Genomic DNA, 60,948 nt, shown 5'->3' on the forward strand with positions numbered 1-60,948 from the left:
TCATCAGCACTGCTTGCGAGACGAGACTCCCAGCAGAAGGGAGACCCTTGTCCCCCGTGAAAAGTGTGAATGCAAAGTGACACTGCTCTGCACAAAGCATCAGCTCCCTGCTGGTTTGCTACTTTCAAGAGCTTTGATCATTTTCCTGACAGTCCCCCCCATGACCTCACTCTGGCTGGTTACCATTGAGTAATATATCTGTCTGCAGGTGAAACTCTGCTCTCCATCGTACGTGTACGCCTTTAGTGGCTTCAGGTTGTCCTGTGCTACCTTGCTGTGAAAATCACTCCTTTCCTGTGGGGTCATCCAGAAGCTGCTGAGGGGCAGACTTCTGTGTTAATGGTTGTGGTGATAATATGTGTGGCAGAATACGGTCTGTCTTCTGCCCTTCACCTAGCTGGTGTGAGTGTGCATAGCTAACTGTTTCTTTTTTTTTTTTAAGGAAAGTAAAAACTTATGTTTGTGTCTTAACTGCACACAAGCTGTGGCTCTTCTGCTTGAGAAGGTGTCTCTGACGCAGCTGGAGCACAAGTGCATCCCCTGGCTGTTCTGATCGACCCTTCTCTGACCAGACAGTTCTTCAAGTGTGCTATGTGCTGGAAAAACAGATCTATCACCTCTACTACGGTACTGTCAACCAGCCTTTATTCTTCTGATACCCAAAAGAGAGCATTCTGCAGCAGCACGGGGCAATTTATTATAACTCTTCCTTTTTATTATAACCCTATCATTTTCCAGAATTTACCGTCCTTCCTGTCCTCAGTAGCTTACTTACCTGCATTCAGAAAGGATGGTATGAATCAAACTATGATATCACAGTCCAGTGGGAAGAGAACTACTGCCCTACTTCTCAGCTAACCATCTGGCTGGCACTGTTATCTTGCACACAACAAGTTCCTTTGTCGTCTTCACCATGATGAGACTCGGGATGCTTCAGCTGATTTGTAAGGAGTCACGGGTGTACGATGTGAGTTTAAATCATGATGGGATTGAGCTAAAAGCATTAATGCTGTTTTATTGCAGACCCAACATTTGCATTCATGGTGTGCTTTGATAGATAGTGCAGAAAACCAAAATAGGTTTTCTGGTGGGCCTGGTAGCAATCAATCTGCATCAACATTATTAAATTATTGTTGAAATTTACTAAATTAGACACAAGACAATTCATCCATAAACACAAATATGTTAACCTCCCCTAAAAAACAAATGCTGTTTTCTTCATATCAAAAAAAAAAAAAAAAGAAAAAAAAGAAAAAAAAAAGAAAAAGGAACACTGCTCTGAGGCAGGTAGGAAACGGAATTTTGCCAGACCTGCTTAGCTTAGCCTCATTTTTTTCTGTACCAAAATATGGATACTCTCTTACTTCACAGCAATGTAGGGCTGAGTTCTTCACCTTTTCTGAAGCAGTTTGGAGTTCCTTAATGGAATACCTTTGCAGATGCAAAATATTAGAGTAAAAAATTAATTCTAGCAACAAAAAGTCTAGACTCTCATTTGGGAAGACAAGCTACAGTTGCCTTTTAACCATGTTCAGAGAGCTGTTAATAGTGCTATACTATGGGCCCTGAAAGGTTACTTTAGGTCCAGGATGTATCTTACCTTAGCATGCAGAGAGCTGAGCAAGTTTAAGCTACTGGAATGGTTTTTCTTGGAGTTTTATTGCTGTTGATTTGTTTTAATTCATCAGCAGAATATTTGCCAGAGGAGCTAGAGAATCCAGTTTCAGTCCACAAAAATGCCAATGATTTATTTATTGCTGTCATTTAGGGAAATGGCAGCAGTTGCTGGTTCTGAATATTTAACATCACAGGGAAAAAGCAAGCCATTCGGAAGCCTGTGTGTTCCAATGAAGTGCAACAAACCAACGCGCTCCCCGCAAAAGCTGGAGGCGGGAGAGCTGTGCTGGCTAGCCTCCGGCATATCTTTATGGGGACTGATGCTGCTTTTTCAGACCTCAACCTCCATTTCCATCCAGTTATGAGCAGCCTGTTGAAGAAATCCTGACATGACCCTGTGCAGTGACCTGTTATGAAAGCCCAGGTAAGGAGGTGAGGTGCCTCTGCAGCTCAGATGCATACCTGCATAGCATTCATCTTGGGAAAAGTGCAATTTGTTTTATTTCATGCACAGTTTACAGTAAATCCCAGGAAAGCAGCAGGCGGGCGAGATTAGCATCAGCGCTTTTCTCTACCCAGAGCTAGCTATAGTGAAATGCTTTTGAAATGTTGAAGGACTGTTCTTGAGTAGCTTCCCCCCTTTCTTTTTCTTTTCTTTTTTTTCTTTTTTTTTAATGGGCTTAGGCAATTAGTCTTAATGTCTCTGGCTACTAATTGACACAATCTACCTAGCTGCTTCTCAGAGAACTGATCGGTGTTTGGGTAACAGACAGGCCACAGCCACTCATGGGCAGAAGGAAAACGAGGAAAAGACAATTTTCCAGGCCTCTTCATCTTCACTTCTCCAGTAGAGCCCTCTCCTTCAACTCATCACCCTGCTGCAGCGGGATTTCACTGCTAATGTTTGCTACTGAAGAAATGTTCCTGATCACAGGTGTAACCGAATGCTGGGAAAGGGCCAGCAATGTCTCTGGGTCTCTGGGAGAAGTCATCCAAGAGACAAGCTCTTACAGAGGCCCATGCCTTCTTGTGACTCACGGTGTCTATGAACCACTCCCAGCAAAAGAAAGAGACAGTCCCCACCTCCCAAGTATATGGAAGAGAAAAAATTGATGTTATTTTTAAAGGAGAATGTTTCAAATCTCATAGCCAATTTGCAGATGTATATTCCAGCTGTCATCGTTTTAAATCAGTATTTACCAGCATAAGCTGTGGGGCTAAGGAGCCCAGAATTCAACAACAAGGTCAATACACAACTTGGCACCTTCCTGATACTTTATTTTCTGAAAAACTCTTTTTGAATGTTTAAGGAAATAGACGCTAAAAAACTGAATGCCCTGAGGACTGGTTATGGGTGATCTTCATCCTGGGGCCAGACCATCTAGCAAGCCTGTCGCTCCCCATCATGATACAAGAGTACAGTTTAATCATTTGTGACTGCCCACTACCTGTAGTTGGTGATATATTGCAAGATGGGGCTTCCCAGGCCCTGGCTCAGTGGAGATTTGTGAAGGTGTTGAGTTTTTCTTCTGCAAAGTTTGTTATCTGGGTGGTGAATGTTGTTTCCTCATCCTCTGAAGATGAAGGCAGCTTTGAAACTGTGAGCTCCCTGGGGCAGGCGCTGCCGTTCATCAGAGGGCTTGGTCGTGACTGCAGTATAAAAGTTAAATCATTATTGCTAGAATGGAAAAACAACCACAGGGCAACAAGCACTCAGTGCCAAGAGAAGGAGTGAGGATAGTCACAGACACCCTCAGATAGTCGGAGCCTGCTGCAATTCAGTCTATCTGAGGTCAATTCATCGCAGTGCACCACTTTGTCAGAAGTTGCTTGTGATCAATGAACCTGCTGCAACTCTGGTGTTTCCAGCCCTTAATGGAATGTTTTACCTTACTTCAGGCACTGAGGCCTCCTTAATACCAGACAATTAGGCAGACAATGAAGGAAACACATTTTCATAGCATATTCGCACCAAAGGTTTCTGTGAGTCGCCCCAGGAGTGCTTTCCATGAGAGCAGTATCAACTCAAAAATCTGAGCAGTGTTGCTTGGAGGGAGATGACAAATTGATTAGCCTCTTTAAAATTTCTCATAAAATTGTATTAACAAAACAGTAAATACATTACACAGAGACGGTGACCACAGGATGTTTACATAATGCCCACTGTGGACAAGTACTAAATACCATAAAAGACCTGAGACCCCCCCAAAAAGTCTACAAGTTCTGGCTCTCACAAGGCAGTTGGAGCATCATATTTGTCCTCCTCCTTTTCTCCCTCATATTTCAGCCTCAGCATTGTGCACTTTGCTGGTGGTTATTGCAATTCCTATTGCTAGGCTTCCGTTATCAGAAAAGAGCTGAGCCAGGGAAGTGTTCAGCACAAGGCAATCCCCATCCGAAATGACAGAGTCAACACACTCCAGTACTGATCTGGGGGTTGCTTCCCACTTAAGGCGCCTCTGATTCCTGTTGAGCTCGAGCCGGTAGGTGAAGTTATCGGCTTGGGTCGGTGTGCCGATCAGCATCATCGTGGCAAAGAACTGGGGGTGACCTTCATACTTCTCCTGCTTCCTGAGAACCAGCAAAAACTGGTGGCCAAGGCAAGAGTGCATGATGATCCAGTCTGTGGGTGCTGGCAGGTGCATGTCCGTGGCCAGGAAGACAATCTCTGCTCCCTGAAGGATGTCGATGTGGTGCGTCTGTCTCAGATGGGACACCACCACCTCCAGGTGCCCTTCCCATTGGCAAGAGAAGAGCGGACATGTGCAAGGCACTAGCTGGGGGTCATGCACCGCTTCGTGGTGGTGGCAGGGAGGAAGGCCACCTTGCTCTGTGGACACCTGGGCAGCTGTGCAGCGATTCGACACATACTACAAGAAGAGAAAAATTACATGTAATAGCTGGAGGACAAGGAACCGGTGCAGAAATACAAGGTGTAGTCCCAACAGATGCCAGTCAACTGAAATCCCACTTAAATGACACTGGTGGGAATGCCAGGAACTCATCGCTTTTGAAATCAGACTGAGACTGGGGCAATCCAGGCCTGGGTTTGCACAGCAAAGGTGCTGGCAGTTGCCTTGTTCTCCAGAATGAGAGAGAAACTGGTTGAGCCTTGATACGTCACTTTAAATGAAAGTGATGTATGTGTTTAAATAGCAATTTCATTAGTTCAGAGGGAAAAATCTGATTAAAAAGAAAAAAAGCACAACAAAACAAGGACAGCATGGGGCATTTTATAGAGTTACGGCTCTTGCAGCTCAGAACAAGGAAATGAAATATGTATAGCTTTATTATTCTTTAATGAAACACACTAGCAAATACAGGCATTTTTCCTGAAACAATATGCTTTATAACACACATAATTTGTGACATAAAAGTCAATTTTTATTGTATACGATGGCTTCATTTTTTTGGTCAATGTATTTGTTGCTTAATTGTGTTTTCTTCCATAAATCTGAAATGGTTCTCAAAGGTGGATAGATGGCAAATTCAGGGCATTTTTATACTAAAGTTAGTTTGGATTAAGGTAGGGTGGTTAACTGAAAATGCAGTAGCTCTTGCAGCATGGTTCCACGTGAGGACTAGGAAGCAAACCACTCTGTTTCTGTCAGGTGGATGTTGTCGAAAAGAAACAAGTAAGTCTTACTCAAAGCGTATGCACATGTAATGTTATTCAGGGAGAGTAATGACTCTCCTGCAATAGCTCTATGCGTAGACAAACCCTAAGGCACAGGCACGATGGTCATGCTTCATCCTACCTAATTTTAAGCATTTACCGCAGCCATATGAAACAGAAATCTGGTTACCTTAGACTGCCTGTGCAGTCAATAGAGAGAGGCAGGCACTTCCAGGGGTTGATTCAGAGCTTAGGTGGAGTAATTCACCTCCTAAATGGGGCGCTGCTGGTAGGCACAGGTGACTAAGGATGAGATCCAATCTGTCTAGTTGCACCTAAATTTTAAGCACATGAATGTAGGAAGACATTTTCTCCCTCTGAACTTCTTTGAAGATGCTAATAGGAAAAGGTATATTTATGTGTAAGAAGTAACAGTATATGTATATATGTACATATGAATACATATATACACATACGTGTGTGTGATGTGTTAAAGTTGTGATTTGAGCTTTTCTGCCCCATGGCTATTCTTTTTAACACATGTACCCAAAACAAGGGGAACAACATTATGTATCTAACATCTACCAGCCATGCTTCTCCTTACCATATCCAAAGCCATAGTGGATATGGGACTTTTTGGCCATTTGGAGTCTATAGGCGATAAGATTCAAAGGCCTGGCTCTCACTGAGACTTAGTTTCGGCAAAAGTTTGTTTTCACTGGAGACAAACATAATCCAGTACAATAGTAGTGAGATATGTTGCAAATTGTATGTTGTCACTTCTTTCTATGGACACCCGGATGCCATTCGTTACAGCTTTGACAAGGCAGAGTAAGTGTCCTTACTGCGCCATTTTTTCCCCTCACAACTTGAACTTTTGCTTTTCATGACTTTTTGGAAGGCAATCGCTTGGGTGAACTGTCCCAACCATAAATGAGCAGAGGTCACTTGCCAGCCAGGACTGCTAAATCCTGGATCTCCATTCAGGTATCCAGTTTGTCGGTAGCTGGCAGGGGGACACCACGGCCAGGCAGGGTTACGTAGCATGCTGCTACATGCGTGGTTCTTCCTTAGACACCTGGTGTCAAAGAGCGACATTTCTCTTTCCTCTGACGTTTGATGCAAGGAATAATAGACTATTTAAGCACAATAATTGAATCATCTAGCTTTTTCTTTGGAGAATTATTACTTCAAACTATTATGTTACTGTTCTTCTTTTTTTCCCCCTTATTTTTTGTTTATTTTGCTGTATAAAATTCAGGAATATAATTTTTCCAAGCAGAGATAATGAATCAAGGACTGAAAAATGACTAGCATTATCTGGGAAGTAAAGCAGGTCATTATAAACTAATCGAGGTTTGTGACTTTAGCTGTCTGCTTATCGTGGTGGGACTGCTGGAGAGGTCTGGTTCACTCTTAATTCTACATTAATTTTTGCATCCCATTAGGATGAAAGTTATGGTTAATTTAAACTCTTTTGGTGAAGGAGGCTACCGGAATGGCAGATTGTAAAAGCCTTTTAAGAAAATCCCTGAAATGCTAATTGCCTCATAAAATGAATTCTAATCTCCCAATCTAATACAGTGGGTGTGAGCAATTACTTTCTCTCACCAAACTGTTAATGCAACATTAGTGATTATACTAATTAAAGCTAATGAACTCATACTCACATGCTGATAAACCTCTCAACCACTCGACAAGTTCCAGCCTTCTATCCATTTTATTTAACTCCTCTTTTGGAAGATGAATCTTAAATTAACCTCTTGAATAACATTGAAAATTAGGTTTTGAAATGTGAAGCTTTATAGACTGTGTATAATTCCTCTCCAAAGATTACCAGAGTCAGAGAAACCATTTCCACTGAGGATGTAATTGAATTTAAAAATGCATTTTCCTAATTTGATCAGCTACCCTAGCATGGAGTGCAATGGTAGCTCATCTATCTGAACTGTATTCAAGGTAAGAAAATACAAGTCTCTCCAAAAATCATGTTATGACAATCACGTTTCAATGGCTCAGGAACTGGGAAAATAAATTGCAATGAACAATTTAATCAGTGGATCCCACTTCTTTCTTTCATTTGTGATTTTTTTTGTGTGTATGAAAATAAATCACAGCCCCCTTCAGTATATTCCATTTTTGAACCATTTTCATGAATCATTTGAGCAAAGAATTTTTGTTCTGATTTTTTTCAGTTCAGGTTTGTTCAAAATATTTGATATGCCAGCACGTACCATGTGGTCTATTTTTATTCTGACTAGCTGAGAGTAATCTTCAAAAACTGGTTTCTGAATTTTTGAATATTCCTTTTCTGAATTCTGAATTTTGTAATATTCTGACAAAAATATTTAAAAATTCCATGTGTCTGTGAAAAAAGCCTCCAAGAAAACCCTATTATTTGAATATTCACTTACACTTTTGAAGTATAAACATGACTAGTGGGATACTGTGCCCTTGCTGTTCTTTTCCATGGCTGTGAATTGAACTTTTAAAATTGAAATGCAAAACAGGCATAAAAATGATCACATCAAACATTTAAATATAAATATTCGTGGGCATTTTTTCCATGTTTAATCTGTTCCAGTGTTTTCTTTTCATCATTTGTAAACTGATTACCTAAGAAAATTAGGCTTATAATATTGTTCTGCCAGTCCAGTCCTTTTCTCAATAATCTTTTAGCCTGTTGGCCAATTTCAGTCAAATTTAACAGTGTGATAGAAATCTCAAAGATATTAATTTTCAACCAGTTTTGTGAAAAGTGGCCTGAGGTGGAGAAAAATTACCCTTTTGTGTCTCCAGAGAAGAATAGCTTGTCACATGGGCAAGATTACATTGTCAGATATGAAAGAACAGATATGAAAGAACTGCAGCTTGAGTCTAATTATATTATTAGACACCAGAGAATCCACGTGAGACAGAATCTTTACCAACAGGAGAAAAGGCTTCGGTCAGAGTGCTCTTCATTAGACACAAGATAATCCAGCCACAAGACACAAAACTGCAGGAAACCAGGCTCTGCTGCTCACAGAACGATTTTCTTGTAAGGATGTGGCTTTTTATAGTGTAAATCTTTGTAAGAACAATTCATTTGGTGACGAGTAGGTTTATAAATACCTGGTATACTTTTTAGGAATAATAATTTAAAAAAAGCTCATATTTGGACCTGGGACACATTGCTTCTGGGTCCTGCCCCAGCCTTTCTACAGATTTTCTTCTAAAAATTGGACAAATCACTCTAGGTACGATTCATGTGTTCTAACTTTGACATCTGAGGAATAGATGGCTAAGTCTGAACTACATCAGCTACTTCTATAGCCCATGAAGACCTCCAGAGTGCAATTCAGTCCGTCCCAAGACAGATCAAGTGCACGTTCCTCTGGACACTGGTCTCAAAATGCAGGCAGGATCAACCCCATCCTTGGGCGCAGATCTCATGGTTTTCAGCTGAGGAAGAGAAGAGCAGCCCATTTCGGATGGGAATGAGTTTTGCAGCCATAGGACTGTGTCTTATACTTAGCACTTCTGTCTTATACAACTCAGGATGGTGAGTAACATACTGGAGACAACATAGTGGGGGAGAGAGAAGAGGAACCTCTTCACACACAGCTGTAAACCCATGACTCCCTACCATTGTTACACCTCCGGTCACCAGTGACTTGATAGAAATCAGGGGAACTCGATAGGGGAAGGTCAAAGGATATATCCAGTGAAGGAACTGAGCAGCAAAACCAGGCTGTGGATGGACTGCGGGGTCAGGATTCCCTCTGGCCAGTTTTGGAGGTAGACATCCTATCATCCTACCTACCTATAGGTAGATGCTGTCTGGTAGACACTCCTATCTGAGTAAGCCACTCTGTCTCCCTCTTGAGTTGAGATTTCAGCCCTCTGGGGCATGATGTTTTAGATGCCCACGTTCCCTAGTCTTGGGGCTTACGTTCATCAGTGCAATGAAAATTGCCCTGCTCAGCTGCTGTCTGCCCCTGAAGATGCCCCACCTCAGGGAAGACCTCACTGTTTGGCTGACGGTTCTCCAAGCTGCCCAACTCTGTGCCTCTGTATCCAGGCAGAGCTGCCATCTCTTGCCTGACCCTGACTGGGGCCTGGCACAGGACGCAGGATAGCGTAAATCCTGTCATACCCAAGCTGTAGAGCATGTCTAAAGCATATGCACAGTGCCAGGCCCTCTACAGAAGCACAGCTGTTACTCCTTTCATTAAGAATGCGGCAGTAATCCCATCTGAAGGTGACAGCAGCCCTGGCCAAAGTAAGAAATGGGAGGGACAAAGAACTGAGGCACAGAGGGGTTAAAGATCCAAATGTACTGACTATATCTAGTCGTTCAGCTTGTATCACACAGGCCCCAACTTTTCAGAGCAAAATTGCCTCATGGAGCACTTGATATCTTCCAAATGCAGCCTTCATTAACCTCTGATGCAGCTGCAAGTGAGAAGTGGGATTGTGCACTTGCATAGCCATAACCGTTAGTCCAACTAGCAGAACTGTGAAAGGTTCTAGTAAATCTAGAAAATCTGTGTGCTGCCCACTTTTCAGAACAGTCTTCTGGTTAAAGGCTTTGACCTGGAAAGGATTCAAACGGACTTTCCCCTGGGAATCCTTTAGTTGCATGCAGGATGTGGGAGACAAGGTGGGACTTATACTGGCACTAGGTCACTGTGAACCCCCAGATTCAAGAATGGCAGGGCCAAAAAGAGGTAGAGAAGCTACAAGTATGTCCCTGCCCCCAAGAGTTGGGGCACCCACCCGGAGAGAGGGCTTTGGTATTGCTCCTCACTCTCGGGACACCTTTTGTATTTTAGCTAGGTCAACTATGGTGAAAGTAGTGGAAAAGAAGGCAGCAATGCCCATCTGACGGTGTGTGCAGGCACCAGCTCCCTTATGAGTCCTGCGAGCCCTGAGTTCTCTGTTGCACATCAACACAGCTTCAAAAGAGAAGACAGAGGCTGCTGCTACCCCAAGCAGCCTCATAATGAGAGTCCTAATTACTGAACCGAGAGTTCTTCAAAACCCTCAGGAGGAAGGGAGCGTTGTATCCTGGCCTCCCACCTCCTGGGAGAGATCTCAGACCCTGAAACTGTGGCATAAGAAGAGGGTGAACCGCACTGCCATGTCTCAGAAGAATGACCTCTGCTCAGTTCATTGAAGGAGTGCTTAAATGTCCCCATTCTGCAATTTCCAGCATTCCCCAGTGTTATAAAGAGAGCCTAGGTGTTTGGTTCATATGTTTACTTGTATCAATGCACATAATGTGCAAAACAGCAGCCTTTTACATGTTTACGAACACTGCAGTGCATGCTGAGGAGAACATCCTCATGAGTGAGGACAACAGCTCACTCACTACTCAATCGATAAGGGTGTGTGACAGGAAAGCAAGTGCTGTGAATAATCATCTTTTTTCCAGACACTTACACTTGTGTAACTGTGCTTTATTGGTTGATCACACACAACTTGCAAACACTCATTAATTCGCCCATGGCCCTGACTATTTGCTTGGGGAAGTCAATGGTGTAGTCTGAAGGCTATCAAAGTAGAGCTTTCGAATGGGGTCATGCGGAAAATGGCAGAGATGACGATAAAGCTTGACAGGCGTGTCAGACGTGACAGCCAGCTCTAACCAGGAGACAGTACTCCTACTTTCTACCCCTGTCCAGCTTTTGTACACCCTGATCCACTGCAACTTAAATCATCTTCTGAGAGGAACCCCACATCTGCTCCTTTTTCAGGTCAAAATTCTTCACTCCTCAGCCAGAGCTTTTTTGCTGAATTATAGGAGCCCTGTAGGAACTTGCTCCTGTGTTTCCCTCTGCCAGTTAAAGCAGATAAGACTGTGAATTCTCATGCAATTCCCAGTTCTTGAATGCCTCTTCTGTGGCTGAGACTGCATGGTGCTCAACTGTAGTTTCCTCCTTTATCAGTGATTGCTGGTTTCAAAGTCCCATATGAATGAATTTGCTTCCTTTTTGCTCTCTGCAAAGCTAGAACCCTACTTCAGATTAAACATATCCAAAACCAAATTTATTAAATATAAATGCTTGACACCTTGACTCCAAGGGCTCATTATGCTCTGTTTTATCTATGCTGTGAAGTCCCTAGATGTCCCATTTGGGGAAAAACAGGTTGTATGGAAGGAAGTTTTGCTGCAGCTGGGACCTTCAGTGACAGCCGAAGGCTAGGAAGGGCCCTGCTCACCCCCACTGTTACAACCCCACCGCTACCTACCTGTGCTAATACTACTTCTGGATAAGGTTGTTCCCATTCTAAGACCCCGGTTCCTATTGTGTATAGCTTTGTAAAACTTAAGATGTTTGGGGTGACACCTTTCGTAGTCAGGACATGATTCAGGCTGGCTTTAAAATTTATATTAAATTATATATGCACCCACACATGCACACACAGATTTATTTATATATAGACTCATGACACTTGCTGACCTGGTTTGGATGTTTCTGTGAATAATACAGTGGGGGAAAATGTGTTGTTTTTATCCAGGTTAAAGCATTCTGGTACCCTTTCTATTTAAAAAAGTACTCTGAGGGTGAGATTTGGTGGGGGAGTGGGGAGCCCATGCGTTTTGAAGACAAGAGTATTTTTGCTGTTCTTGTGGAAATAATCCCAAATTTGAGACCATTTTGAGACCTGCACATTTTTCTAAAACTGGCTCTGAGGATAAGGGAGTTCACTTTGTCCTGTTTTTTTTCTGTGGAGTGCATCACTGTGGCTGCATCTGTTGGAGCATCACAGACATCTGTTGAGACCTGTGATGTGCTGAGGTATAATGGCAATATTATTTCCCAGTTTAGGGACAAAGAATCAAGGCACAGAGGGATTAAAGATCCAGACGTACAGATCGTATCTAGTTGTTCAGCTTGTATCACACAACACCTGATTTTTCAGAGTAAATTTGCCTCATAGAGCACTTGATACCTTCTAAATGCAGCCTTCATTAACCTCAGACACAGCTACAAGTGATCAGATCTAAGGCTTTAGGTTGAGCAACTCAAAATCAGAGATCAAATGGCTGGCAACCATCCATGAACAGTTGGCTGTAAATGACTTCAGTATCACACAGGACTTGCCAGGCAGAGGCATGAATGGAGTCCTGTTCTCCAGGGCAATGTGATATCCCCCCACTACACTACTCTCCAACATGCCATCACTTTTCTCACCTCTAGATACCTTCCATCTTCTGCAACAAGGAACACAGCTACCCCAGCTGCAGGAGATCAGCTTTGAAATGTGCCAAGACAGCTCGATGCATTTTGCCTTTGGGGACAACAGAGGGAAGATTTCTGTAGCCCACCTCTTACAGTTTCCAGCTGTTACTGCTTTGGTAGCACATGGAGCAAAGGTGAGAGGGCCCTGGGCCTGCAGTTTCGTGAGAGCGTGCCCAGGTGTGCAGAAGAGGGTGGAAAGGTCTCAGCGCCCACCTTGGCCCCCTACCCGCAGCAGATGCCTCTGGGCAAGAGCCCCACAGTGAAGTTCAGAGTTTCTACTGAAACAAATTGGCTTTTTCTTTGTCTGTGCAATGTGCTACTTATACATGTTTTCTTACTGTCCTCCTCCTCCTCTCTGGCTTTTCAGGGCCCAATCCCTTCTTCTCATCTGTATGGAAACTGCCTCCAATAATTTTCTAATTCTCAGCTTCTTTCTGCCTCATAAAAGCTTTACCACCCACTAGCATCCACCTATGTGCTATTTACACCCACCGCACGGGGACTGATGCTCCAAAGAACTATAAAGGTAACATGAGCAACTAGTGAGTCTTTTAATTGTGGTCTTCATTTAATTTCTCTTCTGCTGTTTTTTAGTATGCTAATGAGATTTTGTAAATCTCTCAAATGAAAGAAAAGAGAAGGAGGGGGGAAAAACCCTCAACCTATTTTGTCAAAAGCTGTACTTCCGTATCTGAAATTAAGAAGTCCAAACCAGGGCTCATGTTGGGGATTTATTTAAAATTTTAATTACACACAATCCTATTCATTATGAATGCATCAGCTGAATTTCTTAAGTACTGAATAATAGTCGCAGCTTTGGCAGTGGAAGGAATTATTTTCCCCATGATCAAATGACAGCAAGAGTCCAACTTCAAGCTCATTTTGCTAATCTCGCTTTGCAACATAATCAGGCATGACTGGGTAACACAGCGCATGGGATGTGTTAATGGCTCTCCTGATGCTAATGACAAACCTCTGCGCACACAGAAAATGCTCTTTTAGGCCCTGTCCGCACTTTTGCACTATACTTCCCTGTATCAGAGAGGAATCTGAATTTTATATGAGACCATGAATTTCCAGAGCTGTTTTGGAAAAAAAATGGTTTTAGTAGTAGTTACAGATGTAACAAAAATATGTTGCCATATTTTAAATATATTCCAGATGGAAAGAAAGACATTATTCTCAAATTCTCAAAACACCTCCTGTTTGTTTTTCAAAAATAAGGGTTTTCAACATAAACTGTCATGCAGTCTTGAAGTGCAAGAGAAAAATATCAAGAAATTTGACGTTCTTCAATATATTAAAAACAATATAATTATAATGAAATATAAACAGGATCCATACTAAAACATTTCAGTCTCATACATGCTTTGTGAGGGAGACTAAGGCATAGACACTGGCAGGGTGTATATGGGGTTATACCTCTCATGCTTTAAAACCACATTCAATAAACATTCCCACCCCAGGCAGGAGGACACTGAAATTTCCCCTTAGCACTGACCTGTGAAATGCACCTCCTGTGTTTCAGACTGAGTGGAGACGCACCATCTCCTTAATCCTCCATCAAGATGGGTCATAGACATAGAGAACCCCCAGAAATCCCCATTTAAATCATCCCAGTTTAGCTGCCATGTTTGCCTTTATGCATAGTCTTATTTTGTAGCTAACTTGAGATCACTTTCTGTGCTTTCATTGAGGAATAAATTACCTTGAGTATATACAAGCAAAACCGTATACATAGGCAATTCCTGTGGAGCATCTGGCACAGTTATTTCCTTGCCAAAATAAATGTGAAAAACATGAAGATAAAATGGAAGCATCTGGATCTGCAGAGGTCTGGCTGGTTGAAAAGTTGATATATATCAGCTGCTTTAAGGTAACTGCCCCTGTGCCTACTGTAAGGGCTTAACCAAGGATGAATCTTAGATTTAATCTCCGTAGTAACAGAGAAAAAGACGTCCTGACTTTGAGCAAATATAGTGGATCTCAGAGATGATGACTGTGGGAAAGAACAGGATCAGACATGCTCGTAGTGTCCAGAGTAGCTTTGCTCGGTGCAGGTGACCTGCAACTTTCTCTCACGTATGTGCTCACTACGGTCACCCACGTCACCTCTCCGATCTCTGCTGCTTGGGTTTGGGATCTCCTGGCAGAAACAGTGGCTTCTCAGAAATTTTGAAGGGGCTTTAAAACTAAGGAACAATAGAAGGGGACCCCAAACTTCTACCGTTCCTAAAGACAAAAACCACAAGACTCCTCTTGCCTGTGCCATTTTGGCCCTTTGCAGAGATGCCTGAGTGAGGAGCTACACCAAGGCTGTCTCAGTTCTGAGTCCCCTTCTGCAGGAGCCGGTCTGGAGCCAAGAGAGACTCTGTCATGAGCACAGGGAGCTTCACTGAAGTGCAGATGGCTCCTGGGGGCGACTCCAGACCCCGGAGCCTGAGTGACAGCTAACATCAGCAATGCACATGGGAAGTATGGGCAACTGCAGGCCAGCGACCTGGTCTTGCTTTTCTCCTGGTAGTCAAAGTCTGACCATAACATAATCATTAGACATAATCTGAACATTTCCATCCCCAGTTTGGTGCAGGCGGACCCTTTACAGCAGCTAGGGAAACCTTCTCCTGTCAGACTAATCCACTCTTCTGCAGAGCTGTCCCTAACATATCAGGCTAGCTTGTTCTTAAAAAACACCACAGGACACGGTAGCACAGCCACCTGCCTAGAGATCTCTTATATCAGAGTTTCAATAATAGTAGCACCAGAAAACTTTTCCTAATTTGCAACTGGAATTGTCTTTGCTGCATTTTAGGACTGGGCACAACGTAGAGCCATAGTACAGAGTATTTGGTGTTGCCTTGCTGATGTATTTGGGCATGGAGATATCTACCATCTTCTCTTTGGACTAGATGTAAATTTTATATCTTGTTTTAAGTAAGGTGATGCCTTTAGACAATATCCCCGTTGGTGACAGGGGGAAAGAATTGGAACTCAAGGCACTTACTATCAGTTCTTGTACCAGAAGGGTGGTGCATAACCACTATTTTTCACTAGATCTCTCCTGATGCAAAGCTGGTTGTGGCTCTGGGTGATACAATGAACAGCCTGCATGTATAAAAAGAGCTAATCCAAAATTTAGAATCATCTGAAGATATGCTTCACCCTTTATCCACTTTGTATTTTATATAAAGACTGTTAACAAAGTGCAAAACCATTATAGGCTTTAATTAAAAGCTGAGTGATAAAATAGTTCCAGGCTGCATCTGTTCTGTCTGATAGAGGAGGTAGAGTTCACAAGCGCTCTATATCTGACCTGTTGCTTTTGTGTTTTACATTCATGCTGAGGAAAAAATTAATATGTAGAAGAAAAAAAAAAGAAGAAATGTATACCCACTGTGCTCATAAATTTACCAGTTCAGACTGGCTCTAATAACTCATCATCCAATATTCGTTTATAAGTTACTACAGTAACAGCATGTCTCCAAGAAGGGCAGATTTGCTGGTGTCATCTGAGATAATTAGACCAAATCCACCCCGAGACAATAGAAATGCTTCCCTTCCATCAGACAACCTACAGCTACCACAATTATATGACATTTAAATTCACTAACTGCTCTTTCAGGAACACACCCCAGGAGTGCCAAACAATGACACAAGCATTCCCAGTCTTCTGGAAGGAGAGAGGAGACAAGGTAGTGGCTGCTAAGCTTGCCAGCAACCTCTTGTGGTGTGACCCATGCCTCCAAGCCCATCCCAAACAGACACACAGGCCATGGATTTGGTGCATGGGCTACATCACACCACTCCTGTAACTGTCACAGGGTAATGAGGAATTGCTTCCACACCAGGCAGCTCACAGCTGAACCGAGATCTTGGTCTGGGGACACCTAGGCTGAGCAGGTGGGAGAGCTGGGCACTCAAAGCTGCTGGCTCTGGCTCCCTTCCCACAGCTCCTGCCATAGGTCGTTGCAGGCTTGTCCCCGTATGGCCTAGGTCTCTGTAGTGATCATGGAGCAACGTAACAGCTTTAAGAGGCTCCTGATGTTATGTTAGGACTTCCTCCCGAGAGCTGTGTCTGGGAGAATGCAAGAGGGGCTTAAAGTCACATTTGCCTCCCTCTCCCTGCCAGGCAAGACTCAGGCACCTATGATGGGACACCTGTACAAGCAACAAGGATTAGCAAAAACTACCTGGGCATAATGATGAAAGCTGAGGTCTAGGGCTCTGTGGACGTGGGCTCACCTTCCAGAGGGAAGTGTGCTTCACTACCTCGGTTCATGTCCTTCCTCAGCCCATCTGGCAAACCCACTCGGAAAGCCCTGCAGGCGACAACTGTCCTGTGTTCCAGGTAGGTGCAACGCCTAGCGCAACAGGGCGCTGGTCTCAGCTGAGGTCTCACAGAGCACAAATGACAGTGAAATGGCATGTGTGCAAGCAGGCCTCCTGTGAAGTTTGTTCTCATTCACTTCATGATATTTACATCTCTTCAAAAGAGAGAGTGCAGTGGTGAATGAGTAAGTTCTCCTTATTACAAGGCAACCCCAAATTCTACATTATTTCATTGTTGCTTGAGCATGGCTGCAGTTTGTCCAGTGCGTCTTAAGACAGGGAAAAAACCAAAAACCATCCAAAAAACTAAAGCAAGCCATTAACTTTGGGCGTGAAAAACAAACTGCAATCTGGGGATTATTATTTTTTTTATTGTATGCCAATATCTCATTGATATATCCTTTGTGGAAGGAAAGGGACATTTGCGTGGGAACAATTGGCTTATGTCACAAATACTTCTTCTTTTAATTCTGTGCAAATCATAGCCTGTTCCTCTTCTTCCTCCCCCTCAAATTCTCAAAGAATAGTTCTTCCAGAAGTTATCTTCATAAGGGGAGGATGCAGGTGGAAAGAAAGGATCAGAAAGGAAGGCTTAGTTTAGCCAGAGAAGAAAATGTTCCACCTACAACAAGAAAATTATCTCTATTAATAGAGTGAAAGTTTGAAGGGTTTTGCTGAAGAAAAAAAACCTAAAACCTTCTAAACTGACATTCATGCTTATGGAAAGACACTGGATTGACAGCCCCTGTGTCTGCAGAAGTAACAGAGCACAGAGAGCAACAGTGTTCGTTTTTTCCACCCTGGCTTGCCAAAATGCCTCAGATCTGAGACAAAATAGTCTTCCCTAGCCAGGAGAGGTAGGGTTGGTCTCCATGCTAGGTCAGGGCTGGCCCTGCCACCATAGAGTACTTCTTCCAGCACTGCTTTCTGGAGGTAAAAGTCTCCCCTGGCATCCTCCCCAGCCCACAACAGCTACCTCCCCCTGACTGACAAGAGCCAGGATTTGGCCATGCCTGCTCCCTTGTGCTCCCTAGGCAAAGGGGGATGTCTCCAGGGGATAAAGGTGCTGTTCATCATTTCCCAAGGCTGGATGGTAGCTGGCAATCTTTGGTCCATCATCCAGTGAAGCCACAGCTCTTGAGGTCTAGTTATTTTTAAAGTCAGGGAAGGACTTGATGAAAATCAATTAGCACAGGCTGCTTATGAGAGCAGAGGCTATCAGCCCCAGTTTCTCTGTCTGTCTGTCTTAGGATTTCCAATTTCAGTGCAAGTGTAGTATTGTAGGAAGGGGGCAGAGGTGCTACGTTTATCATTCAAAGCCCTCCTTGCACTTAGATGTCCCTCCCCACACACCCTCATTTGTCTTTTGAGAAGTTCAGCCAGTTCCTCCCTATGCAGGCACCTTAATACTTGTTCTTATAAACTCAGCTAGCTGTACAATATTCCAAACCTTGTATGTTGTACAAGTGAGTAATTGTACAACTATTCTGTTATGCTTATGGATTTTGAGGATTTGTGGGGTTTGAATTTTCTATTTTTGTTTTCTTTTCATTGTATTTTCAGCTTTCTACAGAGAGCTTTTTATAGATCTTTCTGTGTGACATGTTATTGAACTAGATGATAGGCCACTCATTTCAGCACATGAAAGGCATTTCAGCCTCTCTTTCCTAGGACAGACCGCTTTCCTTCTTCCAGTGAGCTGCCACACTGGAGGGAGGAAAAGCAGTGGCTTGGTGGCAGGTCACCATGGGAAGAGCTGTATTTGCTAGCCCAGTTCTGTGCTGCCTTTGTGAAATGAATTGGCTCAGTGAGTGGTCAGAGGCCCTTCACGCCCCTGTCAACATAGCTTCCATCTGTCTTTAAAACCCTTCAGATCCCTCCTTTCCACCCTTACTGCCTGCAATGATGGTTCAGCCTGCAGTTTCCAAAGCCCCAGTAAGTCCATGCTAACTCAGAATGGCATCACCATACCTGCAAAGCCACAGTTCCATCATCCAGCAAGGAGAGGGGCAACATTATCTAGCAGAAGAGACACCTGTGGCCTGTGTCCCACCTTTTGGGTGGGATTTGTCTCACCTAAATGTGTAGATCTAAAAAGTAGATATGCCCAAAGCTGAGCTACTCACCTGAAGCTCCCTTAGTAATAAAGATGTACCTCACCAGAGCGATTCGTCACCCTGTCTTGGATTTCCCCGGCTTCAGGATAAGATGAAATTCCCATACAGCACGTACAGGAGATGTTTACTTCTCTTCACTGACTAGAAGTGGAGCTAGGGTGATTGGGCCAGGATTGGACATCTGGGCCTTGAAAAGTCCCACTGAATTCAGTGCAGCAGGAGAGTCACAACTCATTGTAAAACTAAGGGTGGCAGGAAACAGGCCATGGTGACTGTTTAATGGGTTTGTGTGATTGTTTAATGAGCTGCCTATTTGCCTAATGCAGAAAATCCCTTGAGCTGACACATTTTCTTCCCAGCTAAAGGCTGGTCATCCTAATTTTCAGGCCTCCAGATTTAACAATGAAATAAAACTAATTTACAGCTTTTGCCATTATGAGGACGAATTTTCATCTCCATCCTTCGGGTGAGAGGCACTATAACAAATGAATGATTACTGGCCCATGGTACCTATTAGAGATTACAGTTGGGTCATCTCATTTGTTGTTTTAACACAAGAAATTAAGGGCCCTAGTAAGGCTGTCACAAAAATTGAATTGATAATGAGATGAACACTGTCTTTACCAGAGGCTCACTCTAGAATTACATGTGGGAAAAACTCACTGACGACAAAACCTTGAACATAGGCCTGAATCTTCTGAGCCCAGCAGGCCTTTCCACTTGCACTGGCTACCTTCCATTACTACCTGGAAGTGCAACCTAGCCACAGCATATTTGAGGACTAGACTTAATCTTCATATAGACAAAGGAGTAGTTAACTGTGTACTTGCTTCTCCCTTTCCCCTCCATTACTGACTGCAGCTAAACTGCCCAACATGTAGGTTTTGAATCAAAAGAAGGTAAAAGGAGAGGCCAGTTCAGTCCCAATGATATCTAGCCCACTCCCGTGCACTTAGCCCGATGCTGATTGCAGACCAGGTCCCTGCTGCCAGGTAACAAAGCTGGTCTCCTTCAAAAACATCCTTACTGCTGGGAAACAAATAGTTTTCAAGTTTTAAGGGAAGTAGCAAAGAACTTCATGGACAATCTGACTATGCACTGTGTTTCATAAAGGGCTGCCCCTTTCCTTGTCTGAGTAATAATGAACACTAACAGGAATTTTCAGATGAATTCCTTGCAAATTAATCATTTAAATATATAGTAGGAAGGTGAAAACAGACCTTTAGCAGTCCTGTAGTCTCAAGCTCAAGACATAGGTATTTGGCTTCTGCTCAGACCCTCCTCCTCCTACACAGTGTGGGCTATATTTCATGCATGGGTAGCTCAGCACCACGGCTTCTCTCCTGGTCTGTGACCAGGCTCCAGCTGCTCCACGGATCCTCAGATCTACAGACCGTCTATGGCCTAGCAGCATTGCTGCTTCCTGCAACCTACCCAGATGCACCAGATGTTTCCCATTGTGTGACACAACACCCTGGCATGGTCTCATGTATTGAAGGAAAAGAAATTATGAGAATTGTAAGAATTGACTACCACTTTATCAACTACTAGCTAGTAATTAGTCAACTAGTAGTTTCTTTTTTTTTTTAAATCTAGTATCAGATATAAAACCATTGCAATCCCCTGACTCCCTAGAGGTCTCCTGCCTTGTCTGCTTAGTGCATCCAAAGGCAGAGAAAGTATTCAGACCAGCAACTTACCCTTGCTTTGTGGAGCTGGGTTATATCCTCCCTCTCCACCTTCGGGGTTTCAGTTTTGCACTCGAATGGAAGGAAAAAAGAGCTATAACCTGGTGCTGTCTGGACTTTCTTCAATGGCAGAGCAGCAGAGCTGACTGCCCTCTTAATTGTGGGCTCAGGGGAGCACAGACAACCAGATTATGCCTGAATTCCTGTAGAGCTCTACAAGGTTGTGGTGTGAAGCTATATGGTGAGCCATACTGTATACTGTCCATGTATACTATCCATGTACACTATCCATGTCTACAGTCTACATGTCTACATTCAGATTTAGATCTCTCAATCCAGATGGCAAATGATCAGTGGAGGACTTAATACCTTCACTGTCCTCCATCCACAGCCACTTACGGCAGTGTGCTCCAGCACAAGACAGAAAACAGAGCAGTAACAACACAGATCCTCAGCTTCTATAAACCGGAGTAGTCCCAGTTCTCACTAACTTAGGATGTGGTTCATTAACGTCATTCCTGCTCTGGGTGTCGTCAGCCCTGCTATGAGCAGCTAACTTCAGGTCAGGCAGTGGAGAATCCATGTTTGCATAAAGTGCTAATGCGGTTACAGTGGGAAACCTCCACTCCCTCTCCCTCACTGCAATCTCAGCTTGTTCATCACAAAAATGCTGTCTAAAACATTGTCTCCCAGGGCTGCTTTGTCTCTCTGGTGAACCTGAGGTTGCAACGGCAGCATTACAAAGTCGGATCTTCAAGTCACATTCCCATTTTGCTTCCTATGTGAGCTCTTTCTTCGTGTCTTTGCACCGTCTCTTTTTACCCAAAGACCTGTGGAGGGAGGCCATGCAAGCTTTTGGGCTTGCTCCAGCACTATTCACTGAAATTGTATCAAGTATTGATTGGCAACAGATATATTACAGGGGCAATGCTATTGAGGATACATTAAGTAAATGGAGGAGCAGGCCCATGCTGCTTTCTTCCTTTTACTCTGCTGTGGTTTATCAAAATGGCAACGGGCAACAGCAGAGATGTGCACAGTCTGAATCAGTCATGGCTTAAACTGGCCAGAGATCGCCCAGATTAATAGGTTATGAGGAAGATCTGGTGTTGTGCTAAACAGCCGTGGGCCCAAAACTGGCCTTGGTTAGCCGGGTTTAAGACAGAGGTTACATGGATGACCTTGTGAAATTAGAATGGTTTAAGGAAAACAACCCTGTGATTCAAGAACTCCAACATTGCAGTGATCCTCCATAGTGTTGTGTTTCATTTTCACTTATCATCACTCAATATTTTATTTTCTTCTGTGCTTAGAAAGGTGTCAAACACCTGCGACAGTGATGACTGGCTACTATATCAAGCCACACAACCAGGCCAGTAAAGTAAAAGGATCAGTAAAAGAGCAGGAAGAGACAAATACAACTCCAGGCAGTGGACACCAAGGTGACATTGGCAGAAGATGAGAGGAAAATGAATGTTTCAAGGTGAGAAAATCAAGTAAAAAAGGGTTTTAAGCAGCGAATTTACACTAATGTGTAGGTCAGGATATAGGCTAGGAGCAAAATAAACTACGACATTTTCTTAACAGTCAAATGTAAAAAAGAACATCAGTGATTCCAATATCAACCTTGCAAATGCCTTATTGCTGGAGACTCTTGCTACTGGCCTTATACAGCTGACTGTAGTTACAGGAATGTGTGCTGAAAAATTACAGAAGCCTGTGTATTAAATAACATCAGGATTACCTGAAACCATCTGAAGCTGTAATTTGGCAGAATTACTGCTAAACTTCCTCCTTAGCTCAGTCTGGCATTCCCTTGATTCCAGATGGCATCACTTGGCTATTCCTCTCCACTGACTGTAAAGGTCATTGAGGCTGACTAAGCCAAGCTCAGATGCCAACATCTGATTTCAGGCTCCTACAATCAGCTGGGATAAATCCCACCTCGATACCTTGCTCCCTACCTTGGCTCCTGAGCTTCTTGTTCATCTGTGGTCCTTTGGTCCTATCTGTTCCTGATCTGTCTGCCTGGTCCTGCACTGGTCTTGCACCTTCTTGCCTCAGATGTGTCCTCCAGTTGCCACCATATTCAGGATTAGTGCATTTATGAATTTAGCCTCTCCTAACAACATCGCTGCTCTTCCCTGAGCTCTGCCCTAACCTAGCCATGAGATATGACTGTCAGCATCCTACTGTAACCCTAGACGTCTTTGAAGAAGTATTCCCTGGCCCTGAGGACAAGGGGCACAGCTTGTGTCCTTATGGTCAAACTCGCCTCTCAAATAAGATGGCCTTCACGTTGTGCCTAGTGTAAACACTCCTGGGTCCTCCAAACCTATGGCCACTGCCCAGGTGAGTGCTCACTGGCACAGGACAACACTGAGGAGAGTGCTAGCGAACTCGATGCAGGAATGGCCATAAACCAGAGCCCCGGTCTTGGCGTGTCACGACTCTGTGCCTCTTGCCTGCATTATATAAGCCACCTCTAGCGGGGGAAAATTGGGATATGGCTGTGTCTGCACCGTGCTTGTACAAAGTCAGATCAGGAGAGTTTGTGTGCTGCTTCCCAAGGTTAATGGTTGCACAGGCACTGTCAGCCTCCAGAGTTGTCTTTTGGCACCTTTCTTAACCACTTGGTCATTTAGAAGGAAAAATAACAAGCCCTTTCCTGTGAAAGGCTTTTCTTTTGGCATCTTATGTCGAGATGCAGTTACGCGTCATGTACGTGTTCGTTTTCACAAGGAACTATGTAAAAAACCTCTCTTCCCTCAAGTGTGTGTTGTGTCAGCAGCTCCTTTGGAATGATTTCAACTGCTTGCTTGTATTGCAGCCCTTCTACCGCGAGAAGAGGGCATTCAGGCTTTACCTTCCCTGTCAGCTGAAGAGTCACACTACTCTGCAAACTGCCCTTGAAATCAATGTGATTTCTATATTAGAAATACTTTGCACATAAATTGTAGGAACACAAAGATAGTGTGTGTTACAAGGCATGATAAGTGGGCAGTCAACCTGCAGGATAAGCTCATTTCAAAATCTATGCTGATATGCCCACACTGCAGATTCAGTGGTAAAATGAGCTTTCCCACCTAATTTGTTCACTTTAGCCCTAATCTGAGGATGCTGGTGAGTGGACGTGGTTAAAGAATGATAAAATAGGAATGGAAGTGGCATGTGTACATTTCAGTACGTGATACCACAGAGCTTGATTGTGTGCATGGTGATAAATAATTATAAATGTGTACCTTAATTCTGGAATAGTGAGACAGCAAGGGGAAGAATGGGAGTTATCTGTGCAAATTTTTGTGAACCAGGGCATTTGAAAGCCAAGGGGAATGTAGGAAGGACGTGTCCGAAGGTGTTTGTTTTTCCAGGTCCACCAAGGAGAGCTACATCTGTGTGTGCAATTATTAAAGGCATATCTTCACAAACCTGAGACTATGTAAAAGACAAGCTTGTTTACCAGGAAAAGTATTTCTCTGTGAAAAACCTAGAGGCTCTTTAGACGTGCTGAATTGATTTCTTTGTCTTTTCTTCAAGCACGAATATCAATTAAGCTGAGGTTATGTCCTAGCTTAAAAGCAGGGTGAGATTTATGTGAACAATCAGTTTCAGTTACAGGGAATTAATCTTAAGTGTATAGTATGGGCATAGGACTGCATTACTCTCCTTTTATGTCATTTGTTTCCTGATACTGGCACTCCGGAACAAGGGTATCTCAAGTAAATTTGGCTTCTCATTATACATCCAAATACCATCAGCACAACTACAGACACCTGGCGAAGGGTCACATTCAGTTGAACATACTCAGCTGTGTTTAGGTGACATAAAGTTTCACTCGAGGCATTTCAACGTTTCATAGACATCACTGGTAAAGGAGCCTTGGCTCTAGGGAAAACAGCAGATGCTGAGAGGCTGAACTGGTATCATCTGCTGGAGCAGTACATTTCTCATATGGCTGCGTTACTGTTGTGCCATCCTCATTACTTCTACTATTATTGTTTCTCCAGTGCTGAATATAACAAATACCTTGAAAAAGGACTGCATAGAAAGGGTGAATCATATAAACACAAATTCTTAGCTGAGCAAAACCAGCACAGCGCCCGTGAAGCCACAGTGTACCTCCATGCTATACAGCCGTGCTGCTGGGAGCACGGGAGTCATGCGGACAGAAGACTAGAGGCTTTCACTGTTTGGGTACTGACGTGAGGGAAGATAAATTGAGGATCCAGTCCTAGTTTCTGTGGATTGTGTTCTACAGGAGACAGTCAGTAGCTAAAAGAAGCCAGGCTGCACTTTTCACAACAGACTTTGATATGGAGTAATATTTCTTCTGGCCCAAGACACTTGCATTTTTGACTGCATGATGACCTTGCTTCGACAGGAGAGGTGGAGCATGATCCTGCCCTGATTCCTTCCACCTTTAGGGTGCTTCTGTGGGAAGTAGGAGATGGGGGACTGCATTCCCACTATTTAAAGGGGGACTGAATGCAGGTTTCCCATCCCGTGGGAGAGGGCTCTGACTTCTAAGTTGCTGTGCAGATGGTGGATGAAGGCATAAGAACTAGAGTGAAAGCTGCTGCCAGGACATTGTGTCTTCTCCTGCCTTCCCTGTTCCCACTCCATGTTGGGTACACTCACAAATTACTACATGATTTAGCCCCCCAGGAAGCATGGGACAACCTGATTTTGGACCCAGAGAGGTAGAAGCAGGAGATCGCTGAGCTGAGAAAGATGATGTCTGAAGAAGCCAGCCCTTCTAGGGGTGCACACTAGGCACATAAGCACACTTTCAGTGCTTTTCACATAAGCACAACCTTCGTGCACAGGGGCTCTTAGAGCGTCTAAGTGATGAGGTGAGACTTTTGTGAATCGCAGCCTTGGAGTTAGAGACTAAATTGCATCTAATTGTGTTTTAGGAGCTGGATCTTGCCCTGAGTCCTCAACACGTTCATGGACAGATAAAAGAAATATCACAACTTCCTCCTACACTGGCTAAGGCACCATCCATCATGGGAACTTATCTTTCACCCACATACTGTGGGCCCATTTGCAGAAGAGCTCCTCTGCTTTTTGATACCACATTTGAGCTTGCAACAGATGAGTCTCATAAGGCCATCTGGGAAAAAGAAGACACCTTGGTGAATAGCTTTGAAAAATGCATTCAAAAGGAGGTGCTGGGCACTGGAGGTCTCTGCTCTGCCTGTAGCAATGGAAGCTGAGCCTGTCTGTGGCTGTGGCTGCAGAAGAGGAGGGGAAGAACAAAACGAAAGTGGGCTCAGCTAGACTGGGGTTCAGTCTGAGATGCTAACATAGGGGTTGCCTAACTGTGCTGCACATAATGCTGGTGATACGCAAGCCACTTCAAACGGCATCAAAAGTGGCCAGGCATGGCACCATGACTCAGTAGTAGCAATATTCATCCTCACTATCAATGCTGATTTTGGTACCCAGCAAAAAATAGTCTGCAGATCTGCACATAGTAAGTTACTTACACCCAACACATTTGTAACCTCCTCTCCTAAAAATTTAGCTGTCTATAATCCAGGGGTGCAACGTCCAGCTCTGATACAGTCCAGCTACATAACCTTGGCTTGGACTGCTGAGGAAATTGCTAAGTTGGGAAAAAAACTTGTGAGAAAATTTGTAGAGCAGAGATGCAAGATAAGAACAGTGAAATGACAAACAAAGGTAGGATATTTGAGATGGGGATAGGTAGCAGCTCAAGAATTCAAGAAGAAAAACACCACCATGAGAATATATAAAGTCCTAAAGAGAAAAACAGAGTTGGAAACTGGAAACTCAGCAGCACTGAGTATCTATCACAAGGAGTAGTAGAAACCAGTCTTTCCCCACATGACTGCTGACTGCCTGGCCAGCAAAGACTTGCCAGGTGTCTAATCAGGGAGACTGAGTATACCAATGTTTAGCCTAGTAGCATGTTAAACCCCAGTTATCTTTTGTCCATATCAGCTAATAAATGGCCATGTTATACTTTAAAGTTGTGTGTATCCTGCTTATAGAGTCACAGCAAAAGGTGCCTGAACTAAGTCACCCAGAAAGGGAGTGTGTTACACTCTCTTCTTTCCAGCATAGAAATCTAGCGTGACCCATAGAAAAGTATGTGGTTTCTTTGTTCATAGTCTCCGTCCTCATTTTCATCTTTCCTCCAGTCAATGCAAATGAAACATTTCCATTGTGTTCTGATGGCATGGGGATTTACCACAAAGGCAGAGGGCTAAAAAATACATCCAGAATTGTATTTCCACTTGTACGTAAGTGCATATAGTATATCATGATGTTGACTATAAGTAGGACAAAATTCAGATTTTTAGTAAGAGTCTCAGAACAAAGTACCTTTGAAGATCTGGAAGGTGAGGAGATCCCTCCTTGAAATAGATACTGTCTTCCAGTCTGCAAGGCTAGAGTATCTACTCTCTCAAAAATAAAAATCTGTTTAAAGTTTTATACTCTGTGTTTTAAAGTTTTGAGATCACAGGATGATTTCAAAGCAGCTCAAAGAAAAAGTGAGATTCATCTTACCTAACATCACAGGCTCCCGCATAAGCACTAGTCAGTATGGGCTCAATAGTCAAAGGAAAGAAACAGGTGTGGTCTTCTGTGCTAGTCCTCTGATCTGCTTTAGCATTTAATCTAGGTGCACCTCTTTCCCTCCATTGGGTAAAACGGGGCCCTGCATTTGGTCAGATATCTTCCATCTTTGGCACCAGAAATGAGCAGTCTGCAAAGATGGGAGGAATCACTGAGGGTGCAGAAATGAAAAAAAAAGAAGTGCAGTTAAGGTAAGAAATGGTATGAAAGGAATGAAAGGAAAGGAAATCTGAAAATGGAAGGTTGCATGATAACAAACCCAGCTCTGTAGCCCCTAGCAATCTTGCTGAAACTTGGAGGAAATTGGAACGACACTTCCAGAACTCAGGTGTCACAGAATGTTACAGAACAGGCAAAGACCCGCAATCTAAAAGCAACCACTTCATTGGAAGATTGTTACACCTGATTGCAGCAGCCAAGAAAAAATGTTCCTAATTTGTAGGAGATCGCAGCAATATTACTACTGTAATCGTGGAAATCCTGTTTGAATAATTCCTGTTTGAACCTCAGCCCCTGGCCAATCACTACAGCAATATGTCTTCAGGGCTTCTCTTCCTATCTTCTTCTTCTTCTTCCTCTTCTTCTTCTTCTTATTGTTTCACAAGAGCTCCTGAGGGTTTGGTAGTGTCCTGGTATTTTCTCACCTCTAAGCCACCTTCCTTACACATGCATAAACTTCTCCTTGTCTGGTTGTGTACGATGAAAACACTCAGGAGGCCTGACAGGCAAATGTGTTGTGTCATCACTTTACCAGCTTGCTGTCTGAAACTCTGGGTTTCTTGCCATCCTCCACTGCATTGAAGTGACACCACGTGATAGATCAGGTGTGATAATCCCAGACTGATCTGATGCAGCCCCAGTGCCCAAGTTCAGGAGCCTCCTTTCACATAAAGTGCACTTGAGGGAATGTGGCAGCCCACTGTTTCCAGATAAATGCAAAGGAAACAGGAATGACTAAAATGGGTCACTCTGTCCTGCCTTTGGATGTGGTGAAGGACACTGCATTAGCAAGTCTCCTAGGCTGCAGATTAACATTTCTGAGCACCGAACCAATGCTGGCACCCTTAGTGTCTGCTTTCTCTACCTCCTCTGAGACAAATTGACCCTATCTAAGTAAGGAACTACTTTCCTAATCTCATTAGAATCAGCTTAGATGGCAGAGAAGGTAATAAAATTAGAGCTTTTAAACCATTATGTCCTCTCCACAAACATCTGCACTGATACAAGCCTGTAGAGAAGTAAGAAAAGCTGAGCTACGTCTGATCTCATTATAGCTTTAAAGAACAAAATGCTTGATGGAGGGGGATGGGATGGGTTTTCTCTTGGCCTGCTCTATGGCCGAGAGAAAATGATCAGATGCTACTCAAGCCCGGAATGGTTATAGTCTGATTCATTTTTTAAATTAAACTGATCTTCAGTTCCTCAAATCTTTTTGTAGGCCCCGTATACCAACTAACACATACCCATGTATACCTAGTCAGGTAGGGTGCCTCTAATATCATATTGTGTGTGTCATGCCATAGTGTTTTAAACCTGTTGTCTGCATCTTTTTTGATGTGACAGTTTATTGTAATATTTTACATAAACACAGTTGATATATTGTATAGAGAAGCCAGAAAGCATGTCTGATCTCTGCTATGACAGGCAATAACTGAAGTGATATGGTTATTGTACTTGGAGAGAAACATGAACTCTGAAGAAAAGCTGGACTGCATGAAATAGAAGGTAGGAATGGATTTTGGCTGTTGAAAAATAGGTATCTATACGACAGATGATGTAGCAGTCAAGAATTGTATCATGCAACCTCCTTGTTAAAAGCACCGACTACTTACTTCTTACTACTTCCTTGCGAAAAGGAACTTTTCACAAATTTCTTAACATAAATCAGGAAAAAAGTTATTGTCAAAAATTCCTATTGATTTATTGAAAGTGAAACTCAGTATGAAAAGAATTGTTTTTATTTACAAATGTGTGCTAAATTAAGGAGATCAAAAACCAAACCAATATATTCTGAAGATGTTGCAGTTAAAGGTTTTGATTACGTCAAACAGATAGGCTATAAACACAAAGCCAGCATCTGGAGCTAGATATTTTTAGTGCAGACAGATATATCGCTGTGCCCAGCAAAAGAAAATCAAGTAGTGAACCTAAGTGCTGGACTTCTGATCAGCCACATGGCTGAATTATTAGTTTATTCCCTGGCTCTGCTCTGGACCACTCCAACTATGTCTCTCCAAGACAAAGCTGCTGTAGCAAAAGCTAACCCTAACCTGTTGAAGAAGTCAGCTTCAAGCATTTAGCTTCAAGCAAGAGCTTCCTTTTTGTCTTTCTTTCAGTTAGCAGTATAAACTGCTAAATGTTTGAATTTCAGGCTCTGAAACTGTACTTTCTGTGTGCAGACATCACTTCTACAATATATTTACATAGATGTACAAAAATGCACATAGATGTACACACACACAGACACTCATCTTCACTCCAATTTGGCAGAAACCTAAGCCTATTCTTGAAATGCTGCAGCTGAAACATAACCCCAAAAGATTTTGCAATGCAGATCGTTTCAGCAGTATGATTTACAGCACAGCCCCTCAAATGGTAGTATTGGTAATAGGCTGAGATGAGAGAGCAGGAACTTTTTAAGCCAGCCTCATCACTGAAGTCTATCATGAAATTACCCTCTCCATCTAGAGAAATTTAATTGCTCCCTGGCTTTTGGCCTCATTAAATTCCAGATAATTAATCCCCAAGTAGTGGGTTTTCATTCTGCCCCAAGACACTTCAACAGGTTTTCTTAGCCGTGGCCCTGAAATGATCATTTCCTGCTCTCGGTGCTGAACATGCTGTGCCAAGCAGTTTAATGCATGTCCATTAATAGCAGGCCACTTTGCTATATTAAAGGGGAAAAAAAGATAGGAAAAAAGTACAAGCCATGCAATATCATCAGTTTCACTGTGAATTTGAGTGATCAAAGGAATGCAGATTCAACCACTTGCGGGAGAATTGCTTTTCAGGGAGCTCTGTTTGCAAGATGACTGAAAAGTCACGCTGGTCTTCAGAGCTACTGCTACTAGGTCACTATCATGGGCCTTTCCGGGCAGAGTGGTGTCTGCTGCCCAAGGGGGAAATGACCATACAAGTCCAATTCACTCCAGTTGCACCCCTTTCAGCAGCATTACACCAGACTCATTTATTTTATGGCATGTCTTGTCATTGGTTATACTGTCCTGATGTACTATCTAGCACGTAACTCTGAGCAACTCATCCTCTTCCCACTGCTACAGTCAGAGAAAGCCCCAAACTGGCAAAATGAAGCTCATCTGACAAGCAGGGAAGTATTATCTGTAGTGGTTGAAAATAGTGCATATCCCAGCAGCTGGCAATGTCCATGGAGATTTTTTCCCTATAGATGCCTAGTAAGAATTCAGATCATGTCACTGGTAAAATAAAAGCACCTAGCAGAAAGACTTGCTTTCATCGTGTGTGTTTTGGTACTCAAATTCAGTCCAGGACACCTATTATCCATAGACACCAGCTTCCAAAGCAATCAGTGAACGTAAATGTTCATCCTATCCAGGTTAGGCCGTTGTGGTAGGTAGTTTGACTACAACCTGGAGCGCTCTCAACGGTTAATTGCAGTCCTCTGGGAACGGAGCCCCTCTCTGTTGTGTGCAGTGGGGAGAGCCTTGCAGTCTAACCACGATCCTTCAGAGATGTCTCTTCTAGTCAGCACTGAAGTTTGGGGAACAGGAGGCAAAGCTCAGTCCAGCATCCTTTTCCTCAGTGAAGGCCCATAAAATTCACTAAAATTCTCACTAAAGGGAAGGGGCCGAAACCAAGTCCATCCTTTTAGTATTGAAGCTACCTCTCAGTTCCACTCATTTGCCTTTATTCTAGTTCAGATCTCAACCCCAGAAGAGCCCAGTTCTCTAGTTTTAGTTCAAAGGTGGCAAAAATCGCAGGAAATGAGCATAATGCATTCCCAGCTGTGAAATCTGGATGCAAACCTTAGCTGCAGTTTAGTCCTATGTAAATTCTAGCACAAATTAAATTCAATCAAAACTTCCCTCATCTTCTTAAATAATCAGCAGAAGCCTTTTGCTGTAGGTCTTCCCTCAGTGATGGCCATTGGCAGAGGCATCGTTGAAAGGCAGCATCCCACAGACAGTGCTAAGGCATTTGCTTCAGGGACAAACAGAAGACATTTGGCATGAAATTTGCACATTTGCCCCTGGAGACCCAACAGCACCTCTGTTTTTTCTGTGATTTGGATAACAAGTTTAATGTGATCTTGGGACAATGCAACACATATATGAAAGTAACTTTCTTACTCTTTTTCTAGACTGTTGGGGTTGATACTACAGCCCTGTCAGGAACTGAAATGTCCTCTCAAGGTTCATGAACTTTAAGGTGAGATAGGGAATAGTGTGTGTCCTTCAACAGGCATCTTTTCTGGGCTATAAATGCAATCAGCTTATGTTTACTCTGCAGTTTCTTAGCACTGTATCTCTATTTGTTATATATAATGGGTGTCTGGACTGATTATCTCTGAGAACTGCATAATTAATGGCTTTCTGTGCCTTCAAAATCAAATGCATTTTCATCAGCCTCAAAAGACCCCTTCTTTCTGCTCATACAAGGTGTGAACCTGTAAGTGCTGAGCCCCTGAGACTTTCTCTGACTCCAGAAGAGGTTCCATCTCTTGTTCCACAGAATAACTGAGAATGCCTCCTTACTGTAAACAGAGAAAACTGGGACTTTCTTCTTTCTGCATCGCAGACCTTGCTTTAACCTCAAAAAGGCTTTGGTTATTCCAGCTCTAAAATGGAGGTAACAGTATTTGTAAGGAGAAAATTGAATTTCTACTTGAGGAATATTTTATGAAAACCTGGCTATTTGCCAAAGACAAGCATGATATTTTCCAGATCAATGAGCCATGGCTTCTCTACTGCAGCAAAAAAAAAATGAGTAAGACAATCCAGTCACTAGAAACAGGAGCTTCAGCATTCAGTTAGAACAAAAGTAGAGCATTAAAGTGTTATAATATTGCCAGCCATGTATCCCCAAGGCTGAGGGAGCAGAAAGTTCACAGCTGGTCCCCAGTAATGGCCCAAAAGGAGTGGGACCAAAGCTGCTTCAGGAGCCCAAGGAGCAGAGGCTCTGCAGAGAAAGGTGGTCTCCATGGCTCCTGACTGGGAAAAATGACTGAATAGGTCGGGCCACTTTTCCGCTTCTGTGGCCCAACACTTCAGAGCTGCAGTCAAAATACAGTTTTGATTGAGGTATAGTAAAAATCTATTTTCCCTACTGGGGAATGAAAAGAAAAAAGAGCAGTCTAGCAAAGTGGGGGGAGCACGCCACAGCTACTGTTGAAAAGACAAAGTGTGGAGAGGTGGGATGCTGGTGCTTGGGGTAAGTGGTGACTGAAGATGTTGCTGGCTTTTAGAGAGTGCTGAAGGCCCACCGAGGTGGGCTTGCAACCTGGGGGTGACTTTCACAAGGCCTCAGAGGGAAAGAAGTGCTGAAGGGCTCTCTGGATCCAGCTATCGACAGGGGCTGTAGCCGCACCAGCGAGAGCTGGAATCGCTGTGGATGAAGGGAGAGAAACATGGTGGAAAACCGCTGTGGAAGGGACAGGTTGATGTGGTGAACGCTGAGGGAATGCAAGACTATTGCAAAGCTGTTTGAGGGAGGGGAGTGTCAGTGAATCAATACAAACCTCTATTGTTGATTAGCCGTGATTGATTTTTGTGAGGTTATTTCATTGCTTCTCCCCCCCAGTAAAGTTACTTCAGTTTGTACAATAGATGCAGTGTTTCTGTGGGAATATCAAAGTTCTGCTGAGCAGAAAGGAGGGGATATTTTAATTTCCAGGCTTCTGTGTGGAATCTCAAGTTGCTTCCATTTCTTTAACATTGAGGAAAAAAGAAAACACTAAACACCCCCTCCCCAAATCTCAGCCTTCCTAGATAATCAAATGTAGCCTTTTCTTCTGCTATTTCTTAAAATATCATATTTTTCCCATAGACATGTTGTGTTCTCCACCAATGACAGTCATTGTATCCAATGTAGAGGTCTTTCTAAAAGACATCAGGTAGCTGAATTTATGTCCTTAAGCTCCTGAAAAGGGATCTTGGCTTGACATTTGTTCAGCTGGCCTGCTGAGATTACCATAAGAGCTCCTCTTAGCTTTAAAATACGTGAATTTATGCCTGCAAGGAAAAACATTTGCTTGTGCTCTCACCAGAGCTTCCCCTGTTGTTATGCCAGCAAAGTTTCGAGTCAGATCCCTCCTTTCCCTTGCCCCTGCTGCCAGTTTTGCTGGCTGTCTCCAGATGCATGTCCTCAGTGATGTACAAAATGTGCTGTGAGGACACAAAGTTGATGATGAGGAGAAGATCCTCAGTCTTGCAGATTGCACTTCGCTTAGGCCAAAGGAGACATGAATGTGATGCCCTGTGGTTCCTGGCGGTTAATGACTAAGAGGCTCAGCAATCCCTTGGGGTGGTGGTATGACCTTCCTCTGAAGGATCAGCACTCTAATGTCCCAGGAGGACGATATCCCTGAGCACGCTGCAGAAACAGAGGAACCGTTTAACTCATGTGGTTCCCATCTCATCTAGCAAGTTACAGCAGAAGGAAACCTTGAAGGACCACACTGTTATTAGGTGCTGGCAGACACATATTCCCCTGTTCTCCCCCATTTAATATTTGTTAGCATTATTACTGAACCCAGATTTGATGTATTTTAGGCCAAACGGTAATGTGTTGTTCACGATAACAGTCTCCTCTTCCTTGGTTATTACAGGCCAGGAGCTTTATAAAAGTCTTTGATACCTACTGTGTCTGCAGATGGGTTGATTTGTGCTCCATTTAATGAACTTTGTTCTATTGCATATTGATTTTCTGTGTGGTTAATAGTTTAACTTAAAAATGATGTGAAGGCCATAGCCATGCTAAGCCTGTATGAACAGCAAAACACTCCACCATAATAGAGCAAAAACTGTTTCTGACCTGCAGCTAGTGCATCCTCTCTCTGAGAACCTGCTTAAGCGTCTTAGCTAACAAATTCTCTCAAATAATTTTTCTCAGAGGTGAGCTCATAAGTAAGCTAATTAAATATCAAATGGGTTACTGCAGATGTATTTATTGGCCATGAGAAGTTATGCATCTCTGACATTTCCCTCTGTAAATATGTTTTAAATAAGTCATCGGTAGTTAATTACCATACTGTAAAATTAAGGCAAATAGATGTATTTTAGATGCTATAAGGCAGCTGCTTTATGGTAATTAAATAACATCAATGCTTAGATAAAAATCCTGGAAAATCAGGAGCATCACATCATGGTACAGCATTTATTGCTTCCCCAGCCATTGCTTCTGGGTTAGAGGAAACGTGCAGGATATGTTTGCATTAGCAACTAGGATAGCGCAAAGCAGGAAGGGCGGGAGGGTCTGTTTGCTGCTGGCCATGCTATTTCCAGGTATTTCCACTTCAGATCTGTGGTCAAAATACAGTTTTGTTTGAATGACAGTAAAATCTGTTTTCAGGGCTACTCAGACAATTGCCTGGAGAAGGATTTAGCTGTTAGGTATAAGCATTTCTTCCCTTTCTCAGCTTTGGGACTGGATTTGAGAGGAGGACCCACCAGAAAGCCGGCTTCTGCTCCTCTCTTTGCTTTAGAATGACAGCAGCCTCTCAGGGTTAATGAGATTTGTGCTTTTTCTGAGATTTGGCCATGACACTGTGCTATATCCAAGGTGCAATTCACCCGGTCACACAGGCTGGCCAGCTCATGACGGGCCTCAGCCTCATCTTGCACACTGGACATGAAGACAATGCACAAAAAGTAATTGCCTGGGACTGTGACAGCCTCAATACTCATTTCATATGGTGCCAGATATGGTGGAAAATATGGTTTTCTGGCAGGACAAATGAAAATGTTGCCTTTGGTCATGTAGTACATGTACATCTACTATTCCCTGACATACTTTCCTGTTCTTGCTTTACCCCATTCTCGGGTAGTTCACAGTACCCCGTTGAATTTTCTGTCAGTTAAGAACCTCCTGAATGTCACTGAACTGACAGGCTTTTTTATTTATTGTGTGACATCAGGACATTTTCTATGAGAGTTAAACCCACCCTGAAATTAGAGCCAGAGACTAGTTGGCCTGTGTTGTGGGTACTGCAAATTCTGCCTCCACTTTGATGCTGTGAACTCATCGTGTCTTGGATTACATGAGGCACCAAGAAAGCCCAAAGAGATGGAGACCATTTTTGTTTCAAGAGGCAACCCCCTTCCTTAAGAGTGAAGACTGGCTAATGCTCCCTCACTTGGTTTTTTTATTGGGTCATTGGTGTCGTGAAATATAGATGATATATGACTAAACTTCAAAGGGTTTGTCTTTGCTAGGAAAAGGCGCAGAGGTTGCTACACTGACCTACACCTTTCCAATAAAGTATCTTCAACCTTGATGTAGGCGATTAAATTTTACTCTGGCCAAAAGCTGAAACCAAAAGCCAACTTTGCTGTCTTCATTGGAGAAAAAGTCAAGTTGTGTATCAACATGCTCTGGCTGCAGATCTACCCTAAAAACCCAATATCCCCTTACAAGGGAAGTTAGGGGGCTAAGTGTGCCTCGTGGCATCTACCTCAGATCATTATTTTCTGTCTCCCTCCGTCTCCTCCCACAGCGTCAGGTGGAGAGGGCATCCTTCCCTTCCCTCCTAAAGGCAGGCAGGGATGGCCTGCTGTGTAATGCTGGTGCAGCATGATTGCTTCATTCTCTCTCAGTGGTGGCTGCATATTAGCCATGGATTAATGAGCCCTGTAAGTATTACTTAACACTCCTAAAATGCTTTATATTTTCTAAGTAGAGTATAATCATCATTAAATGATTATGAAAGAAAATAATAAACTTCAGTGGCTACAAACAAGCTTCAACATCCTCATTTCTGGTCTTACACATTTACTACCCAATTCTGAGCTCAGAAGAGTATATCCCCCTCGGTCTCATGGACATCATAGGGTTCAGCCGGTTCACAGTATTTATGGCAATGGGACTGGTCTTGTGGATGGGTCCCTCATACACATACAGCAGCTCAGCCAACAGCAGTCAGATTTGAAAAATTTGGCCTCCATCCCAAATCACCTAACTGCTGTAGGAGAACACTGTCCCCCACCTCATTTACAGAAAGAGAAACCAAAGGCACAAATACCTCGCAAAGCACCTCAGTTAGCTGCTAAGGCTACATGGTGGACCACTGCAGCACGTGGAGGTACTCACCAGCTTTGAATACAGACAAACTACAACAGCTTGGCAGGTTGCTTCAGTGAACAGATCATGTCTCTTGCAGGGCCTATTAGTTCAGGCACAGCACCCATCTAATGCATCTATTTAGCTTCTAGGCTCAAACTGGCTTATATCCAGCCTCTAACATGTCCTTGCTCTGTCCTTTCTTGCACCCCAGGTTCTGGGACAAGTGGGGACAAGAGAAGGTCCAGCCTGTCAGTGCCTGCTTGTACCGGTAGGTTCAAAGGTTGTGTTCATACACTGAAGGTAAAAACAGGCTTAAGTACAGAGATGAGCACACCAGACCTCTGACCTGAGCACTGTCTGCCACATCGTTAGCTGCAGCCTGGGCTCAGAGCGCTGGGCTCAGTCACAGTGGAGGTAACTGAGTGCTCTCCAGAGAGTTCAGCCTAATTTTACCAGTGAACTCACAAATGCACATTAACAGCGTGGGTGTTGGGAAAGTCTGGTGATGAGATTCTCCCACCAAGGTAAATATAACTACAAAGAGGTAGGTTTGTTCCCCACAATGGAAAAGAATTAGCTGTAAAGCTGGAATTAGAGTGGAGGACTATTCAACTGCAGAGGGCCAGACTAGGGTCTCGCTCCTGTTTCAGCTCTCGGCTACTTGCAAACATCAGGTGGCACAGGTCTTATCGGAGCACCCGAGCTGTAAATACGTGTTAGACAGGACAGAAACTGGCTGCAACCAACTACACAAGTTGCCTGGAGAGAGCATCAAGACCCTTTTGCATGAAAAGCCATGCAGAAGCTACTTCATCTGCAAGTTTCTTCTATGTTGTAAAAGTCAAGAAACAAAAGTTATTATTAGAAGAAGAGCTGAAAGGCTGGTTTCAGCATCAATTAATTTTCCCTATGAGTGAGTAAAGAAAAGGTCTTCCCTTCCCCAACATCTGCTTCACGAGTCTGAGTTCTCTTGCTATAGGCTGTTGATTGGCTCCTGGCAAATTAAAGTTACTTTAGTTAAAGGAGCAAATAGACAAAATACCCAGATGCAGCTTGGATTTATCTGTGAGTTGGGATTTTTTTTTTCCTAATCACTGGCTTGCTATTAAAAATTCATTAAAGGCTTAAAAATTATTAAGAGATACCTTACCAGTAGCTCATGTTTCCAGTTTAGCTGCAACCCTAAATTATCTCCAGTTGCCTTGTGAAGCTGCTGGAGAGATTAAGCTGGCATCAGATCTGTTTTGCGGTAATGCCTTCATCTTTTACCAACAGCCTGAAAGAAAATTCAGTCTTTAAAATCAGTTATTTACAAGCCAGTGGTTATGTTTATGCAACCTTGCATGACCTTAACATTTTTGAGTCTGCTTTTGGAAATATTTTCTGTGTCTAAAGAAATCCTGTAGAATTTTAATTTATTTGTAAAGCTGTATTATTTCCCATATGACTTAGACTCCTGAGAGTCCAGGCAGAAGTTACAACTGGAAGAAAGATTCCAGTGTGGCTCTGAGGGAGAAGCTAGAAGAAGTGCTTTTGCACTGCCGCAAGCACTTGTGTCTGTTTTCTTGAGGCACTTTAAATCTTGACCTGGCTGTAGCCATTAATTGCCTGCAAGTAAATGCACCCTATCTGTAAGGAATAGATGTCTGCCACTTGATGCCCTCTGTGTTTGCACTCTACCAATGTTGGCATGTGCTTGTGGGAAACACATCTTTGCACCCACTCCCCAACATGCAGATAATGGGACATCTAAGCCAGCTGCGTATCTTGAGACAGACATTTATACAGGCACAAGATACCGCTTGACTCAACAGAGAGAAAGGCTCTTGAAAAACATTCATCAGAGCAATGACAGAGAGGAAATTAAATGAGCTAGGCAAGGATCTGACCACATCACAACTATTTTGCAGGACTGTGAGGAGAGAAAATGAAATGTGAACTCCTCACCCAGGCTGAAAAATCTTAAAAAACACCATAATATTTTGCAAGGACCAATGCCTCAAGGCTCCTGTCAGATATCCTCTGGTGAAGCTTGCTAGGGTGGTCTCAGGCATTCCTGATCCCGGTGCCTGCACCACCACTCTGCTGGGAGTTACATCCCCACGGCCAAGCAGCACACATCTGCATTTTGACTGCCTCTTCAGTCTGGCATACTAATGCAAACTCTTCTAGTAAACCTTCCAAGGAACTTGGTTGGGGGAGGCAAGAGGAGCAGGTATACGACCCATGGCAGTGACAGCTCACAGGGGACCATGTGGGATGGGTAACATTTTAAGTTGCTACAAGAAAATGCATGCCACTGACAGACTTCCTCCTGCAAACCATGAACTGGCCTGAAAAGGCCAGGTAAATTGGCATTTCCTCATCTTGAATGCTGCTATCTCATTCTAAGTTGCCAACACCTGGACAGCACCAGTGGCCTTCACTGTTAAAAGAAAAACATAAGAAACAAACTTCATCGAGCCTGGGAACAGACCCAGAATCTAGTCAGGGAACAGAAACGACACTACCTAAGCAGCCACTCTGCTTTGTACCTCTTTGTACGACTAATTAACACGGCTCACATATTGAAAAGCAGGTCTGAAGCATTAGGGAAAAAGTAGCGGAAAAGTAATCATGAAGAAGTTAATTGAATAAACCCAGGGAAAGTTTGTTCTGCTGGCAGCCATTCCATAAGGAGAATGAAAGGCAAATGTGGTTGAGTGGGTTATTTGCTTCACATTATTCACGCAGTACTCTTTGGGAACGTGTTTACCGTTGTGCCACAGTGCAGAGTTTTTGTAGCTAGATGTTGAACAGCCTGACTTCTCCCCTTCAGAATTTATTTCATATATAAGCACCAATAAGGGTGCTTATCCCAAAGCATATTCGGAAATACAACTCATTCTTTTGTCATCCTTCTCCTGTGACAGTGACTCCCTTCCAATCCAGACTGAATTCATTAGCTGGTAATCTGGGCTTTGGATCTACTGTAAGGATTTGTGTCTCTGACTAGTTCTAAATTACCAGATGCTTGTAAAACTGATATAGCTCAATACTTTTTCATTGGTGTCAGTATCCTGTGCTGATCCACAGACTTCTGTCTGTCTCCCATATGTCTGTCAGCCTTCCATCTTCATCCTCTTTAGACATTTCCCACAGTTTGTCTTAGTCATTGCTGATGTAAATGTCCAATGATTGCTCTTGAGACCCTTGTACTGCAGCACCTTTGCCTGCACACCAGGCTCTGTTTATATTTAGAGTTAAAAAGTAGGAATAATTCAAGTTGGAAGGGACCTCTGGGTATCACGTGGTCCAAACCCCTGCTCAAAGCAGTGTCAACTGCAAAGTTAGGTCAGGTTGCTCAGGGCCTTGTCCAGTCAAGTTCTGAAAATCTTCAAGGCTGGCAATACCACCTGCTCTATGGGCAATTTGTGCAAATGCCTTACTACTCCATGGGAAATAATTTTTTCCTCATATCTAGTCAAAATATCCCTTGCTTCAGCGTAAGTCTGGTCCTTCTTGTCCTTTCAGTATGTGTCTCTAGGAAGAGTTTGGCTCTGTCTTCTCTATACCATCCCACTGTTTAGCTTTAAACAGGCCTTGTAGCCCACTTACCCTTCCCTTCCCCAGGCTGAACAAGCCCAGCTCTCTCAGCCTCTCCTTGCACCTCCCAAGCCCCCGGCCACCTTGGTGGCCCTCCATGGAGCTTGCTCCAGTACGTCAGTGCTTTTATCGTATCAAGGAGCCCTAAAATGGACTCAGTACTCTGGATGAAGTCTCACAAGTGCTGAACAGAGGGTAATAATCATTTTCCTGGACCTGCTGGTTACACAGAGCAGAGAGTGGTTGGCCTTTGCCACAAGGGCACACTGCTGTCTCTTGTTCAACTTGTCCTCCCATCAGGATCTCCAGGGCTTTCTCTGCAAAGCTGCTTGCTATCCACTCAGTCTCCAGCCTGTACCTTTGCAAGGCATTATTCTATCCCAGATGAAGGACCCTACGTTTACCTTTGTTTCTTTGTCTTGCCTGGCAATGGTGACAGCATCCATGGTCTATTCAGTTGTTTTGCCTGAAACCTCCATTGTCAATTGACCCAAAAATTTATTCACTACTCTTTTCTTGAGTAGAAGTTCCCGTCAGTAGAAAGAAATTAAAAGCCCTCACCCTTCAGTTGTGTTGCAGGACTTTTTTTGCTGTATCTGAAATTTCCCTCAAAGCTTGCTTTCAGGGAACGGAAAATAGGTTGCCTTATCTGAACCTGTGTAAACTAAGAGTGAATATATTTGGTGGTATAGGATCCAAATTTTCTGGGTTTATATCAAGGAGACACTGCTTTCTTCATGAAATTTTCTTTTGGACAAGTCAAAGGAACTATAAAGGCATTGGTGGAGTTAATTTCATCTAAATCCAGTCATGTAAAAATGAGGTATCTATCCCAATTTAGTCTTCTGGTCTTCCTTGATAGTCAGTGTTGAAAAAGGCAGGCTTCCTTTGAGCGCAATTCATCCCCCCAGCCTTAGGCTCCACAAGTTGTTGCATCTCAGTCAGGGACGTCCTCAGAGGAGCTCTCAAGCAGCACCAACAGCGAACTCACAGTACAGCCCCACAGGCAAAGCCTGGTCCTCATTGATCTGTTAACGCAATTTGTATCTGCCCTTTTGTACCATAGGGCTCCAGCCAGGTGAGATAACAGGTCCCTGCATGCAACAGGCGTCTTCATCTGAGCAGATGATGCAAGGTAGCAGTGAGACAGTACTTCTTCCAGGCTGCACTTCCCTGTTACAGGGGAGGATGTCTTGAATCCCCTCTGCTCACTTCAAATGAAATGGATGAGTTTGCTGGACTCCTGCAAATTTTTCATACGGTCTTTAGCTGGATTTAACTTGAGTGCCTTTAGGATAAATATATCAGAATAAGACTCTGATCCTGCAAAACATACGTGTTTTTGAATCTGTGCACATGCTGAACACTAAACCCATGAGCAATATTGCAGAGTTCATGGCACTACTCTGATACCTAGCTCAGCACATGCGTGTTGACAGGGATGGCTTACAATATTGTACAGTCTGATACTGCTAGTACTGCCATCCCGCCGCTTCCATTTTGAACTCTCATTTCCACAAAAACCTGAAGGTGACCTCAACCTTCCCCCGCTGCCCCAGTTGCCATACATAATCCCTTTGCGGTAGTGATTTACTCCATTTTCACACTTATTACTTTGCTTATTTTCCACATGGCAGTCCCTAATAGCGGAGGAACATTTTCATCCTCTGCTGATGTGTTGTTCTGCTCCGTAGCAGCCTCCTCTCTGCTCATCTGTAGTGTTTATTTGTTTTCTACGCAAGGGGAGGTTACTGATTTCATCTTTTTTTGTCTCATTTGTGCTCCATTTCCCTGGCTCTCTTTCCATTTCAGCTGACACTTCATGTGAGAGAGAGTGTGATCTTGTTTTTAAGGTAGTCACAAGGACCTGTGCCTTTTTGCCGCACCTTTCCTGGGGGATGATGGGCAATCCTCCAACCGCTTTCTAGTGCAATATTTTCATGTGTAAAATATCAGTAACACCACTAAAACTGTGCAAATGATTTATTTGTTAGTGGGGAGGCCAAACTGGAAGAAAAAAGAAATTCAGTTTGGACCAGCTTGGAATGAACTGCTTTAGAAGAAAAGAATAGAACCTAAAGCACATAATTTGGTGTGAAAATAACTGATTAATTCATTTGCAGAACTGTTTCAAACATTTTTCTACTTTAAGAAATTTACATCAAAAAAAGCATACAAGGCATTTGGAGGCGTCTGGCACTCTCCCCCAATGCCATTTTTCTGCTGTTGCTGAGACTAAAGGAGAGTTAATGTTATATATAATGTTATCAAATGTTATATAAGATACTCTGAAATTCCTCTAAATAAATGAAACGGCTTCAAGTTGTACACTGCATATGTGTCAGGCAATCCGTCCGCAATGCCAGGACACTCGTCCCACCCTAAATGAGACGGCTGTGGGAGAGCTGAGCGGGCTGCTGCAGGTGGTTACTAGCAGCAGACCACCCAGAGCCATTTTCAGGAGGTCTCCACGCACCACCGAAGTTTTACCATTCCGCACAGCCACAGCCGTGCAGCCCTGTGCTCAAAAATCCTTGGGGGTAAAATCTTCATGTGAGGTCCTGAAAACCAGCTGCAGCCAGTGCTCTGCCAGCTGTTTGCTCCTGTCAGATGGGAAGCAGAGGGGATGTGTGCCCACCTCCGTAATGTGCAGTCCAGACTACTGCCTTAAATCCCTGCTGAAAGGCAATTTGAGCCACCACACCAAAGAAGAGCGGAAATGTTCTCTTTTGCCTGCTCTGGCAAATAAATCGTGATTGCGACTCGCAGCGTTGGGTGGACAACAGGCAGCAGTTGCACCTTCAGCTAGACCTGCCTCTTCAAGTCCTAATCACCAGGACATATTCTGATAATGTTTTTCAGCCACATAAAGTGCTTGGCTTCCTCACCATCTGCATCAATGAATGGTGACAACAAGATTTCTGTGCTTTTTGTAGCTCTCCTCACTGGCTATTGCTTTATAACAGGACTTCATGTGTCAATAGGTAAATTGAGGGCACAGAGCAATTTGAGGCCTGAATGATTGTGATTTCTTTTGAAGGAGCTTAAAGGCAAATAAGGGATCCAAAGTTGCAGTGTAATTAGTGACACTTTCCTTTGGTGGGAGTGAAAAAAGCCCCAAATTAGGTTAGTGACAGTCAGAGAAGGAGAATCTTTTGCTTTAAGAATTTTTTCTGGCTGGGAACAAGAAAAGCTTGGGAGAAAAGACACTTAACAAAAAGACACAAGCCATGAAAAGAAAGGAAAAATAAAGCAGTCTGATAAGGTGTTTAATGTCTCAACATTCAAGCTTTTCATTTCCAAATAAAGCACACACTGCGATAGGCTGGGAAGTTGTTCCCATTTTCAGAAGGATCCAGATGAAGAGCTCAGACACAGGCACTCCCCAGCTCCACCAAAAGTTGGCATTAGACCCGGATCAGCTGAATTTAGCCGCCCAGCTCAGCTCAGCTTATGGCCTCCGTTCTAAAAATCATATCAAAAGCAGGGCCAGCATATTGCCTAAACCTCTTTCAGCTTTCCAAAGGAATTTGCTCCCTTCCAGGTATGTGTGCCCTGCTCTGCACCTGGCTAAGAGACACCAGTTGCCCGCTGGATAGGGAAGGTGTTGGGGTGGTGGGGGAAGACCTGAAGTCTCAGCCTGGAGCCAAGCAGGACAAGGATCATCAATTTGGGCTTTCTGCAGCATAGGAAGCACGGAGCTGGCAGCTCCGCTTCCCCTTGACAAACAAAGCCTTTCCCAGTGCTACTGTTCCCCAAAATGGTACATTCATACAAGGATTTGGCATTTTCCAACACCAATCCCCCCCCCAACCTTTCGTCAAAAAGCCCCTGTCCATTTTCAAGTGCAGATGTTTCTTGCCTCATCCCAGGAGTGGGCCTTATCCCTGGTGCAGGGGCGACAGGGCGCCACAACAGCAGCTCCTTTGCTAATGTTCTTGGGTTCTGCTGCATTTCCTTTAAATTCCCTGATTTCCACATTCCTCTGGTAACTTCAGCATCTCAGATTCCATCCAAGAAATTTCTAAGTGCCCCCAACTATGGAGAAAAAGTGAGCTGTGAAGTCTTTGATACTAGAAGAGAACCTTAATGAGAAAACCAAAAAAAATTCATTTGTAAATTGAAATTTTAAAGCAAATTTTGCAATGCTTGGGAACCTGACCCAGGATTTTTTAATGTCTGGGGCTTGCAGTGCCATATTCAATGCATGGCTTCTCTGCTGAGGCGACCAGCAAAGTGTGCTAATTCATGCCAACTGTGGAGATTTCTGGGTGTGACTTAGGGCTGCTGGGAGCCGCACTGAGGCCTCACGACTCATTTCACGTAATCAAGGCTTTTATTAAAACATCTCTCTTTCCTCCGCACCCCGCCTGTTAGCAACAGCAATTATTTTGGGGCAGCGTTTCTCCTGAGGGAGGTATTTGGGCCATTATGTATAACTAAAAGCACTACACTGAGAAATTCTTGAGCCATATCAGAGTGGGCGGATTAGACAGCAATATGTAGCTGTGTCTGATAGCTACTTCTATCCCCTGCTGCCAAACACCCTGTTGAGGGGAGAGGCTTTTCTCTAACATTACAATAACGACACTGTCTCCCATTGATAACATCTGACTCGAAATGTCCTGCAATCAGGCTGGGTTTATTATTAAAATTCATACCAGCCGTTCCACCCTCAAAATCAAATGTGTCATCCCTAGGTAGGAGCGAACTCAGTGTTTAGGCGCTCCATCCCGTCTCCAGAGCTGCATCATGAGAGGCGGCGTCAGTTAACAGAGGTAATTAATTTTCCATGGCAGCTCGGCGGGGGGAGGGGAAGGAAGCTGCCGAATATTAACACGGAAACTTCTGAGGCAGCGATTCGTCCCCTCCCTCTCTTTCCCTTGCAGGAGACGTCGCAGTTGTTATTCCAAGAGACCAAATTTAAGCTCCGAGCCGCCCCCGTTTTCAGCTGCAACGTCTGTGTTACACGCTTAAAACGAAGCCCGCGCTGCCCCGTTGGCACCCTCCGCGGGGCATGCGTGTGCGCGCGCGCGGGTCTGTAAACTCAAGGTTACTGGGTCACGGCTGAGGAGCGCGCCTGGGAAGGGGCAGCGGCGTTAACAGCCTGCCTCCCCTGGGAGCGCCGCCGGAGCATCCTCTCGCGCCCCTTCGCGCAGGAAAGGGGCTGCGCGTGAATCGTTACGGCCCCGTTTGCGGATGGCCGTGGACGAATACGTGGAGGCTTCCCGAGTGTTTGCTGTTAAGTCGATTTCCAGTTGTACCTTCTGAAGCCCGTTCGGCAGGGGCACCGTCAAAGGAGAGGCAGCAAACCAGTGCCGCTCACTGCCTTCTGCGCGGACACGGTGTCCTAACAGAAGGATTTTAAAGTCTGCTGCAGATTTTGCTGTGCCCAGTATCAACGTAGCAGTGGTCCTGAGCTTCAGGCGGACCCACGTAGCTCAGCGAGCGCCTGGGTTTGCAGGCAGCCAGTGGGCTGCCAAAGCCCCTCTCGTGGTGACTGTCAGGTTAGTGCTGCTTCAGGCGGGAAAACGCCGCTTGGGCCCCCCAGATTACAGGAAACTGAAGGTGTCTCTGTTGAGATGGCGGTGGAGGATGGCTAAGGATTGTCAGCAGTACATTTCAGAGGCCCTCTCTTCCCTTTCCCCAAATAAATAAATAGATCTTGTGGGGGTATAATGCACCATAGCGCTTTCATCCCACATTAAGGTCTGCTGGGGATAAAGTGGATTACAATGCTATTTGGCTGGCCACTGTGCACAGAGCCAAAACTGTTATAACAGGATTCAAATCCCTTCCCTAACTCAGAGCAAATTTGCTTGCTGCTTTAAAAAATGGCTATAACATAAATTGGCCCAATAAACTGAGCTATGACCGTTTTTGAATGTAAGGCTAAACTATTTATGCTCTCCTTTAAATATGGTTCTTTTCATAATTTAATGAGTTCCTTTAAGTCCTACAGAGGCCAGGAAGGGTGTTTTTATAATAAAGTTGCATTTTCTCACACATTCAAAAGAGTTAAGGTCACGTACACAAAGCTAGTAACTCCTCAAATAAAGACAATATTTTTTACATAGCCACGCACAGCGCCTAGCAAAATGTCAGGGCCTGGCTGGGGTGTGATTACACTACAATAACGTATTGTGTAAGACTGACCTGTGGGGCAAGGAAAGAAGCCAACTGAGGAAAAAGAAAGAAAAAGGAAGATCAGAGGGTGGTGAAGAAGACTAAAGGACTTAGTCTGTTCTGCCTATCAAAAGGCTAAGGGGAGATAAAGTTATTGCCTATAATGTATCAGAGGAATTAATATTCCTGGTAAATACTCTTCTGGCAAGTATCAGAGTGGTGAAAAAGCAGTTGAAGTGAAAGGGCAAGTTTAACACAAAAAAGCCGGCGGCGTAACCTGGCCCTGGAAAGAAGACGGTGGAAGAGGGCTCCCGGCACAGCGATGTGTGGGACCAGCTTCCCAAAAGTACAAGCTGCCTCGCGGAGGAGCTCAGGGCTCTGGCCTGGCCGCCAGCACTGCTCTGTCCAGTGTGCCGCACTTCACCGTCCCTAGGGTTTTTGGCTTCATGGTGCTGGGAACCAACATGTTGGACACAGGCACCCACCTTTGCTCAGGGGTGCAACTAGCAGTGCTTGGGGGGACTGTTATTAATGGGGGAAAACAGAGAGGCAATCACTGAGCCATCTGTACGTGGAGCCCAGCAAACGTAACTTATTCCTTCCACGCACTGAGAGCGCAAAAAACTTTCCCAGCAAGCTGAAGCCTTCAGCCAGCAGGATACTGCTCCTCTGAGCAGCTCCCTGTTGTTACGATGGCCTTGAGGAGAGCAGTCATTGAGCTGGTGAGCTCACGTTGCCTTGTGTTGCCTCTCCAAGGAGAGACTTCAGGGTGACTGCATGCTTGAAGGAAACCCAGGTTACCAGGTAATGCATATAATATGATTGAGAATGAAGGTGACCTATAGAAGTGCAGTAAATACACGATTTTCTCTGCTCAGCAAGTGCATTTTGATTACAGCTTAGCACCAGGTCTCAAGGTGCTGTTAGCATTCTTGGGAAAGCTCGCAAAAGGATAATGTGCAAAAAATGGCAAGAAGGACAAAAAGGCTCCAAATCAAACCCCAACCCTATGTGCACCCATGCCAAGCATGCAAAATCAAGGGTGATGGTTGCAAAATTGCCTCTTCTTGTTTAGAGCCACCCGTGTCAGCCTGTTGTACAAAGGGAAAATAGCAGCAGATCAATAGAGGTATCTGCACTGACATTCTCAGAGTTTTCTCTCTTAAAATACACTGGATAACTCATAAGCCTTCTCAGTTAATGAGCCTTGCTGTGTGAAGAAAGACACGTGTTTCTTTTTAAACATGTTTTTCTCTGCCAACTTCTGGGCTTTTCCTAAAGGAAGAGGTAAGTTAAGGCTCTTGTCTCAATCACAGACCCAAGTGGTCATCTCAGTGGCAGTGTGCTGGTGTGGGCTTTCAGTGGCTCCTTTAACTCTGCTTGAGGCTCCTCTTGACTTAGCTTCATGACCGTGAGAGCAGCACCATGCACGTTTCTCTGGAGGGTAGTAGGGTTCCCCTGCCCAATGCCACTCAGTGAATATTTTATGTGATGCCAGATCACTGATTCACATACATGATCGGCAACCACAGGCCCTCAGAGAGGGCTGGATCCTACCATGACACCGAACTCTCCCTTTGACGGACAGGGGCAGGAATAGAGGTCTTGGTGCAATTTCACTTTAATGGAGTTATGCACATTGGCACTGACTGAAGACTTGACCTGTGTGAGGGATGTCAATGTGCATAAGCACACACAAAAATATGATGCATGTCATTTATTATTTGTTCTAGTCAGCCAAGAACCTGCTCATTCCGGTGCTGTGTGGATATATAATAAAATAATCCCTTTGCAAAGGGCTTACAATTTTAGTGTAATCACAGATATTCAAGCCTTGGAGGGAAGAAAGAGAAATGGCACTGCTCATAGCCCTTGTTTCCTAGCAGGCTTGTATTCATCGACCACATACCTTCATACAGTTTTCACTTCGCTTGTCAATTGTGAAAATAGATTTGGGGGCTGTCGACAAATGTTACAGTTGAAATGACCCAGCTAGAAATAATAGACTATGAAACATCAAAGTAGTCATAATACTGTAAACCACCACAGAGGAATAGATTCAGGCTTTTCCTTTTCATGGCCCCTCACCTGTTGTTCAATCCAACAGGACAGTTTGGGGAGGATTCCTCTGCCCCAACTTCAGGTGTCTCCATGCCAGACCACTGCATCTGAGGGACTGACCGCAGCCTTCTCCCTGTGCGATCCTTGCGGAGAAACGAGCACCACGAGAAGCAGATTCACCTGCCTTGTCTTAGACACCAATTTTAGGACAGGACACCTTGTCCGCTAGAGGTGTTTACCTCTCTATTGCCAGGGAAGAGAAGGCAGGATGACTAGTTCAGACTTCAGTGTCTTACTTGGAGACATCTAGAATTGGCCGCAAGCTCCTACCGATCTCTGGCACTGGTAGGTGAGGGTTTAATGGGTGCCTTTTGCACAGCACTCAGCACAAAGGCATCCAACCACCTGTCACAAAACCTTTCACAACCTGTTTCACAAAACAATGGTGAAATAGTGAAAGAGCTGTTGGGAAACCAAGCAAGACATCACAAGGGTGAATCAGTCCTAAAGCCCTCCATATTTACCAGGCTGGATGCAAACTGTGTGACTAAGAAGCATCTTCAAAGCATATTTCACTTTATACTTTATTTTCTTTTTCAGACGAGAGAGGTTTCTTTTTCATTTTCACATCTGCCTGGCATCACAACAGGCACCTATGGGAAAACACGTACAACTGGCTTCCCACTAAAACCCTATCACATGAGGGAGAAGATTCCCTCAGACACTTCGCTGACATGTAGGACCCTTTCCTAGAAGCTCCCATTTTTTTCCAAGAGAGTTTTGCCTCTAGAGCCTGATCTCAAGAGCAGCAAAGTCAGTACAGTACTGACATTGCTCTTCTGTCTACTGGGCTTTGGGTCTGAACAGCAAAGAGTTTGGTCACAAGTGATTTGCCCTTATAGTGAAATGCCCTATATATTTAACAGAGAGGCACTGAAGCATCAATTTATTTCAGTACATCTGAAAACAAAATCCTGCAGCTCCTAGTATAGGGAATCTGCAACTTGAGAGAAAATGAACTGATTAAAATCAGGTCTAATAGCAGACACCAGGAGAGCAGTCAGTGGGTATCCCTTTCTCTGCTTGTGGGGCCTCATCACACAGTGACACTGGCACTGAAATTGTAATGACCTATGACAACCATTTTCTGCTTAGTTTTTTTTTTTTTTATAATTGAAATGATAGACAAAAGTAGCAGGAGACAATGACATAAAAGGGGTCAAGTACAGAAGCATTCATTTAAAAAAATCTCTTTACGCATTTAAGAATGCGGCTATTTCTTTCAGCAAAGTGCTTATCCATTTGGATGGCAGATCCCTTAAGATAATAATAGGGCTGCGGGTTTTTTAAATAGCTCGTGTTGGTGGCAGCAGGGGAGTGTGCTGCGAGTGCTGACATGAGACGTGAGGCAGCATCCGAGTGCCTGCCCTGGCTCCTCCGCGCTGCTGCCAGGCTGAGAGCAGGTGTGGAGGGAAACCCTCCTGCAGCTGCTGTTGTGCTAGAAAAGACCTCTCTCCTTTAGCACCGCCTGATACTGGAAATATAACTCTGGGATATCTTCCCTTTTTCTGGGGTCTTGATTTTTGGATCCGAAGGTGCAAGAGCTGGGATGTTGCTTTCGTGCTCTGAAGACCTACCCCACCAGTGGACCTCCCTGCAGCTCGGAGAAGATGCCCCTCGCAACCCCTTCAAGTTCCTCATGGGGACTTCAGCAGAGCCAAAGATAAGTTGTCCTGAGATAAATTCATTTCTGAGTTTGCATAAGGCTAGTAGAGCAGCACTACAAGTCAGGTCTGCAAGGGCTTCCAGCACAACAAGATTTGCTTCATTAAAGCTGGTCATTCATTACCGTGATAAAGTAATTACAGTGTCCCAGTTGCTTTCTTCCCCTGCTGGTCCTTCTCTACATGTGGTTAAAAACATTAGGGCTTTGGCATAGACAGAGATGTTGCTGCTTTGCCAGTGAAAATCTCAAAATGTGCAAATAAGAGAAATGTTTTATGGGGTCTATAAATAGTTTTGCATTAAGGCAAATGTATTCTCCTGCCTAAAATAGCTTCACCTTGCAACCGGCTAAGGACACTTTCAGCGCCAGAGGAATACCTTCAGACACCCATCAGGAGACAAAAACAGCCCTTTCCACCAAAAGGCGAACACACTCAACAGCCACGGACCCCCCCTCCCGCTGCCTCCCCCTCCCTCCTCCCTCCCCGTTGCTAATCAGCAGCACATTGTGCTTCGGTGTCAGGCCGGGGACGGTCCAGGCGCCGGGCTGGTATCCTTCCACAAAAAGCACCATTTAGTCAGCAAACTAACTTTTCCAATCATTTTTTCCAGAAACTTGCAACCTGAGTGTTTGTTACACAAACGCAAGGAACCAGGAAACTTTGCCGATTTGGGGACTGGGGGGGGGGAGCAGTGACGTCCCAAGACTGCTTTTAGCAAGTCCCGAACTGCTTGCTTTCCGCCAGCTCTGAAGTAAACCCTGCGGAAAGACAATACGGACGCCCTCTCCGCCAGGGCTGCAACGTGTTAACGACACTCTCCCTTTCTCGCCCGAGCATAATTTCATTCCCCGAGGAGAAACGCCGCGGGGGGGAGGGGGGAAGACATTGAGAGCAGACAAATATTGGTAACTCACCTTTAGGCTGTGTGTTGGGTTGACGACGCAGACGAGTTGCCCAGCAGCTGAGAAAACCCTCTTTGCCTTGTAGTGTTGAAACCTCAGGTGGATAAGATCTAACACAGCCCCAAAGCACTGGGTGAAGAAAAGCATCACAACTTTTGTTGTTGCTGCTGCTGCTGGCGGCGGGCGGGGGACGCAGCGGCAGAGCCCCGTAGTCCTTGAGCCCGGGGAGGGAGTGCAGCCAGCGAGGACTACGCTCCGGCACGGCTTAGCGTGCCTTCATATTCATCATCAAAATAAGACGGGAAGAGGCTTGCAGCAGTGGGTCGGCCAATGGAAAGGACAGAAATGTTATCCTTGAGGTCCGGAGACAGCCAATAACGGATGCCTCCCCTCCAGAAACTCCCTGATGAATTGAGCCTGGTGGAGAATGTATTATTGAACATTACCATACATCAGCACGTTGCATTTATCTTGTGATTACAGCCAGTCATACGTAAGGCTGTGGAGATATGCAGGCAAAATTGATAGCTTAATGTCTCCATTTATTAATTGACTTAATTTAACAAAAGAGCTCTCTAAGACGAAGCCTAAATGCAAAGCACAGAGGAGAAGCCCACCAGTGAAACTGTTAGAAAGTAGCAAAATAAATTAAATGGACTGTATTTTACTGAGGGAAGCAGCCTAGCAGAAAAATCAAATATGCGAAGAGAGCTACAGTTTCTTCCAGGGGTTAAGCAGAAGTAGATCTCACTCTATAAACAGATTCACGTCTGTGCATTTTGTGGGCTTCAATTTGTTTTTTTACCGCTCTGATGTTTTCAAAATTTCATATTCAGCTACTTCACAAGGGAGATGTTCCCAGGACACTAATAACATCCCCCCTAAAAATAGGAGAGGTCAGGTCTCAGGTCTGGTGTAACTTGGAATAACTCCATTTAAAGTCAGCAGTGTTTTCCTGATTTACACTCGTTGATGGATCAGGTCCATTGGACACAAAACACAGTAGTTACTGGATGCTGGAAATATGAGAGCATAAAAAGGCACAGAGCATGCTTCTAAATATAATGAAATACATGATGCATGAGAGCACACACACAGAGAAACTTGCACTGAGAGAGAAGTGGCATCTAAATCAACATAATAATTAAACACGCAGAAGGCTTTTGCTTGTCCTTCATGTGCATATTGGTGGGCAGGAAATTACTAATTAGCCATTAGATTGTCCTAGACATTAAAAAAGGAATTAGGAAAGTGCAAGGAAAATAACATGCTTTTGTATATTCTTACCAGTGTGTATCTATGCTGGTGGGCAGGGACCCTTTTCAAGCCATTGAGTCTCATTAAACTTGAGGCCCCATAACCAGGTTTTCCAGGAGGTGGAGGCACTGAAGCAGCCGTGGGGATCATAAAGCGCATTCATTTTGCGGGACAATCCTGTGTGATATGTTGCTCTGCTTGTTAATAAATCAAAGAGGGCTAATTTAATTAGCTCTCTGCCAGAACTTCCTATCATGGCGCTATTTAGGATTGCTAGCTAAGTACTCAGATGGCTTATTTAGCCCTGTGTAATCCTTCTCCCTTCAAAGCAGAATGGAAAAAGTAGCTTTCCTTTCTTCTTTCACTTCTTTTTAAATGTGAGGCCAGCACTGGGGATCAGGATGCTGCTCAGGACGGAGGAGCCCACGTACAAAGCGAGCTTCAATCTGTGACCAAATTGTCACAACTGCTAGTTCCTAAATCAATACTGCAATATGGGCTCTGCCAGACTGCAGAGAATCTTTGTATGAGGAAAAAAAAAAAAAAAGAAAGAAAAGAAAAAAGGCTTGAGTAGATAAATAAGTGGGATATTCTGAATGCTGGAACAGCTGACAACACAACCCCCCGCAAAACATTAAAAATGAGAGGAGTATGTATCTCTCTGTACTTAGCATTTGCTTGTAAATGAGAACAGGAGATAATTTTTGCAGTGCTGAAAGAGACTTTGAGAATATTTTCAGACAGGCTGAAGGACAAGTGAGTGAATTGCTTTGCTTCAATGTATCCTTTTTTTCTGTTCCCAAAGTAACTGCGAGTATCTATCTATCTCTCTCTTATTTATTTATTTCTTACTAATTCACAGATTGTAGCTGCACAAACACTTTATACCAGAGATCTCAGCCAACAAGTTACCAGCACAAGTATTCTGTATCAAGGATAATTTTGCTCTTAAGCAAGCAAAAGCTGCCCATTATTTATGCTTGTTATTGCTACTTGGACCTCCTGGGATTATTTCTGTTTCACTGGTATTGCAGCTCTGCCCACAGCCTGGTGCTCACCGTGCTTTCCCAAGAGGCAGAAGTGCCATGCTTCAGCTCATACGGACAGAGCACTGTCTTCATCCTAAATGCAAACATTGGCCACTGGGCCAGTACAGAAAAAAGGGATTGTCATTCTTGCAAAGAAAATTGCAAGCAGTTGTCTGCACTGAGATGTGCACATCAGGAGTCCGCCACTTGAAGAAGAAGTGCATGGGGACCTTTGAGGGTGGGCAATGGACCCTGAGACAGAGCAGTCTGCACCTTCTCAGTGCCTAAATCCCTGTCTCAGTCCGGGTTTATGTGCTCAAATATGAGTACCAAGTGCCTAAAAAATCTGGCTCTTGCAGAGCAAAGATGTCTCCAGAGGCCTGCACGTGGATGTCTCGATTTCGACATGTGACTTTCTGAAGAGCAGCTCCCTGGTAGGAATGTTTGTGGAAAACAACTAAAATAAGTGCTCGAAGCATCTGAAGGTAACTCTTGGTCAGCACGTGAGTTCATCCTCATGGCTATGCTTTTACAAAATGTGTCTTACCCACAAGCTATGTGGCACGAGCACTTTATGTTGTCCATATTCTTTGTGTCTCAAGGCCCAAACATAGCATAGTTTGCAACATTTCAACAAGTGACTTAGCACCAGCTTGACAAGGGACCCTACATCAGCTGTGCTGCAGCAACTGGCTGCGTGCGCAGTCTCGTACAAGTCGTAAAAGCTGAACAGTGCTGTGGCGCACGTGGATATAAATCCAGGTCCTTCTGCTTTCCCAATGTCTCAACCAGCATCACTCCATTGCTTGGAATTCACGATGGTCCCAATGGCTGCATCTACACTAGTAAATTAACCCCGTAGTTGTTCATAATTGTCACACCCAGGGCCCCCATCGGCTGTATTTAGGTATCCAGAGGGAGGAGAAGCAAGTCCACAGGCAAGATGCACTTGATGAACCCTGCTTAGCTGCTGCTTGCTTGTTTCTAGAGATTGTTGCCGTTATTTCCCAGGTAGTTAATTCTGTAACATGTAAGTTGTGTGATATGGCAGAAGACCATAGGCTAAATCTTCATTAGAATCCAGATTTTGCCAAATTAGCATCTCTAGTGATGTCTTTATAGTATGTGTGGGTTTAAAATACTCTAACAGTTCAAATGCTGGTGCTGCTGCACAGTATTAACATGATGATAGGATCAACTAGGCAGAAAAACTTTGTGGATCTGAAAAGCCACAGTTAAAACTTCTGATTCACTGAGCTATTAAAAAAAATTGCTCATGATTTGCTCCTGCTAAAACTCTCATGAGCTACAAACACTTGTGAATTTCTCAGCACCCTTGCTCATCCCCGAAGAAGCTGAAAGCGGTTCCCATGTGGAGCTTGTCAAGGCTGACTCAGGCCTTGCTGCCAAATTTTCAGCTGTGGGGGTGCCCCAAGTCACAAAGCTTTGGGCCTGTCAGAGACAGGTAAGTTAGGAGGTTTTATTGCTCAGGTCCTGATGCTGCAGAGGACATGCTTGATGCCAGTCCTCCAAAGGACTGAGGCTCTGAAGGAAGCCACTGGCCTGATTTGCCACCGCTTTGCTGCTGCTTATATAATTAAACATCCTGAGAGCGTGAGGCTGCTGCACACACACAATGCAATTTCTTCTTTAAGCCTCTTCAAACACATATTCCCAGCACAAATATGGCAGGCCTGATATTTGAAGACCTCCCACTCCACTTTGCTAGGATCCACAGAAGTATCACCAAAAAGCCAATCCAAATTAAGGCTAAGCAAAGCAGAGAGCAAAGCGGACAGGAGACCGTTGGTGGCATTAGGCAGAGGCAGGAAGGAGCTCTGCCTGCCCGCCGCTGCAGCCCTTCTCTTAAGTATTGCGACACCTGCGCTGGCTTTCCCTTCTGCCTGCTTTGCTTTCAGCAGGAGCTGCTGAGGCGAAATGGAAACTCTTTAGAAACCACGGGTGTCCAGGCACAGTGCAACTTTGCAGGCCACCAGCCTGCGAAACGCGTTGTTCAGTCAAAACCAGTCACAAACATTAAATTGCAGGGTTTCAGTTTGATTTCTTTTTCCTTCTGCCTAGGCACTGTGTGGGGATGTCCCTTCTACATCCTACTTTCTTCTCTTGCCTGCTCCCGTGCTCTCCCTTGGTCACCTCCAACAGGCCAGACACTGCAGGTGTACTGAACCGAAGTCCTTTCTCATCCCGACCTGTATAAATCTGGGTTAGTGTCACTGAAGTGCAAGGGCTGACTCTGAGCTTTCTCCTGTGTAGCTGGCACGAGGCGCTCTGCTGTCATGTACAGCAGTAGGGGAAATCTAATGCTCCTCGGGGTTTACTCCAAGGTTTCAAGTCCATTTTCTCCTCGGCGAGGGACTTCAGGAGCAGGATTCAAGCCAGCTAACTTTAGACACCTCTCGTGTGAACATCTACGTCTGAGTGAGTCACCCTGACTCCCTGGCAATCGTGGGGGCAACCAGGCACTTTGGGGATGTGGTTTCTCTGACCTGGCTTGGACACCAGCTTTCCGGTGGCAGCCCGGCCCTGCTCCTTCCCCCTGCCTCGGAGCAGGACTACCTTGATCGCAGCTCCTCATTCTGCCATGTCCACCACTAGCCAGCCAGAGGCCTCTTTCTCCCATGACTGGGCTGCCAGAGAGGATGCCTGGTAAAATGACAGAGACTGGAAGCAGTAGTGAAATGAAGAGAGACGAGATGGTTTCATCTTCCCTCAGCAGCTCCAATAGCTAAAATTGCTAAGTTTCACTTCTCTCTAGATCTTCCTGAGGTAGATGGGTTTTGTTACATATTTTTCTGCATCTTTGGGATGCAAATGTAATGTATGAAGCTTCATCCGCTCTTCTGGGTCTCCTGGCCGGTTTTGAGGAGAGGTGTTTGCACTATTCGTTAATGTTTTCCTCTGTTGTCCACCAGACCTTTTAAATAAGAACATAAGATATGACCTACCAGCTCAGGGTAATGGCCCATCCAGCCCAGTACTCTTGTCTCCATCAGCAACTACAAGAGGTGATATTTTGGGACAGCACATAAACCAGGGCAACTACCCCTCGTCCACTCTCCTTGTATTCCCCCAGCACCCACAGCTATTATACTAGGGTCATGAGAGGGTACATCCCTACAGAATCAAACCCAGCCATTTTTGAGGCTGAAAGCAGTGTTGCAGGCCTCCCGCCTGACCTCTGTAAAGCACATGTCGCTTCATGCTGACTGCTTCGGTTGCACTTGGCCAGAGCCTGTCCTTGTCAAGCAGTCTGAGCTGAGAGCATCCCTGGAAGGAGATGCCATGGCACCTCCCAGTAAGTTCTTCCAAAGGTTATTTATCCTTACTGTTAACATTTTTATCATACTTTCAGTTTGAATTATTTTCTTGCTTAGGCTTCTATCTGCAGAATGTCAGCGTGCTTTCTCTTGCTAAATTAAGGCAGTCTCTAGCATCACAGATCTTCTCCATGTGAAAGCAGTTTTTGCCTAAACTCTCCTTCAGAAAGCAACAAACAGACAGTATTTCCATTGCAAAGCACCTCCCTTCCCAGAGATCAGCTCACTTCTCCATGCAGCTTCTCCATGCGTTTTCTCTACCTTCTCCTCATCTTTTCCTGACCCTGATCTTTTTCCCACAGCCGATGCATGCAGAAGTAAAACGACATGTTTGGCTCACAGCTTTACGTTGTGCTGTTTATGGGCATGGCACGGCAATTCCTTGGGCCTGCCTCATTCCCACACCTCCTCCTCCTCTGCAGGGGAAAATTCGCACCACTCAGCTTGGCACAGCCACGTGGGGAGCCAAAGCTGCTGGCAGCCCCGGGGAGGAGGGAGGGAACTGAACATCTCTGGAGAACGCCTAACTCAGCCAGCGTGAATGTGTTGCCTCCTCTCCGATTCCCTGCTATCTGCAGTGGTGAGACATGGTAAGAGAACATGGACAAATCTCTTTTCTTCTTTTAAAAAATGAACTGTTTTTCAAAGCAAAATACAGTTGAAGTTGTTGGCTTTATCAAAACTTTTTAGTTTTAGTGAAGTACTTTACCAAATATATTTCCAAATTTCCATTTTGTTTCTATGAAAAGATATGAACACATGAAGATATGATATCTTCTAAGAAGATATAAAATTTTACTGATGTTTTAATCAGATGCTGATCGTAAACATCTTAACAGTTTTCTTTTTCTCAAAAGTCCAGTTTTTATTTGGCAAGAGCTATCAATAACATCAGTCTTCAAAGCAGTTAAATAATATATCAATTAAAAATATCATTTGACGTAGGTAATTTTGCAAAACTAGGGAGAAAACTGAATTCTGTGAACAGGAATCAATTTCATAATTCTGAGGTTCTTCCACACTTTTTTTTTCCTTAATCTGTTTTCAGCCATTCAATCAGGACCGCAGATCTCTTCCAGCATCATGGCTTTCCAGTAGCGTAGACCACTGTGAGAGGTATTGGACTGTGCCTAGTTTATTACCAAACAGCTTGGTATCAGTGACCCAGCTCCTCCAACTCCCCAATCCATCAGTGTCTGTGCCATTTCGGTCCATCTTGGACTGTGGATGGGTACATCATGGAAGGGCCACTGCTTTCCTCCCAGCTCCCAGGAGCTCACCCCAGCAGCGCTCAGTCGTCTTCCTCCTGGCTACTTTGCAACGTGACGCCTTCAACACCACCCCTGGGCCAGCTTGAGATGATCCCTCTTCCTGGCCACATCTCCCTGGTGTGTCACGGGGTGAAAATCTTTTCTGCGCCTTGTGGTCGCCTGCAGAGCACGTGCAGTGCAGAGCTGCTGAGCCGAGCTTTTCATGTTAATCTTCCTTCCGCAGAAACTTACATTTCCCTCTGGCACTGAAGGACACTAATATGGCAAGAGACTTTTTTTATTCCTTTATAAGACATCCTTTCTATATTATTATTAGTAGCACATGAGTTTTTTAGCCACTGGGTCAAGAGGGGGATTCTTCATTTCTCCTTGAGGGACATCTGCTGCCTAGGGAAAAAGGTTGCTGCCTCCACCTTCTTAATTCTTTCCCTTTGCAGCACTGCATTTGTTATGCTTTCCCTTCCTCTGTTCACTTATTAACAGGAAAGTTTATGGCAATATCTCATGCCACTTCTCTCTGCAAATGTTATACCCGAGAGAGCATCTCCTTTAACTTCACCAGCAACCCAGCAGCTCAATAAAGACGCATTACCTTTTCGTGTCGTTATTAGATAAAGTAACCGCCATCATTTCCTATTCATAGTGACTGCCTGGTGCCCACATTAACATAAGGATGTATTGCTTTCAATCGTGAGCCTAATGTAGTGCCCAGCGGAGAAACGTGCTGCGCTGGGCTACATCAGCGCAGAAGGTGAATGGACCGTAACAGCCTCTATCGCCTGGAGTTGGAGACAGAAGAAGCACCCGAAGGCAGCAGCTATGAACGAAGGGGGCTCCTTTTCCTGCTGCCTGCATAGGCACTGGCTTGGGCAGGGACAGCATCTAATCCTGAGCAGGTTTTAAGGGCCGGAGAGTTTCTCATTTGCCAGAGAGCCTGTCTGAGAGGCTGTCTCTGGTCACGCTCCGTGCACTGGCATTTTGCTCTGAGTGCTGCACTTAGCTGGAGTAAACAGCAGTCAGCAACACAGACTGGCGACGGCACTGGTGTCACCATTTAATCTCCTTAGCATGCTCTTAGCCCCAGCGCTGATTTGCAATCAGGATGTTGGGTGCCTCCCTGAGCCCTAGGACACTGTCAGAGTCACTACAGGCATTTCTTTTTTTCATCCAGCTGCTTTAAAATAGACACAGACATGCACGCATGCAGACGTACACAGCACAGACAGGCAACAGGGATGAGAAAAGCTCTCTGCCCTCACAGCGAAGCATAAGCAGCTTCCGCGAGTGCAAACAAGCCATACTGAACCAGGTCACGCCGTTCCTGTCTTCTCCGCACAGGAGACAGGCTCTGTGCAGAGGAGAGGTGGGGGTGTATCCAGGCTACCCAGCAGGATGGACTGAAGTCCCTGCTCTTCGAGGTCACAGGAATAATGAACAATTCAAGCTAGCTTCAGGGTTTCAGATCTTACGTGCAGGTTTTCCTGGCACTGGACTTCTCTGTCTTCAAAGTCTGGTCCAGGCAGATTTTGGATTCAAGGATTTTCCAGCCATCAGAGATGGCATACATCTTCCTCTGGCAGATGCCTATGTGTGAGTCAGCCAGCCTTGCTTCCACAAATAGCAGGAAGAAGTCAGTCTGGGGCATCTCAGGTTAAAGCACATATTTAAAATATGTTAGATGATTCACAACCTGAATGTACCAAATTGCCTCCATGGACTGTACATCTGCAAATCAGATCTCAGGTGTTACACCATGGACTTCTAAAATCAGATGAGATGAATTCCAAACCCTAGTGAGATGGGCATTACTATGCAAGCAGTGGCTCCAGCTGAGCTACTCGGCATCCTGGTACTCAGCACTGTTAGCCAGCATGGATGCAGGGAGTCCAGCATGTCCAGAAAGCATTGGGCTTCCTGAAAGTGGCCGGGTCCCATCTGAGTACTTGTTCCAAAGCCACCTGGCAAGCTTGATTGGAAATATAGGAATTGCCTATTGGCTTCCACTGGGGCAGAGCTAAGTATCAGAGTGGGAACCGCCTCAGTGCAGTCTTACTTGACCCTGGCATTGCTTGGCCAGTACCAGCTCTGAGGGCGAAAGAGCCTTGCACTAAGAAGTAACCTGCCTAGCACATGCAGGTGGTACTCCTACACCACGCTGCAGCCACAGCAAAGGGAAACACAACAGTGCTCCTTCCTGAAATGGCTGGGCAGAAACTGAAGTATATCTTAACCAGATAAAGCCATGGAAAAAATTAATTGAGGCAAAGAAGGACATATATGTGCTTCAGGGAGGTGTCAGGATTGCCCCTTTTCACTGAGAGTATGGGAAGCGCATCTGGCAGCCCTGGAGAACAGGCAATTTCAGTCACTCATCACTCTCTTTAATGTAGGCAGTGAGGCAGCATCTAAATCTGTCTCAGGAGCTATCATAGGCAGCCTGAAGCTGACCCTGACCTCCTGAGAGGAAAAAACACAACTAGCACAAACATCAGTCCTTGTCACGATGGGGTGGGAGCAGACGCCTGTCTGTAGGACTATATGCCTGCTGTAGGGGTACGCGCACAGCCCACACTGCCTGCTCCAGCCACAGCATCTCTATGGCCTGACCTTAACGATGGTCCCAGAGCCCTTACGACCCCAAATTAGGCTGGAGACAGTGGGTGCAACCCAGCGCAAGCACCTGTATGTTCCCTGCGGTCCCCATCCCGCTTTGGGCAGTAGAGGTGCCCAGTTCAGTCCTAACACACCGGTTCAAAGAGCCAACCCTTGCAAGCTGTACCCAGCCAGAGGCCCTTCACCAGTGCAGAAAAGGGCCAGAGATGGCTGAGCAAGTGCTAGTAAGGTCTAAATTTCAGAGAACTCTAAACCTCTTTCTTGAGAGTCTCCTCACCCCATGTCCTCCTCTTCAGGACAGAACTCTGCCCGGCAGTAACCTCCTGGGTGGTTGTGGTGAGCTGAAGGGATGTGCAACACTATCCGAAGGTGTCACCAGTTCCTGCCATCTCAGGGCTCACAAGTCCCAGGGATGACCACTGACCAAGCCGGACATGTAGCCTTTCCGAATCTGTATTTACGCATTTGGAAAATGTGCCTGACAATGCTAGTTTCACTGAGGTGTTTCTGTGAAGCTTATTTAGCTAATGGCACAGAGTTTCGAAGAATTACTTGGATGGGAAGCAGTATGGAG

General features: G+C 44.5%; 1 protein-coding gene across 1 annotated transcript; it reads right to left on the reverse strand.

The window, feature by feature from the left end:
- Nucleotides 1-2,831: 2,831 nt before the first annotated feature.
- SIAH3 (siah E3 ubiquitin protein ligase family member 3) lies at nt 2,832-51,302 on the reverse strand. Its single transcript, XM_026108455.2, has 2 exons — nt 50,880-51,302; nt 2,832-4,487 (listed from the first exon to the last, which is right to left on the reverse strand). Exons 1-2 carry the CDS (start codon nt 51,012-51,014, stop codon nt 3,894-3,896), a joined length of 729 nt encoding a protein of 242 aa, XP_025964240.2. The 5' UTR covers nt 51,015-51,302; the 3' UTR covers nt 2,832-3,893.
- Nucleotides 51,303-60,948: the final 9,646 nt, after the last annotated feature.

Source organism: Dromaius novaehollandiae, chromosome 1 (assembly GCF_036370855.1).
Source record: "Dromaius novaehollandiae isolate bDroNov1 chromosome 1, bDroNov1.hap1, whole genome shotgun sequence".
NCBI lineage: Eukaryota > Metazoa > Chordata > Aves > Casuariiformes > Dromaiidae > Dromaius > Dromaius novaehollandiae.

Bases quoted from the DNA above. Each gene is read 5' to 3' on its own strand.
- SIAH3 (XM_026108455.2), bottom strand. From the start codon at position 51,014: ATGCTTTTCTTCACCCAGTGCTTTGGGGCTGTGTTAGATCTTATCCAC. The intron at 4,488-50,879 runs GTGAGTTACCAA...CTCTTCTTGTAG, and splicing joins ACCCAACACACAGCCTAAAG to TATGTGTCGAATCGCTGCAC.